This window comes from Mustelus asterias, chromosome 27 (assembly GCF_964213995.1).
Source record: "Mustelus asterias chromosome 27, sMusAst1.hap1.1, whole genome shotgun sequence".
In the NCBI taxonomy this organism is placed as follows: domain Eukaryota; kingdom Metazoa; phylum Chordata; class Chondrichthyes; order Carcharhiniformes; family Triakidae; genus Mustelus; species Mustelus asterias.
This window is the reverse complement of record NC_135827.1, coordinates 32,113,297-32,185,385: the sequence shown is the minus strand read 5'-3', so window position 1 is coordinate 32,185,385 and position 72,089 is coordinate 32,113,297. Positions and strand designations below refer to the sequence as shown.

General features: G+C 46.0%; 1 protein-coding gene across 1 annotated transcript; it reads right to left on the bottom strand.

Moving 5' to 3' along the window:
* Window positions 1-19,683: 19,683 nt before the first annotated feature.
* On the bottom strand, window positions 19,684-57,796 carry LOC144479998 (POU domain class 2-associating factor 2-like). Its single transcript, XM_078199150.1, has 5 exons — window positions 57,767-57,796; window positions 52,814-53,047; window positions 31,736-31,781; window positions 24,844-25,151; window positions 19,684-20,143 (listed from the first exon to the last, which is right to left on the bottom strand). Exons 1-5 carry the CDS (start codon window positions 57,794-57,796, stop codon window positions 19,706-19,708), a joined length of 1,056 nt encoding a protein of 351 aa, XP_078055276.1. The 3' UTR covers window positions 19,684-19,705.
* Between the last annotated feature and the right edge of the window lie 14,293 nt (window positions 57,797-72,089).

The following is a 72,089-nucleotide window of genomic DNA, read 5'->3' as shown; positions in this document are numbered from 1 at the left end:
GCAAGTGATCTCTGATTGGTAGAGGCATTGCCATGGAGAATGCAGCAGAGAACAGTTAACAGTTGACTGACAAGCTTTCGTTTCAAATTCAAATCAGGCAGGTCAACTCTGATTAGTCAAGGTATTGCCGTGGGGAATGAACCATGGAATGGCTGTCACCCAAGCTTCCGTTTAGTCGGAAAAGACACAATATGTGGACATGCCCCTTCTGTCTGTAATGCACAGGGCCCCGTGTGTGAATATACGCATCATCTAGCATGTGTAAGTGAGTCACACTGTGAGCGCAACTACTAATCTTAAATTTGTTTTCAGTATAATTCCAGCACAATCAGGATAGTTTAGCCAGTGTTGTCCACTTGTGGAATCACATTGAATGTTGGACACTATGGGCAGGATATTCCGGCCACACTCGTTCCGAGACCGGAAATTCCCACCCAAAGTCAACAGGCCCTTGCGTTACCCATGCCCACCCGCTACGATTCCCATGGCGGGCGGGACAGGAAATTTCCGCCCAATGTTTTGCATTTTGCATGTACAGACTGGAGGACATAGTCAGTAATTTAAAAGCAAGTTACTGCGGATGCTGGAATCTGAAACCAAGAGAGAAAATGCTGGAAAATCTCAGCAGGTCTGGCAGCATCTGTAAGGAGAGAAAAGAGCTGACGTTTCGAGTCCAGATGACCCTTTGTCAAAGCTAAGTCTCAGTAATTTGCTTGTTGCAAAACAGCCAAAGGTGTATGCTGTTTGATATGAAACTGCAAGTGCTTGAAACACCTTCATCTAGTGTATATAAACATTGTGCAATTGACAGAATAGATTAGAGAGCCAGAGCTGACAATCAAGCTCAATATATTTCCTGGGGTACAGTTATGTTAAGACTCTAGTCAATGTCTGAGCCTTCAGCCATGAATGCATCATGAATCTTGGCTGAGAGCCCAGACATCCATTACTCTGTTGAAACAGCTGCACCCCAGTCTTAGAGTCAGAAACTCTCCAACTCTATCAAAATCCAGCCCAGAGTCAATGGGCATTTTAAAAAGAATTGTAATGCCAATTTACGCACATTTCCTTCTTCAGATAGTTAGAAAAGCAGTTATAGTTCAAGTTGAGGTTAACATACAATTCAGCGGCTTCAGCTTATAGGAGGTGAAAGGCTGCGATGCCAATAGAAGTTCAGAATTTGGGTGCAGGTCTGACCTTGATGGCCTCAGTCACAATTTGAGCTGTTCCCTATTTTCCACCTCTGGAGCCCACCTTCCCTGCCCTGTCGTCAGTTGAGTGTTGTCCAGATTCTCTGTGTGAGGTTAAAACCTGGGACTTCACATCTCATGTCAGTTACCAGGTCGCACTGATGATGTTCGCAGTCAACCAGGAAGTGTACCAGAGAGAGATGGGGCTGTCATCAGTTGGAGGGCATGGAGTGTGTTCCACTCGGGGCTGCACAATTTCAAGCAGGGACATGAGTTTTTTTTTAAACACTTCCTGTTGTTAACTGGATCCATAGCAGTGCTATCCATAACTGGATAGCACTGCTGCCTCACAGCACCAGGGACCCGGGTTCAAATCCCAGCTTGGGTCACTGTCTGTGTGGAGTTTGCATGTTCTCCCCATGTCTGCGTGGGTTTCCTCCGGTTGCTCCAGTTTCCTCCCACAGTCCAAAGATGTGCGGGTTAGGTGGATTGGCCATGCTAAATTGATCCTTAGTGTCAGGGGGACTAGCTGGGATAAATGCATGGGGTTGTGGAGATAGGGCCTGGGTGGGCTTGTGGTTGGTGTAGACTCGATGGGCCGAATGGCCTCCTTGTTCACTGTAGGGATTCTATGATTCTATGACTTTGTTGAATGCCTGCACTCTTCACATCATGACATGAGCCTATCAGCAACAAATGCTGGAGAGAAACAGTCTCTGATTGGAGGAGCAGTGAACAATGTCACAGTGAGTGGCAGCGATCAGTCTGAGGCCTCAACACCGGCGGTGGCAATGAGCCCGCGGTGGAGGAAGAGTGGCTTTGAGGGAAGGAGGAAGAGAGTTTGCCTGCTGTGGTGGCAGGGCAGGGGTGAGGAGGGGGAGATGGCGGTGGTGGAAGTGGGAAGACAGGGGCCCTAATGGGAGTCAAGATGGTTGAGTGCGAGTTGCAGCAACTGTGGAACTCGGGACAGCTGGAGTGTTGGACGGGGAAGGAAGGGAGAAAGAGGTTTAATACTTGCACAGCTGTCCTGAATTTCTCCTCAGCTTTTTAATCTCCAAATCACCCAGACCCAGTGTGAGTGAGTGAGTGTGAGAGTGAGTGAGTGAGTTTGCGTGTGAGAGAGTGTGTGTGTATCTGTGTGTATTAGAGAGCATGAATGTATGTCGGAGAGAGTACGAAAAAGAGTGAGTGAATACATGGGTGTGAGAGAGTGAATGAGTATGGGCACAGTGGTCGGTACTGCTGCCTCATAAGGCCAGGGACCTGGGTTTGATTCCCGGCTTGGGTCACTGTCTGTGCAGAATCAGCACGTTTTCCCTGTGTCTGCATGGATTTCCTACGGGAGCTCCAGTTTCCTCCCACAGTCTGAAAGATGTGCAGGTTAGATGGATTGGCCATGCTAAATTCTCCCTCAGTGTACCCGAACAGGCCCCGAAGTGTGGCAACGAGGAGATTTTCACAGTAACTTCATTGCGGTGTTAATGTAAGCCTACTTGTGACTAATAAATAAACTTTAGCTTTTATTGTAACGACTAAAAATTTGTACCCAACAATAATCAGATACATTACCAAAAAATCAGATTATTTTATATTTATGGGCTGGAGTTTTACCGTCCCGCCCATCACAGGAATCGGAGCAGGCAAAGGGTGGACAATGGAAAGGTCTGTTAACCTCAGGCGGGATTTTATGATTTCCTCCCACATTCTGAAAGACGTGCTGGTTAGGTGCATTGGCCATGCTAAATTCTCCTTCAGTGTACCTGAATAGGCACCGGAGTGAGTGAGTGAGTGAGTGAGTGAGTGAGTGAGTGAGTGAGTGAGTGAGTGAGTGAGCGAGCGAGTGAGCGAGTGAGGAGCGAGCGAGCGAGTGAGTGAGAACCCTGCGACTGAGAGTGAACTGGGTATACAGGATCACACACTCTCAAACTCACACTCTCACACACTCACTCTGATGGACATCTTTATCAATTATTCATATTTTTAAATGATCAGTTTATTGCTTTGATATTGTTTCTATTCTTCGTACCTCAACGCTTTTTCCGAAATTCATGTCTAATGTTGAGTCAAACCCTATCTTTCTGAAATTTGTTCAATGGTCCCTTGAGTGAGAAAAAATTGAAATGTGGCCCCTTGTGCAAATATGTTAGACAAGCCTGATCTACACCAATAAATAAATTGCCTACCCTGATCTATACCATCCAGACCAAGTTCCTGCAGATGTGACAGTTTTGGTGAAGATCATTGTCCGTGGGACTCAGGATGATTGTGAGCTGCTGTCACCTGCAGGTCCATCTACATCTTAGAAGGAGAAACGCTCAAATTCTTGGCAAGGAAGGCAAGGTTTTGAGGAACATTGAGGCTGAGTTTGGTGACTTACATGCTTTGTGGATTGCTGAGCTAATTTGTAAGATCTCTCGTAGTTGTACCTGCCATTCGATGTGTAATTTATAATCATCAACAATTTTCCTGCTATTTTGTATTTAACTTATGTTGATTCTTGGTTAGCTATGATAGTATTTTGTGTTTGCTTAGTTTGCCTCTTTTATAGGGAAACGTCTTCTATTTTAACCCATGGAACCTTGTGGCTTCTTTCATTTCTTAAATAACTGGGATTTTGGATTTCTTCTTGTTTTAAAAAAAAAGTTACTGGCCACAACCCAAATCGTAACAATATTATTAACTAAGTGTTTCAGCATGGTGACACAGTGGTTAGCATTCATGCTTCACAGCACCAAGGACTTGGGTCCCATTCCGGCCTCAGATGACTGTCTACGTGGAGTTTGTATGTTCTCCTCCTGTCTGTGTGGGTTTCCTCCGGGTGCTCCGGTTTCCTCTCACAGTCCAAAGATGTGCAGGTTAGGTGGATTGGCCATGCTAAATTGCCCCTTAGTGTCAGGGGTGCTAGCAGAGCAAATGCGTGGGGTTACGGGGATAGGGCCTGGGTGGGATTGTTGTTGATGCAGCCTCGATAGGCTGAATGGCCTCCTTCTGCACTGTAGGGATTCTATCATTCCAATGCTTCATGGCTCAGAATGTTTATGTGTGCATTTTGGAAGTGCAATGCTGTACAAACTAACTGGCTTACCATAGTCAGGTGGCTCTGCCATGAGGACTCTACCTTTGGAGGGAGACATATTATCAGTTCAATAAAAGCCTCTCACAGAAATATACACTGGAGAAGTACAGCTGACTTTATACTTTCAACATGGTTCCATTAAGAAACCTGAACAACTTAAACACTCTGGCCAAGACTCTCTGGCCTCCCCTCACTGTGCCATTCGCTGGCAGTGGGATTCTCTGGTCCCACCACTGTCAATGAGAATTCCCACTGAAGCCACTCCATGCCGCCGGGGTGCATCGCTGGCAAGGTCAGAGAATCCCACTGGCGTGAACGGTCGGAGAATACCAGCCTTTGTGTGCAATGCATGTGCAGATGCTGACTAGCAGACCAAATAGCTGTCAAAGCATGAGAACAGTGGGCATATACTGGGCAAACTTGGCAACTCAAAATCACATTGGATCGTGTCTGCAAACATTTCTTTTGTTCGCTGGAAAAAATGGGGATGTTTGGGTTTTTGCAAATGAAGTGCTGTACTGACTAACTGGCTTGCCATAGTCACGTGACTCTGCCATGATGGCTCTGTCTCTGAAGGCAGACATCTTGAATCAGTTCCATAAAAGCCTCTCACAGAAACACACAGTGAAGGAATACTTGCAACAGTTTAGATATACAATAAGGGGGCTTCAATAAAGTAGGCATCCAAAGTGTTCCCGAACCTCATCTGACGAAATAATGGCAAGGCTATTTCAAATTACTTAGAAGAATGAATCAATCCTCTGGCTCTTGGCACCGGTTGGATTTCCATGCCCCAATCTAACCAAAATGCCAACTCTATCACTCATTGCTCCAGAGGATTGCTTCCTCAAGTTGAATCCTATCATTATGGCATGAGAATGAGAGGTGCAGATGTTCATAGTCTATTATTCAAGCATCATAAATCTCCAGCTGGTAGTTGTTTTATTGGGGAATTGGCAGCTTTTTGGCATCTGCATCAGCTTTTGTTAAAAGCTGTTGTTTGTTTTGTAAAGAAAACCGAAAAGTCTGGTTTTGTGAGTCATATTTCGTATCCATGCATGTTGATTCCTGTCAAGGGGGAATCCATACTTCAGAAAGATTTAAATATTCCTGAATCTAATGTCCTCCTATTAATATTATTAACGAGCCCCAAAATGATACGGAGGAAAATCTGGTACCAAGAACCAGTCTCGGTAATGCCAATCATGTAATTGTCACAAAAGCATATCTGCTTCTGTAATGTCCTTTACAGAAGGAAAGCTCTCTTTCTTACTGGATGTAGCCTAGCTATGACTCCACAATGCGATTGACTCTTAACTGCCCTCTGAAATGGCCTATCAAGCCATGCAGTTCAAGGGTAATCAGGGGTAAGCATCAAATTTTGATCTTGCCAGTGACATCCACATCCCATGAAAGAATAATGTTTGAACACTGCCCCTCGGAAAGGATAGAATCATAGAATCACTACAGTGCAGAAGGAGGCCATTCAGCCCATCAAGTCTGCACCGACTTTCTGCCATGGGGCAGCACGGTGGCACAGTGGTTAGCATTGCTGCCTCACAGCACCAGGGGCCCAGGTTCGATTCCAGCTTGGGTCACTGTCTGTGTGGAGTCTGCATGTTCTCCCCTTGTCTGCATGGGTTTCCTTTGGGTGCTCTGGTTTCCTCCCACAATCCAAAGATGTGCGGGTTAGGTGGATTGGCCATGTTAAATTGCCCCTTAGTGTCAGGAGGACTGGCTAGGGTGAATGCATGAGGTTATGAGGATAGGGCCTGGATGGGATTGTGGTCGGTGCAGACTCGATGGGTCAAATGGCCTCCTTCTGCACTGTAGGATTCTATGATTCTATGACTGAGTATCTCCCCTGCCCTATCCCCGTAACCCTGCACATTTACCATGGCTACCCTAATCTACACATCTTGAGACATTAAGGGGCAATTTAGTATAGCCAATCCATCTAACCTGCACAAACTGCACACAGATATACTGAGCTTGGTGGGTGTGCAGCACAGACACACCCAAATGATACTCAAGTTCAAATTTATTTATTAGTGTCAGAAGTAGGCTTACATTAACACTGCAATGAAGTTACTGTGAAAATCCCCTAGTTGCCACACTCTGGCGCCTGTTCGGGTACACTGAGGGAGAATTTAGCACGGCCAATGCACCCTAACCAGCACATCTTCAGACTATGGGAGGAAACTGGAGCACCCGGAGGAAACCCACGCAGACATGGGGAGAACGTGCTGACAGTGGCCCAAGCTGGGAATTGAACTTGGGTCCCTGGTGCTGTGAGGCAGCAGCGCTAACCACTGTGCCACCATGCCGCCAATAACTGGACCATTGGGGGATGCAGAATGAAGATGGGTTGCACAAAGCTGGCTTGCGTTCCCTTAAGTATAGAAGATTGAGAGGTGATCTGATTGAGGTGTTTAAATTAGTAAAATAGGCTCCAGTTCAGTTTCTGGTCAATGGCAAGGGTGTTGATTATGGGGGATCCAGTGATGGTAATGCCATTGGATGTCATGGGAGATGGTTAGAATCTCTCTTACTGGAGACGGTCATTCCCTGGCATGAATGTGTCATGAATGTTACATTGAAGCCTGAATGTTGGCCAGGCTTTGCTGCATTATGGGTATGGACTGCTTCAGTATCTGAGGAGTCAAGACTGGTGCTGATCATTGTGCAACCATCAGCCAACATCCCCTCTTCTGACCTTATGATGGAAGGAAGGCCATTGATGAAGCAACTAAAGATGGTTGGGCCTGGGACACGACCCTGAGGAACTCCTGAAGTGATGCCCTGCAGCTGAGATCCAACAACCACATCCATCTTCCTTTATGCCAGATATAGTCCAACCAGTGGAGAGATTTTGCCCTGATTGCCTGATGGGAGAATCACAAAAAAGGGGACATCATCTTAGAATTAGGGCTGGACCATTTAGGAAAGAAATCAGGAAGTACAAACGGTAGGAGGAGTCTGGGGATCTCTCTTCCGATACTGGAATAATTGAAACTTTCAAGACAGAAATCATCAGATCCTTTTCAGTTAAGGGTATCAAGGAATTTAGAACTATGGTGACTGTTAGAGGGATTCAGAAAACCCTGGGATTTAAAAACTAATAAGGTTACTAAACAAGGGAAATTAACTTAGAATAAGGACCACAATGTGCCTTATACTTATTTTATACAAAGGTACTACTTGCATAGACACTCACATAACCACTGTTACAGAAATTAAACATGTATTTTAGAATTAAACAAGTATTTTTGAATGTATTGCACACCTTGATCAAAATGCAAACTGTCCTGGAGCATAATGGGAAAAGAGTTAAACCAGACATGCCACAATCTTTGGGAACAATGAACCACAGGATACAGTTATGTTATCAGAAGAAAGACATGGAGAGTGCAAATTCTCATACTATAGAAAATGAATAGAAGTATTCACTAAGTAAATAACGTATTCAATTCCTACTGATAAGAAGGCAGAGTGAGACAGTGGGAACATCACCTTTTCAACTCTGTGCCTTACGGTGAGAAAGCAACCTTTGAGTCTGACGGATTTACATAAGTGAAGTTACAGCAACAGTGGGCAAGAACCTCCAGGTCCTACAGACCAATAAATTCCTGATTCTGCTAGAAGTTAGGATGCAATTGGCCAAGGTATATACTGTGTACTGATGCGATTGGAGCATCCAGTTAGGATGACAGGGTAGGCGGGAGAAATTAATTTTCAAAAATGTATAACCATTTTGCCGTTGCATTGTAAACTTCAGAAAGGAGTTGGCGTGTCCGCTGTCTTTCTCCCAGCACATGTTGGTCAATAAAAAACATCTTTAACCAGCATACTGACCTGCGCCAGTCTTTGTATTTAGCTGGATTCAGCTCAATACTTAGCATCTGAGAGCAAACTCTCACTTCAGTGTCTAAATGGCAATATGGGGCAGATCAACCAGGAGCTAACTGGATGCAGCGCAGGCATGAGGGGCTGAATGGCCTACATCTGATACTGTAAATTCAAAAAGTATCAATGTACCAAATGGATATGTACTTCAAACATCTCACAAAGCACTCTGGTTAAGATGGGCACTAACTGTTTTTTAAAGTAAGTCTTGTTTCCCATAAGAGCTAACCTCAGGAGGTGAGGTGAGAGTAATTGCATTTGACATCAAGGCAGCATTCACCCGAGTGTGGCATCAAGGAGCCCTGACAAAGTTGGAGTCAATGGGAATCAGGGGAGAAACTCTCCGCTGGCTGGAGTCATACCTGGCACAAATGTCAACCTTCTGTGTTGAAGGTCAATCATCTCAGCTCCAGGACAGGAGTTCATCAGGGTCGTGACCTAGGCCCAACCATCTTTGGCTGCTTCATCAATGGCCTTCCCGCCATCATAAGGTCAGAAGAGAGGATGTTGTCTGATGATTGCACCATGTTCAGCACCATTCGTGACTCCTCAGATACTAAAGCAATCTGTGTCCATAATGCAGCAAAACATGGGCAACATTCAGGCCTGAATGTAACAGTCAGGCCACATTAGTGTCAGTGAATGACCATGTCCAATAAGAGATATTCTAACCATCTCCCCATGAGATCCAGTGGCATTACCACTGGAGAGGGAATAGAGGAGATGAACAAGAATGATTCCAAGGATAAAGTACTATCACTATGAGGATAGATTGGAAAGGTTGGGATTGTTTTCCTTGGAGAAGACTGAGGAGAAACTTTGATCGAGGTATCCAAGATCCTAAAGAGTATAGACTGTTCCCACTCAAGAAAGCATCAAGAACTCGAGGCCACAGATACAAAATAATTGGCAAAAGGAGTAAAAGTGATCAGAGGAAAAGTTTCTTCACACAGAAGGTGGTTGGAGTCTGGAACAAACCTCCTGAGAGGTTGGTTCAATCAAGGTGCTCAAAAGTGAATTGCATTGCTATTTGAAAAGAAAGAATGTGCAAGGTTACGGGGATAAGACAGGGGAGTGGAACTAGGTAGGATGGTCCTTCAGAGAGCCAGTGTAGGCTTGATGGGCTGAATGGCCTCCTTCTGTGCTGTAAAGATTCTGTGATGACAGAAAATACCATCACTGGATCCCCCATAATCAACATCCTGGAGATTGCCATTGACCAGAAATTGAACTGGACCAGCCATATAAATACTGTGGCTACAGCAGCAGGTCAGAGGCTGGGAATTCTGCAGTGAGTAACTCACCTCCTGACTCCCCAAAGCCTGTCCACCATCTACAAGGTACAAGTCAGGAGTGTGATGGAACACTCTCACTTTTCCAAGCTCAACATTTTCCAGGATAAAGCAGTTCGCTTGATTGGCACCTCATTCACAACTGTTAACATTCATTCCCTTCAACACCTGAGTACCATCTACAAGAAGCACTGCAGCAACTCACCAAGGCAGTCCGCAAAATTTACCATCTAGAAAGACAAGGGCAGCAGATACATGGGCACACCACCACCTGCATCTCCCCCTCCAAGTCAAACACCATCCTGGCTTGGAAATATATATCGCCATTCTTTCACTGACACTGGGTTAAAATCCTGGAACTCCCTCCCTAACAGCGCCTTGGGTGTACCTACACTACATGGACTACAGTGGCTCAAGAAGATGGCTCACCTTCCCAAGGGTAATTAGGGATGGACAATAAATGCCGGCCAGCCAGCGACGCCCATACCCCATGAATGAATTTTTTTTTAAAGTTTTACTTGTTCTTTATGTCTATAGGAAGAACAAAAGAAAACATGCATTGATATAGCGCCTTTGATGACCTCAGGGCACCTAAATCAATATCCCCTCTAATCAGCATGGGGTGCACAGCTCTGCAGCGATCATGAACAAACAAGGTAGAAATGTCAAAAGGAAAATACTGCGGAAGCCGGAATCTGAAACAAAAACAGAAAATGCTGGAAAATCTCAGCAGGTCGGGATGTCAATTACGAGGGGACACAGGTATAAGGAGAAAGGGGGAAAGAAATGTGAGAGGCAAGTTTTTTTTACACGGAAGGTGGTAAGTGCCTGGAACCCGCTGCCAAAGGAGGTGGTAGAAGCAGATACAATAGGGGCGGCACGGTAGCACAGTGGTTAGCACTGCTGCTTCACAGCTCCAGGGTCCCGGGTTCGATTCCCAGCTCGGGTCACTGTCTGTGTGGAGTTTGCACACTCTCCTCGTGTCTGCGTGGGTTTTCTCTGGGTGCTCCGGTTTCCTCCCACAGTCCAAAGATGTGCGGGTTAGGTTGATTGGCCAGGTTAAAAATTGCCCCTTAGAGTCCTGAGATGCGTAGGTTAGAGGGATTAGTGGGTAAATATGTGGGGGTAGGGCCTGGGTGGGATTGTGGTCGGTGCAGACTCGATGGGCCGAGTGGCCTCCTTCTGCACTGTAGGGTTTCTACGATTCTATGAATAGCAACATTTAAGAGGCATCTTGACAGATGCATGAATAGGCAGGAAATAGAGGAATATGGACTGCGTAGAGGCAAAAGGTCTTTAGTTTAGAAAGGCGTCATGTGTCGGCGCAGGCTTGGTGGGCCGAAGGGCCTGTTCCTGTGCTGTACTGCTCTTTGTTCTTTGAACAAATTGACTGCGTACAAACAACATTCCCTTTAAGATGTGCATGGGAATGGCCGGGATTCAATCCTTAATGGACAGTGCAGAGTGCACAGCAAGCGGGAACATTGCCCCAATGTGCCTTGCATCCCACCGTTATAATGTAGGAAACACAAAAGCTAATCTGTGCGTAGCAAGCTCCCATGTGTAGCAACCTTACAACCAGATAATCTGGATCTTTTAGGCATTGGTTATGAGTGAGCTGCAAATTCAAAAGGTGAAATATAGACCAGAGCTTCTGTGTTGATTTTAGCCCAGGTGGAATTTCCCAAGAATAACGTACATTTGTACATTCCCATAAGAGCTGCCAGCTCTATTCGGCCCCGCTCAGCCAGCGGAAGTCATGCACTCAGACTGTGCACAGAGTGCCAGAGAATCTGGAGTTGTCTCGGCACGGTGGCACAGTGGCTAGCACTGCTGCCTCACAGCGCCAGGGACCACAGTTCAATTCCGGTCAAGATGAGTATGAGGGGTGCGTTTCATTACAGGTCTCAAACAGAGGAAATATTCACCCTTGTGGTTGGCTTTGCATATTCCCAGTGTTAATTCTTTACATTATATTAAGTTTACAGCCAGATAATAAACACTCTCGCTGGCAGCTCATTGAGAAATGTTTCTGAAAAGATTTGAGTTCAAATACATCAGGAAAGAGAATCTTGAAGAATATCATCCTGATAAATTTTGTGAATATTAAATCATTTGTATCTCGGAGTCCTTTGAGTTCCATAATACTGCCGTAACTGCACAACAGGGGAATTGAGGCATCTAGATGTGGCTTTGGAAAATGAAATCAGTGTGTAATAATCAAATTTCAATTTAAAACAATTTCTTCACTAAAGGGACAAGAGGTAGATGAAAAAGATTGTGTTGGTCAGCTCAGCAACGCTAGATTATAAGCATCCCAGGGAGGCAAGTTCAAAACTCAAGTCTCAATTGTTAGGCATGTGTAACTTTCCCGAGTAGGTTACCCAATATGGCCACTAGATGGAGAGATGTGCAGTGGGATTGGAAAGTACCTTATATACCGACAGCACCAGCAATGTTGCCGCACCAGTTCACCAGATTCTCTATCACATTCCTGTGCTCTGTCTCGTCATTGTTTGAGATCCGACCCACTACGGTGGTGTGGTCAGCAAACTTGAAAATCGAGTTGGAGGGGAATTTGGCCACACAGTTATAGGTGTATAAGGAGTATAGTAGGGGGCTGAGAACACAGCCTTGTGGGGCACCGGTGTTGTGGATGATCATGGAAGAGGTGTTGTTGCCTATCCTTACTGACTGTGGTCTGTGAGTTAGGAAGTTCAGGATCCAGTCGCAGAGGGAGGTGCTGAGGCTCAGGCCACGGAGTTTGGAGCTGAGTTTTGTGGGAATAATGGTGTTGAAGGCAGAGCTGTCGTCAACAAATAGGAGTCTGAAATAGGTGTCTTTGTTATCTAGGCATTCCAAGGTTGAGTGCAGGGTCAGGGAGATGGCATCTGCTGTGGACCTGTTGCGGTGGTAGGAAAACTGCAGTGAATCCAGGTAGTTCGGGGAGGCTGGAATTGATTCCATAAGACCATAAGACCGTAAGACATAGGAGCAGAATTAGGCCACTCAGCCCATCGAGTCTGCTCTGCTATTCAATCATGGCTGATATTTTTCTCATCCCCAATCTCCTGCCTTTTTCCCACAATCCCTGACCCCCATATCAATCAAGAACCTATCTCTGTCTTAAAGACACTCAATGACCTGGCCTCCACAGCTTTCTGAGGTAAAGAGTTCCACAGATTCACCACTCTCTGGCTGAAGAAATTCCTCCTCATCTCTGTTTTAAAGGATCGTCCCTTTAACCTGACATTGTGCCCTCTGGTTCTAGTTTTTCCTACTAGTGGAAACATCCTCTCCACGTCCACTCTATCCAGGCTTCGCAGTATCCTGTAAGTTTCAATAAGATCCCCCCTCATCCTTCGAAACTCCAACAAGTACAGACCCAGAATCCTCAACCATTCCTCATACAACAAGTTCTTCATTCCAGGGATCATTCTTGTGAACCTCCTCTGGACCCTTTCCAAGGCCAGCACATCCTTCCTTAGATATGGGGCCCAAAACTGCTCACAATACTCCAAATGGGGTCTGACCAGAGCCTTATATAGCCTCAGAAGTGCATCCCTGTTCTTGTATTCTAGTCCTCTCGACATGAATGCGAACATTGCATTTGCCTCCTAACTGCCGACTGAACTTGCAGGTTAACCTGAAGAGAATCTTGAACAATGACTCCCAAGTCCCTTTCTGTTTCTGATTTCCTAAGCATTTTCCCATTTAGAAAAAAGTCTATGTTTCCATTCCTCCTTCCAAAGTGCATAACCTCACACTTTTCCACATTGTATTCCATCTGCCACTTCTTTGCCCCACTCTCCCAACCTGTCCAAATCCTTCTGCAGCCCCCCTGCTTCCTCAATACTACCTGTCCCTCTACATATCTTTGTATCAACTACAAACTTAGCAACAGTGTCTTTGGTTCCTTCCTCCAAATCATTAATGTATATTGTGAAAAGTTGTGGTCTCAGCACTGACCCCTGAGGCACACCACTAGTCACCAGCTGCCATCCTGAGAAAGACTCCTTTATTCCCACTCTCTGTCTTCTGTCAGTCAACTAATCCTCTATCCATGCCATGACTAGTCTTTCAAAGCACTTCATAATGGTGGATATCAGAGCCACCGGCTGGTAGTCATTAAGGCACGCTGACGTTCGCATGGAACTGGATTTTACATTCCCCCGCCGGGCGTGTTTTCGGCAGGGATAACGCAACTAATAAATCAGGTGGTTAGCCAATCATTATCCCATTAACCCCCAAGATCAAGCCCATCATATCCCAGTTGGGTGGGTGGGTGGTTTAATCATGCCCATCACGTGTAAATAGATAATTAGGGAACATTTGAGCTTGTTAACAAGCCTTTGATTTGAGTTACATGCTGCCCACACTAGTTAGCATGGGCAGTTGGTGGGAGGGAGCAGGCTCTATTTAAAGGCTTGAATAAACAATGGGGAGGAAGGGAGTGGGGGAGCACCTCATTCGGTGCCGCATGCAGTGCATCGGGAGAACCCCATCCGCATGCCCAAGGTGACAACGTCCCACCCCTTCCTTCTGATTTGATTTGATTTATTATTGTCACATGTATTAGTATACAGTGAAAAGTATACAGACTATACAGACAAAGCATACTGTTCATAGAGAAGTAAAGGAGAGGGTGCAGAATGTAGTGTTACAGTCATAGCTAGAGTGTAGAGAAAGACCAACTTAATGCAAGGTCGGTCTATTCAAAAGTGTGATGGCAGCAGGGAAGAAGCTGTTCTTGAGTCGGTTGGTATGTGACCTCAGACTTTTGTGTCTTTTTCCCATTATGCACCATTCTGCACCACCCACCTGACAGAATGTGCCCCCTTCCCCCCACCACATCACTCCCCTACCTGGCTTCCGGGATCCCTCCCCACACTAAGACCCGAGGACATTCCTTCTTTGGGATAGCCATCTCCCTGCACTTCCAGCAGGGCCCACAATTCAACTTAGGCGCTGCTGGGAGCGATGGGATTGCTGGCCAATCGGACGGCTACTTCTGAGGCTGTGATTTCCTCACGAGTGAGGGGTGGAGATCCCCCCCCGTATGGAGGTCCCCCCCTGGGTGGAAATCCCCTCTGGTGAAGCTTGTTATGCCTGTGGGTCAGGCTGGCATTGAGCGGGTCGGTTGCTGGCTGACTTTGCCCAAGGGGTAGGGGATGGTGAGTAGTCTGCCCTCCTATAAAATGCCGTCCATGATTTCGAATCAGCTGATATTCTCCATAGAATCCATACAGTCCAGAAGGGGGCCATTCAGCCCATCAAATCTGTACCATCTCTCCAAAAGAGTATTTTACCCATTCCCTCCCTATCCCTGTAAATTTATGCATTTACCATGGACAATCCACCTAACCTGTACATCTTTTAGACACTAAGGGCAATTTACCATGGACGATCCACCTAACCTACACATCTTTTAGGCACGAAGAGGCAATTTATCATGGCCAATCCACCTAACCTACACATCTTTTAGACACTAACGGGCAATTTATCATGGCCAATCCACCTAAGCTACACATCTTTTAGACACGAAGAGGCAATTTATCATGGCCAACCCACCTAACCTACACATCTTTTAGACACTAAGGGGCAATTTAGCATGGCCAATCCACGTAACCTGCACATCTTTGGAGTGTGTGAGGAAACCGTAGAATGCGGAGGAAACCCATGCAGACACTTGGAGAATGTGCAAACTCCACACAGACAGTGACCCAGGTCCTTGGCACTGTGAGGCAGCAGTGCTAACCACTGTGCCACTCCACCGCCCTCACCAGAAACCACATATTGCATCTACTGCATGCTGTTGCTTTGGTTGGAGTTAATACCTTGTAGGTTCAAGGGGTCTTCACCTTATAAGTTTAATTCGCAATACCTTAAGGCATTCTTATTTTTGATTGCAAAATGGTCCTGATGTGATCCGTGTGTGAGTGGATTCAATGCGCACATGAATTAATTTTGCATTTACACACCAGTTGATTCACTTCATGCTTATGCACGAATTCAGGTCCTGTACGGATCTGTGGGAAGTTACTGCAGAAGCAGTCATCAGTCTCAGGAGTAAAGGTCTCTGAAGAAAATGCCATGAGTGGAATTCTATCTCTTGGGTCCACTCTGTTAGAACCTCATTGATGAAAGTATCTCTCACTTTTGGGAATAGTATTTATTCTCCTTCATTAACCACACATTTATTTGAATATTATATACACAAAATCTTATATTCCACGGCACTTTCTAACCGAAAGCTACAGTAAACAATTAGAAGTGAAGAAATAAAAAATAGGCAGCTAACACCTGAAAGCAACCATTCCCACTCCTGCAGGTACAGGGAGGGTTAACTCAGGTAATGCATCAGTCATACCTGGAATTGAGTGTTTAAGTTTAAGTTTTAAGTTTATTTATTAGTGTCACAAGTAAGGCTTACATTAATACTACAATGAAGTTACTATGAAAATCCCCTAGTCGCCGCACTCCGGCGCCTGTTCGGGTACACTGAGGGAGAATTTAGCATGGCCAATGCATCTTACCGGCATGTCTTTCACACTATGGGAGGAAACTGGAGCACCCGGAGGAAACCCACACAGACACGGGGAGAACGTGCAGACTCTGCACAGACAGTGACCCAAGCCGGGAATCGAACCCGGGTCCCTGGTGCTGTGAGGCATCAGTGCTAACCGCTGTGCCATGGAGGGCATTGTTTCGTTCATGAATTTATTTTGGAGCTGGATTGACATTTTGCATTCGATGGGTGTTTGGAAAGGAACAGCTCCTCAGGGTCTATGTAACTATTGTTGATGGCCACACACAGGTAGAAATCCTACAGTGCAAAAGGAGGCCATTCGGCCCATCGGACCTGCACTGTCAACAATCCCACCCAGGCCTTCCCCATAACTCCATATGCATACTCTGCTAAACCCGCTGACACTAAGGGGCAATTTAACATGGCCAATCCACCTAACTCGCACATGTTTGGACTGTGTGAGGAAACCGGAGCACCCGGAGAAAACCCACGCAGACACTGGGAGAACGTGCAAACTCCACACAGACAGTGACCCGGGGTCGCGATTGAACCCGGGTCCCCGGCGCTCTGAGGCAGCAGTGTGCCACCATGCTGTCCAGGTGATAGAAAACTGACTACCTGGGTGGAATTTTATGGCCTCGCTCATCCCGAACCATAAAATCCTGCCCGAGGTCAACGGACCTTTCCATGGTCCGCCCCTCGGTCATTCTGATTTTCAAGGTGGTCGGTAAAATTCCAGCCCCTGTTTTACACCAAAGTTAAACTGGGTAAGGTGTACAACAGGATGCTAATTTATTCTCACCCCTATCTTGATGGCCTATTGTAAAAGTTATCATTGCCTAATTTTACATGTGATTACACACAGAACATAATGGCCGACATTTTACCGCCCCGCCTGCCACGGAATCGGAGCGGGCGAGGGGCAGACAATGGAAATGTCTGTTGACGTCGGGCAGGTTTTTACGGTTCGGGATGAACAAAATTCCGCCCAATGTTTGCAATTCGGGTCTAAGCTATGAGCAGGCCAATTTTATATTCCCCACCACTGTCTGCATCAAGAACTTCCAGAACAGCTATAGCATGATTGTACGTTAACTCAGGTTCATTTCTGTCAGTCACAGCCACAGAATATCACCTATTATTGCATTACTGAAATATCTTCCATTTCCCATATCCATGTGGCCTCCACGCAACCGCAGACATAAGCAAGAATTCTCCAGCCTCGCCCGCAGCTGTGATTCTCCAGTCCTGCTGCAGTTAACAGAGATTTGGCTGAGCGCCAGATTCTCCATTCTTGCTGGCAGTGGGGCGTGCGAGACCCGAGAAGTATTTTTTCAACTGTATATGAAAAATTCTGTTCAGAGTTTTACTTAAAAAAATAGGAAAATTAGTAGATAGATGTTCCACCTGCACAGCATTTCAAAAATCTTAATGTTACTCACTCGTAATTAACCACTAGTTGTATATGTCCTGATAAACCCGCACTGACCATGTCGACATCAATAGCTCTTCACTATAAAAGCCATCATGCTACAGGGTTCTGGTGTTTGACATCTACCCTCCCACACTTTACCAACAAAATAAAGTTAGCAATGAAACAAAATTACCCCAAGATTTCCGCAGTGTGCACACTAAAATAAGTAGCAATATATGGGGCAAATTTCAAGACTGCAATTTCATCATGGGGGGGGAGGTGGGGGTGGTGGTCTTGGAAATGATTCTAAGCCACCTGGGCCAGAATCTCCGACCTCGCCCACAGCTGGGATTCTCCCGTCCCGCTGCAGTGAACGGAGATTTGGCCGAGCGGCGGCAGACTCTGCATTCCCGCTGGCAGTGGAGGCCGGGTGTGGACAACCGGAGAATTCCAGCCAATTTCTGAGCTGGTGGCTGAACGTGGAAGTGATTCACAGACTTCAAGCTACTTCACTGAGCACTGACAACTCTTCAAGTGCCGTGTGTATGGCCGCGTTTTACTTGCTTATTGAACCACGCTGCACAAGATGAATATCAGATTGCCTTCGCTGTACAATATATAGTTACCCCAAAACCTTTTTCTTCCAAAGTGACCATACTCAGAACCTCATGGTTAAAGGCATCTGGAGTTGAAATAGCTTTCCAGCTTTAATGTAAGGTGTTAAAAGCCTTCTGTTCAATATATATTTATTAATCCCCGAGCAAAATGTATCTTCAGTGGCACCCAGGAGTTGAGATGTTTTTACCATTGCGGTTGTGCTTTCAAATCTTGGGATTGATTGGAGCTCAAATCAGTTTAAAGCTAAACTTTAAACTTTAATCTTTGAACTTTAACTTTAAATTTTAATCAGTTTTATCATGTTTTGTGCAGTGACTGTATTATCAGTTTTTGGCTGAGAGGTAGGATAATTGCTTCTCTATAAACATAGAAACAGAGAAACTAGAAGCAGGAGAAGGCCATTCGTCCCTTCGAGCCTGCTCCGCCATTCATTATGATCACGGCTGATCATCAGATTCAATATCCTAATCCCCCCTTCCCCCCCATATCCTTTGTTCCCCTTTGCTCCAAGTGCTATAACTAACTGCTTCTTTGAAAACATGATGTGGAGATGCCGGTGTTGGACTGGGGTAAACACAGTAAGAAGTCTCACAACACCAGGTTAAAGTCCAACAGGTTTATTTGGTAGCAAATACCATAAGCTTTCGGAGCACCGCTCCTTCGTCAGATGGAGCAGTGCAGAATCTCACTAGCTGTTCTGTCTGGAGACAATACACATCTCTTTAACCTGTGTTGAATGCTCCCTCCACCCACATTGTCTGTACCTTTAAGACCTGGCTGGCTGTAGAGATTTGCATTCTAATTAGTATTCTGTAACTTGATTTTGTGTCTGTTTGCACTGTTTGAGAGCACATTTCCACTCCATCTGACGAAGGAGCAGTGCTCCGAAAGCTTATGGTATTTGCTACCAAATAAACCTGTTGGACTTTAACCTGGTGTTGTGAGACTTCTTACCTTCTTTGAAAACATACAGGGGGTGGGGGGGGAGGATTTTCCCATCCCGCCTGCCACAGGAATCGTAGCGGGCAGGGGGCAGACCATGCAAAGGTCCGTTGACCTTGGGCGGGATTTTCCGATTTTGGGCCGAGCACGGTCGGAAAATCCCGCCCACGATGTTGTGGCCTCAACTGCTTTCTGCGGGAGAGAATTCCACAGGCTCACTGCTCGCTGGGCGAAGCAACTTCCCCTCATCTCTGTCCGAAGACTATGTCCCGTATCCTTAGACTGTGACCCTTGGTTCTGGTTACCCTCACCTTCGAGAACATCCTTCCTGCATCTGCCCTGTCTAGCCTGGGTTAGGGGGATTTATGATCTACTCTTGCTCCTATTTTTTTGTGATCTTATGTCTTCATTCATTGAGCTGTTTATTCAGAGGAACTGTGTTATTGACTGTGTCAAGAGTCCACAGTTCACTTACCTGCATTCTGTAAATTACCCAGATTAAACATAGCTGAAAGGAATGTCTATGCTACATATTGTCAATTCCAATTTAACATTAATTTTGTGTTCTACAGTTACAAGATACAGGCAACATCATTGTCCGAAAATCCTTCGCCAATGCAAAATTAAAAGTTAATTATTTTTTGATTTTTTTTCCCTTACAATAAGCACACGACAGCCGTGTAAACAAAAAACAATAGTGGCCCTTCATCCGGCTAAATTTACAATTTAATGGCCATTTTAATACGTCCGCCTGACTTCATATAAAGGCCAGGGGCTGCTGGCATCTTCCTTTGCCCAAGAGGAGGCGTCGAGCATTGAGGTGGATGGTATGTCAGAAGATTCTTCAGACGAGAGATGGACGACCTTCGCAGCCAGTTCCGAGGGTACAGTCATGAACGGGGCACACCCGTAGGCCGAGGCGGCTTGGTAGCTGGAGGCAAAGTGCATCTCCTCCAGCGGGTGAAGAGGATACGGCTGCGGTCCCTGGCTTGAGAGGCTGCTGTTCCGGTTGGTGTGCCTGTACTGAGATGAAGAGGTGGAGTCAGGACCAGGCAGAGAGTGGCTGCTGTCGTGCGAAGCTGGACAATTAGTCACGCTCGCCTGCATCTGCTGAAGGGAGTCACAAATGGCATCGCCCTGGTTCACACTGTCTGGAACACTGTCCCATGAATCTCTCTACATTTGAGAGCAAGAAACAAAGATAGACTTTAACACATAACTCATAGCAAAATGAGCTACAGCCAACTTTATAAACACTATGAAACTAAGCGATTAAGATTGGGAAATAAATATTCCAGTGTACACTGTAACGATACTTGGAATCATTGAATCATAGATCCATACGGCACAGAATGCCTCCACTGATTTGCTTCCCTTGTACTTTCTAAAAGCCTTTCTTTTCCTTCTCATTGTATCCTGAATATCTCTGGTCACCCATGGTTCTCTGGGCTTGTTATTCCTAGAGGGAACATGCTGGGCTTGCACCCTCCCCATTTCCTTTTGAATGACCACCCCCCACCCCCATCCCCCCCTGCCCCCTCCCTCCCCACCGATCGGCCGCAGACTGGCAGCGGACCCTCCCCCGACCAGAAGATGATCTGGGTCCCATCCTCCCCCTCCCACCCCCCGCCCCCCCCCCACTGCCCAGAGGATAATCTGGGCCCCCCCCCCACAACCAGAGGATGAGCGTCAGAGAGCCGCTTCTCCGCTTTCCGCTTTTTTTTTCTTTCGCGCCCCGGCGCGCTCTGTCAGATTTTTTTCGAACTGCGCATGCGCAGTTCAGAGCTCCGATCAGTCCACCAGCGCTCAGCCCCGCCCACAGCGCGGATCAGACTGGAGTTGGCAAAACGCGTATGGGCGCGCTGGAAAGAGGATTCCAGGCGCGGATCTATTAGACGCCCGGATTCGGCACTTAGACTCAAAATGGTAAAATCAGGCCCTCTGTGCGGAGTTTGCACGTTCTCACCGTGTCTGCATGGGCTTCCTCCGGGTGCCCTGGTTTCCTCCCAGAAGTCTAAAGATGTGCAGGTTAGGTTGATTGGCCATTACCCCTTAGTGTCAGGGGGACTAGCAGGATAAATATGTGGGTTTACGGGCCCTGGGTGGGATTGTTGTCAGTGCAGGCTCAATGGGCTGAATGGCTTCTTTCTGTATGGCTTCTGGCTTCAGTAGTGACTATGCACCAATAGCTAGCCACCTGATGACTGAAGGCAGGATGAGCAAGATCATCTTGGCAAAGAATAATATTTTTTTCAGGCAAATATTTGAATATCTCTGCTGGTGCTGTAATGTGAACAGGTGCGTAGCTCTCTGCACCTGTTGTGGACTCGCCGGTACACAGCAACCAAGATGTTACGCTGCATATACAAATTTGACCAACGCTGATTCATGCCTGCCAAATATTTTAATACTGGTAACTGCATAGATTATGTTGAAAAAAGGACTGTGTCTCTATTGAGTAACTTTTCCTGGGATTGTTAACTACTCTTCATAGAACATAGAACATAGAACATTACAGTGCAGTACAGGCCCTTCGGCCCTCGATGTTGCGCTGACCAGTGAAACCAATCTAAAGCCCATCTAATCTACACTATTCCAATATCATCCATATGTTTATCCAATGACCATTTAAATGCCCTTAATGTTGGCGAGTCCACTACTGCTGCAGGCAGGGCATTCCACACCCTTACTACTCTCTGAGTAAAGAACCTACCTCTGACATCTGTCCTATATCTATCACCCCTCAATTTAAAGCTATGTCCCCTCGTGCTAGCCATCACTATCCGAGGAAAAAGGCTCTCACTGTCCACCCTATCTAATCCTCTGATCATCTTGTATGCCTCTATTAAGTCACCTCTTAACCTTCTTCTCTCTAACGAAAACAGCCTCAAGTCCCTCAGCCTTTCCTCATAAGACCTTCCCACCGTACCAGGCAACTTCCTGGTAAATCTCCTCTGCACCCTTTCCAATGCTTCCACATCCTTCCTATAATGAGGCGATCAGAACTGTACGCAATACTCCAAGTGCGGCCGCACCAGAGTTTTGTACAGCTGCAATATGACCTCATGGCTCCGAAACTCAATCCCTCTACCAATAAAAGCTAACACACCGTATGCCTTCTTAACAACCCTATCAACCTGAGTGCCAACTTTCAGGGATCTATGCACATGGACACCGAGATCTCTCTGCTCATCCACACTACCAAGTATCTTACCATTAGCCCAGTACTCTGTATTCCTGTTACTCCTTCCAAAGTGAATCACCTCACACTTTTCCGCATTAAACTCCATTTGTCACCTCTCAGCCCAGCTCTGCAGCTTATCTATGTCCCTCTGTAACTTGCAACATCCTTCCGCACTGTCCACAACTCCACCGACTTTAGTGTCATCCGCAAATTTACTGACCCATCCTTCTACGCCCTCATCCAGGTCATTTATAAAAATGACAAACAGCAGTGGCCCCAAAACAGATCCTTGTGGTACACCACTAGTAACTGAACTCCAGGATGAACATTTCCCATCAACCACCACCCTCTGTCTTCTTACAGCTTGCCAATTCCTGATCCAAACCGCTAAGTCACCCTCAATCCCATGCATCCGTATTTTCTGCAATAGCTTACCGTGGGGAACCTTATCAAACGCTTTACTGAAATCCATATACACCACATCAACTACTTTACCCTCATCCACCTCTTTGGTCACCTTCTCAAAGAACTCAATAAGGTTTGTGAGGCACGACCTACCCTTCACAATACCGTGTTGACTATCCTTAATCAAATTATCCCTTTCTAGATGATTATAAATCCTATCTCTTATAATCCTTTCCAAAACTTTGCCCACAACAGAAATAAGGCTCACTAGTCTATAATTACCAGGGTTGTCTCTACTCCTCTTCTTGAACAAGGGGACAACATTTGCTATCCTCCAGTCTTCTGGCACTATTCCTGTAGACAATGACGACATAAAGATCAGAGCCAAAGGCTCTGCAATTTCCTCCCTAGCCTCCCAGATAATCCTAGGATAAATCCCATCCAGCCCAGGGGACTTATCTATTTTCACATTTTCCAGAATTGCTAACACCTCCTCCTTATGAAGCTCAATCCTGTCTAGTCCAATAACCTGTATCTCAGTATTCTCCTCGACAACATTGTCTTTTTCCTGTGTGAATACTGACAAAGAATATTCATTTAGCGCCTCTCCTATCTCTTCGGACTCCACGCACAACTTCCCACTACTGTCCTTGACTGGCCCCAATCTTACCCTAGTCATTCTTCAGGCAGATCCATCATCACATTTACTATTCATGTCTCGAAAAACTTTTACAACCCTTCTTATTTTCTGCTACAAGCTAAATGAAGAAACTCAAGGTTGATTAAGTGGACCCCATTGGAATGGACATTGGTGGTCGGGGGTTGGAGGAATCTGATGAGAGGAGTTGCATCAGGTTTCCAATATTTGGAAAACTGTGTTTTTTAAATTTATTTATTAGTGTCACAAGTAAGGCTTACATTAACACTGCATTGAAGTTACTGTGAAATTCCCCTAGTCGCCACACTCCAGCGCCTGTTCGGGACAATGCACCTGACCAGCATGTCTTTCAGACTGTGGGAGGAAACTGGAGCACCCGGAGGAAACCCACGCAGACAATGTGCAAACTCCACACAGACAGTGACCCAAGCCAGGAATTGAACCCGAGTCCCCTAGCGCTGTGAGGTAGCAGTGCTCACCACTGTGCCACTGAGCCGCCTCAGGAGGAGCTGAATGAAGGAATCCCAACCACTCATGGCGAGAAGACAATTAAGCTCATTAATGGGGATGGGAACCCTACAATCATGTCCCATTCGCTATTTTAACAGCCTTCCTGAGTAGCCCTGACTCTGCGAATACTTTGCTTCATAATGCTCCTGTGACGCACCTTGGGATGTTTCATTACATTAAAGGGGTGTTGAAAGTATAAGTTGTGCTGATGATCTTTACTGCATTGCTGCTGGAATTCAGTAAGAAAATCTGAACAAATTCCTCGGGACTCAATTTTAAGTCTGTACAAGGAGTGGGTATTGTGTAGGTTGAAACCTTGCTCTAGTTTCAGAAGCAGTGGGTCTACCAGTTACACAAGGTACTCATAATATGGCATTGTAGCTTCTGGTCCGAATTTCCCAACTCAGAGCTACTCAGTCCAAATATCATCGAGTCATAGAATCCCTGTCGTGCAGAAAGAAGCCATTCGGCCCATTGAGCCTGCACCAACCACAATCCCATCCAGGCCCTATCCCCGTAACCCCGTAACTTACCCTGCTAATCCCCCTGACATTAAGGTCAATTTATCATGGCCAATCAACATAACCCGCATATCTTTGGACTATGGGTGGCACGGTGTTCGTTTCCCGGCCTCGGGTCACTGTCTGTGTGGAGTTTGCACATTCTCCCCGTGTCTGCGTGGGTTTCCTCCGGGTGCTCTGTTTTTTTCCCACAGTCAAAAGATGTGCGGGTTAGGTTGATTGGCCATGCTAAATTGACCCTTAGTGTCAGGGAGACTAGCAGGGTACATACGTGGGGCTGCAGAGATAGGGGCTGGGTGGGATTGTGGTCAGTGCAGACTTGATGGGCCAAATGGCCTCCTTCTGCACTGTGGGGATTCTATGGATTCTATGGGAGGAAATCAGAGCACCCGGAGGAAACCCACGCGGACACGGGGAGAATGTGCAAACTCCACCCAGACAGTCACCCGAGGCCGGAATCGAACCCGGGTCCCTGGTGCTGTGAGGAAACAGTGCTAACCATCGTGCCACCGTGCCGCCCCAAATGTCTTTGTTCAAACTCAAAGCTTTTCAGCTTACATCAGTCACTAACACCAAGCAAAGGTAAATAATTACATACCAGCAGAAAATGTGATGACTCGTTAGGAAAGGGAGGGATGAGAGGCGGGGGAGCCTGAGGTGTGAAAATGGAATTTGTTCCTGATGGGAATGGTGATGTGCGATAATCTCCAAACGGTTCTGCAAGATACGGATCAAACAAGGGTTGATACCCAGAGACCCCTGGCGAGTCACAGCCAAGGGACTTGCCACCCAGAGAAGATGAGTATACATCTGCCATGTATTGCTTGGACGAATGGCAATGAGACAGCTCCGAGTCTGACAGGTAAGGTCTTCTTACACCGTAGTAACTGGGTATCACATGGGAACCTATTCAAAAGAAAAAGGAGATGTGTTATCACTCATTGAAGCTCAGCCCATGAAATTCACATTTATCAACCACCAGAAGACCTGCGTACGGGAATGACTGATTCTAGGGATCCGTGGAGGGGGGAGTCACTGGATAAAATGAATCATGAGCTAAGAGAATCAAAACACTCAATTCTTTCCAATAGGACTCAAATGCATATTTTTGTCTTTTTATTTTAGCCATTTTAGGGAATTAAAGGGGATTTTCCAGTTGCGCTCATCCCAAGGCCAGAAAATTGCACCCGAGGTCAACGGACCTTTGCATGGTCCGATTCCCATGGCAGGCGAAACGGGAAAATCCCACCCTCTGTTTAAATTGCACTAGTCATTAACTAAAAGCACAAAATAACTACTGTTCCTAGGTACGGTGTGAGTACACACTGGGGTAAGTATTAGTCTTGATCGATTTTCGGGCTCTCATTTGATGATAATGTTCAAACGAAGATGCAGAGGTCCCTGGGTGTAAATGTGCAGAGATCATTGAAGGCAGCAGAGCAGGTGGAGGGAGTTAATAAAGCATATAGTATTCTGGGCTTTATTAATAGGGGCATAGAGTACAAGAGCAAGGAGGTTGTGCTGAACTTATACAAGACACCAGTTAGACCTCAGCCTGAATACTGTTGTACAGTTCTGGCTGCCACGTTATGGGAAGGGTATGAACATTTTGAGAGCAGAAGAGGTTTACAAGAATAGTTCCGAGGGATGAGAAACTTCAGTTATGGGGATAGATTGGAGAGGTTGGAACTGTTCTCCTTGGAGAGAAGAAGGCTTAGAGGAGACTTGATAGAGATGTTCAAAATCATGAGGGGGCTGGACAGAGTAGACAGGGAGAAACTGTTCCTGCTCGTAAAAGGATCAAGAACCAGAGGGACACAGACTTAAAGTGATTTGCAAAAGAAGCAAATGCGATGTGAGAAAAAAACCTCTTCACCCAGTGAGTGGTTGGGGTCTGGAATGCGCTGCCTGAAAGTGTGATGGAGGCAGGCCCAATCGAGGCAATTCAAGAGGATGATTATTTGAATAGAACGAATGTGCAGGGGAAAAGGCAGGGGGGTGACACAAAATCCTGATGCTCATTTGGAGAGCCGGTGCAGACACGATGGGCCAAATGGCCTCTTCCTTCTGCGCCATGACAATTCTGTGAATAATCAAACTAAATTGGTCACCACATGGAGTCACCAACTGTGATTAAGTGTACCACTGGAGGTTATATCACATGACTTGCCCCCCCATCTCCCCCCCCCACCCCAACCACCGCCCCCCCCCCTTAGTTGGCCAACACATCCATTCTTCCTACTGCCTTCCTGCACCAATTGGAAAGCAAAATGACTCACTGCCCAATTGGATGCTGCCTGACTGTTAGCCAAATGGCCCCTGTTTTCCCCCAGTTGCAGTATTTTTCAGATATGGTAAAGAGAAATGTTCAAGGAAACTGACGAGTTTCTTTTCACGTTCCTATTAATTTCCTCCAGGGTTGCTCAAGCTGTGTCCTGGAGACTCCAGGCCATCCCTGGAGGAATCGTAGCGGGCGGGGGAAGGGGGGTGGGGGGTGGAGGGGGGGGTGGGGGCAGACCTTGGAAAGGTCCGTTGACCTCGGGTGGGATTTTAGGACGAGCTAGAAAATCCTGCCCTTTGAGCTTATTCAAGACTGAGGTGAATAGATTTTTTGGGCACTAAGGGAATGGGTAGCAGTTGGGGATGTTTACATAAAAGTGCAACCGTCATCCAATGGAATGGCAGGACAGGATCAAAGGGCTGAATGGCCTGATCCAGTTCCTCATATTCCAGTCAAGGTGCTTAATGTCTGTTTAGCCTAAAAGTGGGCCCCACAAGTTTAGGAGTGGAACCAATTCCTGGGCAAATCATGCACAGTCTAGCCCATGCTTCTAAGTTGGTCTGTTTAGCACTTATTTTATTCCTGAAAAGACTGGCACAACACATAACAATTTCTTGAAAGTTTAATTAATAGTGTCACAAGTGGGCTTACATTAACACCGCAATGAAATTACTGTGAAAATCCCCTAGTTGCCACACTCCGGGTACACTGAGGGAGAATTTAGCACGGTCATTGCACCTAACCAGGACATCTTTCGGACTGTGGGAGGAAACCGGAGCACCCGGAGGAAGCCCACACAGACACGGGGAGAACGTGCAGACTCCGCACAGACGGTGACTCAAGCTGGGGATCGAACTCAGGTCCCTGGCACTCTGAGGCAGCAGTGCTAACCCACTGTGCCACCGTGCCGCCCCCTCACAGTACACCAGACAACCTGATGTAGCTGGGGTAGCCTCCCGCTGTGCTGACCCTATAACCAGGTCTCGCAGTCTGACTTCTCTGCCCAGTGCATCAAGGTCAGGTATCGTTTATACCTGAAGGAACATTCTGCGGCAGAGACCGTTCTCTCTGTGTGAGTTTGCTAAAGCCATCTTGGCCTGAACCTCAGACACTGCTGCTCCTTCAGTCTGATTTCCAGAGAAGAAGACCAAAATTGATTGATCTAAATCAAAGTAAACTTCTGCGGGTGCAGAAAATTTGAAATAAAAGCAGAAAGTTCTGAAAGAAATTCAGTCTGGTCATGTCTATGGGGAGAGAAACAGAGTTAACGTTTAAAGTCCAATATGACTCCTCTTCAGTTCTGAAGAGAGGTAAGAAGAAGATGGGTTTAATGCTGTTGAAAAAGCGGGGAGGCAAACGAAAGGGAACATAGAACATAGAACATTACAGCGCAGTACAGGCCCTTCGGCCCTCGATGTTGCGCCCACCAGTGAAACCAATCTAAAGCCCATCTAACCTACACTATTCCAATATCATCCATATGTTTATCCAATGACCATTTAAATGCCCTTAATGTTGGCGAGTCCACTACTGCTGCAGGCAGGGCATTCCACGCCCTTACCACTCTCTGAGTGAAGGACAGGGATAGGTAGATTAAATACCAACTATGTCATGGGGCAAAAAAGCAAAAGGAGGGGTAAGGCAGTGGGAAAGAAACAAAGCATTAGTCGAAAGTAGGTATTAATAGCAGAATAAAGATAGAATCTGTCTGAAAGCAAAAACATGAAAACAACATACAAACTGCCACTTAGGGGATGAAAGGTTTTGAATGGAGTTCATGCTCTGAAATTGTTGAACTCAGTGTTGAGTTCAGAAGGCTGTGAAGTGCCTAATCGGAAGATGAGGTGACGATGTTCCTCCAGCCTGCATTGGAAACATTGCAGCAGGCCAAGGGCAGGGAAGTATTTTTAGAGCAAAATGGTGAATTGAGATGGCAAGCGACCGGAAGGTCAGGGTCATTCTTGTCGACTGAGCAGAGGTGCTCAATAAAGTGGTCACCCAGTCAATGCTTGGTCTCCACAATATCAAGAAGACCGCATTGTGAGCAGAAAACACTGTAGACTTGATTTGGTTTGATTTGATTTATCATTATCACATGTATTAGTATACAGTGAAAAGTATTGTTTCTTGCGCGCTATACAGACAAAGCATACCGTTCATAGAGAAGGAAAGGAGAGAGTGCAGAATGTAGTGTTACAGTCATAGCTAGGGTGTAGAGAAAGATCAACTTAATGCAAGGTAGGTCCATTCAAAAGTCTGATGGCAGCAGGGAAGAAGCTGTTCTTGAGTTGGTTAGTACGTGACCTCAGACTTGCTTGAAATGTGCATAAGTAATTCACTGATTCACCTGGATGAAGTGTTAGGGACCTCGCACAGTGAGGGGAGAGGATGCAAAATGGCAGGTGTTGCGATTACATGGGATGGGGATGAGGGGTTGGGGTGATAGAGGAGTGGACCAGGGTGTCACAGAGGGAATACTGACAGGGAAGCAGAGGGGCAGATGTGGTTGAGTGTGGCATCATGCTGGGTGAGGTGGAAATAGTGGAGGATGATCCTTTGACTTCAAAGGCTGGTGGAATGGAAAATGAGGACAAGGGAAACCCAGTGGGAGGGAGAGGGCAATAGTGTGGGAAATGGGACAGTCATGGTTGAGAGCTCTGTCGATCACAGTGGGAGGAGAAATCCTTGATTCAGGAAGAAGGAAGACAAGTTGGAAACTCTGTTGTGTAAGATGGCGTCATCAGAACAGATGTGACGGGGACAGAGAAACTGGAATAATAGAAAGGAGTCCTTACAGGAAACAGGATGTGAGGAAGTGTAGTTGAGGCGGCTGTGGCAGTTGGTGGTTTGTAGTGAATATTGGTGAACAGTCTACTTCCAACAATAGAGACAGAGAAGTCAATGAAGAGAAAGGAAGTGTTGGAGGTGGACCATATAAAGATGAGAAAAGGGGGAAAATGGGAGCAAACTTGATGAATTTTTCCAGCAAATGGATTGTTCTGTTGCGTTTTTCTCCCCAGAGGCACTCCACCCATCCTCCATCTGATAAAGCGTGTGGACAGAATCAGCTTAGGGGTATTTGCATAACTATTATGGCAAATGTACGATTATTAGAACAGCACCAATTCAGTATCAAGTTTATAGCTCTGCGCATATTCCCAAATTGAATCTTGACCTACCGACATGAAGCATACAAGTATGTAGGACGATAGAAACGTACTTTCCCAAACAAAGCCCTGCCGATTTTTTAAAAATTGTTTCTCGATGCTATTTCAGCATCTAGTCAGATGTTTTTTTACTTAAAGAACTGAAGAATTTGTGTTACATTGGGGAGAGGAGTATATTGTCACAAATTATTCTAATACTCGCCAACCATTCCCAATGTGTCAAATGGCACAAACTTCTGTGCAATGTACTTTAAATGGTTTGAAAAAAATTTTCTTCATTAAAATAACTTAGTATTTTATGTGAATCTCTCTTTCCAGAGTTGGTTATAGTATTTGGCCTGCATTATCTTAAAGTAAAAGGATCCAGTTGAGCTAGACTGGAATAAATTTTCCTGTTCCCGCTACGATTCCCGTAGCGGGCGAGGGGCAGACCATGGAAAATGATTTTTCGGGGCGAGTGCAGTCGGGAAATTCCGCCTACTAAGTAGAATCCCAGGGATCGATGGACACATGAAGTTTGGCTAGTAATAAATCTCCTGGAAATAAAATCTTCATCACCTTTTAGCTGAGTGCAATAGCAAAATTTCACTGTGTTATAACTGAGGGCAGGTGCCCGGAGAAAGACAAGATTGATTGAACCATGTCTTAATTATTGTACAGCCAAACAGCATCACTGCATTGACAGCCAACACTATCAGGGTGTGCCCATTGACTGAAAATGAATCCTCAGTTTAATCGAGGCTCTATCTGACGCAACGTTTCAAAGCCACCTCGGCCTTTTGGCTAAGATGAAGCGTCAGATCGAGCCCGGGATGGATGCAATGTCTCATCCTGTCAGCTTGGGTCTTGTTTGATCGAGCCCAAGATGGGGTGTAATGTCTTGTCTTGTCAGCTTGGATCTTGTTTGTCCCTCATGTGGGGACCATGATCGGACTTAATTTGAATTGGCTTTTTTGACTAGAATGAAAGTATCGACAAAAAAACAACACCACTGCTGTCCATTGACACCGAGACAAAGGTTTTGCTTTTGTTCTACACTGCTTGGACTTGTTCACCAGAAGTTCCACTTTGTGTCGGTCATTGGTCGGGACATTGAGTATAAAAATTCACAGGTCATGCTGCAGCTCCACAGAACCTTAGTTAGGCCTCATTTAGAATATTGTGCACAATTCTGGTTGCCACACTATCAGAAGGATGTGGATGCTTTGGATAGGGTATAGAAGAGGTTTACCAGGATGTTGCCTGATCTGGAGGGTAGTAGCTATGAGGAGTGGTTGGATAAACTCGGTTTATTCTCACTGGAACGACAGAGGTTGAGGGATGACCTGATGGAGGTTTACAAGATTATGAATGGCATGGACAGAGTGGATAGTCAGATGCTCGTTCCTCGGGTAGAAAAGTCAAGTACGAGGGGACATAGGTTTAAGATGCGTGGGGAAAAGTTTAGAGGAGATGTGTGAGGCACGTTTTTTACACAGAGGGTGGTGAATGTCTGGGACGCGCTGCCTGGGGAGGCGGTGGGAGCGGGTACGATAGCGGCATTTAAGGGGCAACTAGACAAATACATGAAAAGGATGGGAATGGAAGGATACAGACTCTGTAACTGTATACGGTTTTAGTTTAGGCAGGCATCATGATCGCGCAGGCTTGGAGGGCCCAAGAGCCTGTTCCTGTGCTGTACTGTTCTTTGTTCTTTGTGTACATCCTAGCTCAATATCTGGGGGCTGAATCTAATTGAATAGTGAATCTAATCACAACAGCTTTGAGGCAACAACAGGTTTCACCCACTAAACATAGTTCTATTTTTACTGCAATTGTGACACGTAGCTACTAAAAGCATGTTGGTATTCAAATAAGGTTTGACAGAATACAAGATTATTAATCACCTGGCATTGCCTCACGGTGCTTACTTATAACATTTTGTTTAGTTTGTGTGAAGGTTTAGTCATGAAGAGAGCGAGCACAGGAGTAAGATCCATGAGACTGTTAAAATTCTTTACTTTGTGGTTCTTTGGAAATATTTTTCAGAAAATCGCACTTACCAGACATTTGGACATAAGATGGAGATTGGGAAGAGTTAGTTCCAGTCTAGATGAGGAAGATAGGAAAAGAAAAGTTAACTATTAACATACAAACATGCAAATTAACAACAACAGTCCCTCGAGCCTGTTAAAAATAGAGCTGTTAAAAATCACAAGGGGTGATACGAACAAGAGAACATATGAACTAGGAGCAGGAGGAGGCCACTCGGCCCCTCGAGCCTGCTCCACCATTCAATAAGATCATGACTGATCTGATTATAACTTCACTCCCACATTCCTGCACATCCCCAATAACCTTTCACTCCATTGTTAATCAAAAATCTAGTCAGCTCTGCCTTAAAAATATTCAAGACTCCGCTTTCACTGCCTTTTGGGGAAGAGAGTTTCAGAAACTCAAAACCCTCTGAGAGAAAAGATTTCTCCTCATTTCTGTCTTAAATTAGCAACCCCTTGTTTTCAAACAGCAACCCCTAGTTCTAGATTCTCCAACAAGAGAAAGTATCCTCTCCACATCCACCCTGTCAGTACTCCTCAGGATCTTAAAAGTTTTGATCAAGTCGCGTCTTACTCTCCTAAACTCTAGTGAGCACAAACCTAACCTCTCCAACCATAAGACAACCGCCCATTCTTGGTATTCAACTAGTAAACCTTCTCTGATATGCATCTGATACATTCATATCTTTCCTCAAATAAGGACACCAGTATAGTACACAATACGCCAGATGTGTTCTCGCCAATGCTCTGTACAAATGAAGCATAACCTCACTATTTTTGGAATCAATTCTCCTCACAATAAAGTATAATCGTCTATTAGCTTTCTTAATTGCTTGCTGTTCCGATACACCAGCCTTTTGTGATTCATGCACTAGGACACCCAGACCCCTCTGCACATCAGAGCATTGCATTCGCTCACCATTTAGATAATAAGCTTTTTTAATCTTCCTATCAAAACAGGCAATCTCACATTTTCCCACATTATACTCCATTTGCCAGATTTCTGCCCACTCATTTAACATATCTATGTGCCTTTGTAGCCTCCTTATGTCTACTTCGCAATTTACCTTCCTGCCTATCTTTGTGTCATCAACAAGTTTAGCAACCATACTTTCAGTCCCTTCATCCAAGTCATTTATATGAATTGTAAAATGTTGAGGCTTCAGCACAGATCCCTATTGCACACCACTTGTCACACCCTGCCAACCAGAAAAAGACCATTTATGCCAACACTTTGTTTGCCAGTTAGCTAACCAGTGTTCAATTCATGCCAATGTGTTACCCCCTATAGCATAACCTTTTATTTTCCACAACAACTTTTGATGTGGCACCTTATCAAACGTCTCTTAAAAACTAAGTACAGTACATCCAGCAGTTCCCCTTTATCCACTGCACGTGATCCTTCAAAGAACTCCAATAAATTGGTTAAACATGGGTTTCCCTTTCACAAAACTATGTTGACTCTGCCTGATTGTCTTGAACTTTTCCAAGTATCATGCTATAACATCTTTAATATCTTGGACAGCATGGTGGCACAGTGGTTAACACTGCTGCCTCACAGTGGCAGGGACCCGAGTTTGATTCCCGGCTTGGGTCACTATCTGTGCGGAGTCTGCATGTTCTCCCCGTGTCTACATGGGTTTCCTCCGGGTGCTCTGGTTTCCTCCCATAGTCCAAAGATGTGTGGGTTAGGTTGCTTGGGCATACTAAATTGACCCTTAGTGCCAGGGAGATAGCAGGGTAAATGTGTGGGATTTTGGGAATAGGGCTTGGGTGGGATTGCAGTCAGTACAGACTCGATGGGCTGAATGGCCCCCTTCTGTACTGTAGGGATTCTATGATTTTATGAACAGCTTCTAACATTTTCCCTTTGACAGATGTTAGGCTAACTGGCCTTTAGTTTCCTGCTTTCTGTCTCCCTCTCTTTTTGAATAAAGGAGATACATTTGCTTTCTACGAATCTAATGAAACATTCGCTGAATCCAGGGAATTTTGTAAAATTAAAACCAATGCATCAACTATCTCATTAGTCACTTCTTTCACTACCTTGGGGTGAAGTCCATCCAGACCAGGCAATTTGTCAGCCCTCAGCCCTAACAGTTTTCTCAATACCACTTCCCTGTTGATTGCAATTTTCCCGAGTTCATAGAATCATAGAATCCCTACAGCGCAGAAGGAGGCCATTCAGCCCATCGACTCTGCACCACAATCCCAACAAGGCCCTATAACCGTAACCCCACATATTTACCCTGCTAATCCCCCTGACGCTAGGGCCAATTTAACATGGCCAATCAACCTAACCCATACAACTTTTGGACTTCCTCCCTCCCTTCCATTTCCTGATTTGCAGTTGTTTCTGGGATGTTACTTGTGTCCTCCATAGTGAAGACTGATACAAAGTACCTGTTTCATTCATCTACCAAAGTCCGACTGTCCATTACCAATTCCCCAGGCGCACTTTCTGCAGTAAAAACTCACTTTATTAACTGTTTTCTGATTTAATTATCTGTAGAAACTCTTACTGTCTGTCTTTATATTACTAGCTAGCTTTCTCTTGTACTCTAGATTTTTTTCCCCTTATCAATCTTTCTGTCATTTCTTTGATGTTTTTTATTTTTTTTATTCATTTCTGGGACATGAGTGTTGCTGTCTGGCCAGCATTTATTGCCTATACCTAGTTGTCCCTGGAGCGCCGTTAAGAGTCAACCACATTGCTGTGGCTCTAGAGTCACATGTTGACCAGACCAGGTAAGAACTGCAGATGTGCCAAAGATGTCCAAAAATGTGCAGGTTAGGTGGATTGGCCATGCTAAATTGTCCCTTAGTGTCAGGGGGACTAGCTAAGGTAAATGCATGGGGTTATGGAGAGAGGGCCTGGGTGGGATTGTGGTCGGTACAGACTCGATGGGCTGAATGGCCTCCTTCTGCACTGTAGAATTCTATGATTCTATGATTTCCTTCCCTAAAGGACATTAGTGAACGAGATGGGTTTTTCTAACAATCGACAATAGTTTCATGGTCATCAGTAGATTCTTAATTCCAGATACTTTTTATTAAATTCAAATTCTACCGCCTACCATGGCGGGATTGGATCCCGGGTCCCCAGAACATTAGCTGAGTTTCTGGATTAATAATCTAGCGATAATACCACTAGACCATCGCCTTCCCAATTCTTTCCAATCTTCTGACTTGCCACTTATCTTTGCACAAATATATACATTCTCATTAATTTTAATATTGTCTTTAAGTTTTTTAGTCAGCCATCAGTGATGGACCCTCCCCTTGGAGGGTTGATGCAAAAAAATGGAAGGGTTAAGAATGAGAGGACACAGATACAAAATGGTTGGCAAAAGAATCAAAGGCGACATGAGTGAAAACATTTTTATTACTGAAATGAGAGACACGCTGCTGAAGATTTTCATCTTGCACTCATTAGGACAAATGCAAGAATGCCAAATTTCAAACAGTCACAACAATTTATACTATAGGAGAAAAAGGGGCTGTTCGGTTGGCAGAACGACTCTGATTGGCTGAGAGGTTAAATGGAGAAAGAACAGGAAACTATAGGCTCCTGGGTAATTCAAAAAGGCACAAGGCTTAAACAAGGGAACACTGGCAAATAGCTCATCTTAACATGTTCTTAGCATGCTCTCAGCATGTTCTTAGCATGTTCGTAACTCCTTTCCAGACAGATGAGGAGCATCAACATCAGCATGGTCAACAGGAATGGACAACAAAGGCCAGCATTGCCAACAATTCCCACTCCCCATGGGTGAATTCAATAAATTCCTTTACCAGCCTCAAGGAAGGCATCGAGCAGATAAAATGCTCAGGTTAAATAAAAACAAGGAACATTTAAAACATGAAACTGAATAATGCAGGAAAACACCTAATGAGGTGTACACATGTACCTCAGTAAGAAATAAGTGCAATTATGTGTAATTCGTACCAAGAAAATAATGCAGGACCCGTTAAAAAGGCAGAAATTGGTTTTGGGGATGATGGTCATAATTCTTCCCAAATTGATCACTGAAGGATGGCACCAGTTGACGTTACAGACCGTTTTTGTGCAACTGCCCATTAAGCTTAACACCAACCCTCCCCCTCTCCAGGAGTAATTTTTTATGCAAATATATGAACAACATGATTTGCATGCAGCAACAGTTCTTGTGCTCGGAAGCTTCAGGTCGGGCACTGGGAGCCGTGGCCACTCACTCACTATGAATATTCCGGTCTACTTAAAGAAATGAGCGAAAGACATTTTTGGTTGTCACTAGTCATCGGGAGAGGAACATTTTATTTCCCTAGAAGCAGTTGTTTTCTGCCTTTACCTTGATCCTGAATAGCACTATGAAAAAGCTACATCAGTCATGTGGGTTGGTAACGCATTGCTTCATTATGGAAATAACATGTTCCTGAGCCTTTGCTTTTCGCCCTCACGTTGGGTGTCTAAGACCATAAGACCACAGGATGTAGGAACAGAAGTAGACCACTCGGCCAATCGAGTCTGTTCCACCATTCATTGAGATCATGACCGACCTGTAATGATAATCTTCAACTCCACTTTCCTGCCTTACCCCCATAATCCTTGATGCACGGTGGCACAGTGGTTCGCACTGCTGCCTCACAGCGCCAGGGACCCATGTTCAATTCTCATCTTGGGTCACTGTCTGTGTGGAGTCTGCACGTTCTCCCCGTGTCTGCGTGGGTTTCCTCCGGGTGCTCCGGTTTCCTCCCACAGTCCAAAGATGTGCGGGTTAGGTAGAATGGCCATGCTAAATTGCCCCTGAGTGTCAGGGGGACGACCGAGGGTAAATGCATGGGGTTATGGGGATAGGGCCTGGGTGGGATTGTGGTCGGTGCACACTCGGTGGGCTGAATGGCTTCCTTCTGCACTGCAGGATTCTATGATTCCCTTCCTGATTAAACATCTATTTCAGCCATGAACATACCTAATGACCCAGCCTCCAGAGCACTCTGCAGTGAAGATTCACTGAGAGAAGCAATTCCTACTGTACCTCTCATTTATCTCCAACATTGTAGGAACAAGGACATTTTCAATATAGGAGTAAAGCCATCTTGCTCCATTTGTATAGCGCCTTAGTGAGACAGCATCTGGAGTACGATGTGCAGTTTTGGTCTCCTTACCTAAGGTACTTGCCATGGATGGATTATGGCAAATGTTCACCTGACTGATTCCTGGGATGGTGGATTATCCTTTGAGGAGATTATTTTCCGGTGTTTATAAGTATGGGAGGTGACCTCATCAAGATGCACAGAATTCTTACAGGGCTCAACGGGGTAGCTGTAGGCAGGGTGTTTCCTCTGGCTAGAGGGATTTAAAACCAGGGGACACAGTCTGCGAATCAGGGGTAGGCCATTTACAACTGAAATGAGGAGTAATTTCTTCACTCAGAGGGTGGTGAATCTTTGGAATTCTCAACCCAGGAGGACTGTGGCGGTTTAGTCATTGAGTATGTTCAAGACAGAGATCGATGGATTTCAGCTATTAAAGATATCAAGGGATATGGGGACAGTACAGGAAAATGGTGTTGAGGGAGAAGATCGGACTTGATCTCGTTGAACAGCAGAGCAGGCTTGAGGGCCCTACTCCTGCTCCTATTTCTTATGTTCCTATTTTAGGGGCAGCACGGTGGCACAGTGGTTAGCACTGCTGCTTCACAGCACCAGGAGCCCGAGTTCAATTCCCGGCTTGGGTCACTGTCTGTGTGGAGTTTGCACATTCCCCCCGTGTCTGTGTGGGTTTCCTCCGGGTGCTCCAGTTTCCTCCCACAGTCCAAAGATGTATGGCTTAGGTTGATTGGCCATGCTAAATTGCCCCTTAGTGTCAGGGGGGTTAGTAGGGTAAATACGTGGGGTTAAAGGGTGGGATTGTGGTTGGTGCAGACCCAATGGGCCAAATGGCCTCCTTCTGCACTGTAGGGATTCTATGATTTTATTTTATTTTGTAGTTTAAATAAGGACATAACAAATAGGTGCAGGAGTAGGCCAAATGGCCATATGTTAACTAATGAAGACATATAATCTATGAAAATGGTATACAAGACACATCGTAACTACAGCAGTAGGCACACAGTGCTTATTTGTATGCTGACAGTTTCCTTGTCTTGCGACACAGAGTGTCATTGTCCAGATAACCATGCAGCAACCACACAAACAAGCCTCCGTTTTTAATTCTTGCATGGGATTTGGACATCACTGGCTGGACCAGCATTTATTGCGCATCCCTAATTGCCCTTGAACTGAGTGGTTTGCTGGGCAACTTCAGACCATTTAAGAGTCAACTACATTGCTGAGGGTCTGGAGTCGCATGTAGGCCAGACCAGGTGGCAGATTTCCTTCCCCAAAGGGCAGCAGTGAACCAGATGGGTTTTTATGACAATCGACAATAGTTTCGTGGTCATCAGGAGACTCTTAATTCCAGATTTTATTTTATTGTACTGCATCTGCCGTGGTGGGATTTGAGCCCGGGTCCCCAGAGCGTTACCCTGGATCTCTGGATTACTAAGATAAAAGCAAAATACTGCAGATGCTGGAATTGAAATCACAAACAGAAAATGCTGGAAAATCTCAGCAGGTTTGACAGCATCTATGGAGAGAGAATAGAGCCAATGTTTCGAGTCTGGAATGGGGCATGTAGGAAGATGGGAGTATTGCATGCAGTTCAATCAGAACAGCAAGTCGATTGTGATCAGGATAGTAAATGCACTGAGACAGGGGTGCCAAATACATTGACACAGAGCTCACTCAGCATGCACTGAGACGGGAATGCTATCTGCAATATGGCTGGGCCATACATTAAACCGGAAATTATGTAGACTGAAACCAGGGTTCCACATGGTGTGATACTCAGATGCAGTTTATACATAAAGACATTTAGGGTGAAATTGGCTTCCATTGACTTCAAGGTCAGGTGAGGTGGAACAAGGTGCTGGACGGCACGGTGGCACAGTGGTTAGCACTGCTGCTTCACAGCGCCAGGGACCCAGGTTCGATTCCCAGCTTGGGTCACTGTCTGTGTGGAATTTGCGCGTTCTCCCCATGTCTGCGTGGGTTTCCTCAGGGTGGTCCGGTTTCCTCCCACACTCCAAAGATGTGCAGGTAAGGTGGGTTGCCCATATTAAATTGCCCCTTAGTGTCAGGGGGACTAACTAGGGTAAATGCATGGGGTTATGGAGATAGGGTCTGGGTGGGATTGTGGGCGGTGCAGACTCGATGGGCCGAATGGCCTCCTTCTGCACTGTAGGATTCTATGAAGAAACATTACCTTGAATGATGGAGCAGGCTTGAAAAGCTGAATGGCCTATTCTGCTCCTATTTCTTATGTTCTGAATATGACTCTTCTTTGGAACTCAGGTGTAAGAAGTCTGATGAAGGATCATCCAGACTCGAAACATTGGCTCTATTCTCTCTCCGCAGATGCTGTCACACCCGCTGAGATTTTCCAGCATTTTCTAATTTTGCCTCTGGATTACTAGTCCAGTGACAATGCCACTACACCCTCCCCTACGCATGTAGCATTCTGTTCTGACCTATGTAGCTTCATAAGATCAATATTTATTTGATCCGTACAATATTGCTGCCTAAAGGTATGCACCCAGCACCCACAAATACAGACCCCCTGTCTGGATATAGCAAATGTGGTGAGCGGGATTGGGGATTGGAGGGGGGGGGGGGGGGGGGAGGTGGGGGGGTTGGAAGGCCAGCAATGTGGATTTACAGGACTGGCGGAGTTGATTACGTTGAAAATCTTAGTTTCGGAGACACACGCACGGAGGTCGTGCCACCCTGCGGAAAGCCCACGACACGACTGTCTCCCGGCCCGCTGCTTGGGCAGCGCAGCGAGCTGGGAGAATCGCCCCCATTAAGTCTGCTGTTTAACTATCCGAACACATCCCCATAGATAGAGAAAATATAAAGGTAAAAGGCCATTAGTCATATTATATACACCTGGCCCTTCAAGACTGTGCAATCTCATGCACCGTTCTCCTCAGTGACAATGCCTGGGGAGGGAAGATTGAGGCAAAGAAACTGGGATTTAATTCCTCCAGGAGATATTAGCTAGATGACCAAAGGTTTGGTCGAAGAGGTCTGCAGAGGGGCACAGTGGTCAGCACTGCTGCCTCACAACACCAGGGACCTGGGTTCAAGTCCAGCCTTGGGTAACTGTGTGGAGTTTGCATGTTATTTCTGTGTCTGCGTGGGTTTCCTCCGGGTGCTCCGGTTTCCTCCCACACTGTGCAGGTTAGGTGGATTGGCCGTGCTAAATTGTCCCTTAATGTCCCAAGATGTGTGGGTTAGAGGAATTAGGGGGACAAATATGTGGGACCATGGTGATAGGGCCTGTGTATGATGCTCTGTCAGAAAGTTGGTGCAGACTCAATGGGCCGAATGGTATCCTGCACTCTAGGAATTGTATGAAAAGGCTAAGCAAATTACAGGAGATAATGATTGCCTTCGTCAGATATGCTTAATTTAATCAATGCATTCTCTCTAGCCTCATACCTCCCTATCATTGTAATTTCCTTCAGCTGATTAAACCGATAAGATCTCTCTGCTCCTCCATTGCTAGCTCCTTGTACATCTGGGACTTACGCAACTTCAGCAATAACAGCCATGCCTTCACTACATGGAACTCTCTCTCTAAACCTCTCTCCCTCTCTCTTTCATTAACTCACCTCTTAAAACCTACCTCATTGGCCAAACATTTATTCACCAGTTTGAATATTTGTGTATGTGGCTTGGGGTCAAATTTTGCCTGATTGCGTTCCTGTGAAGTTCTTTGGGCTGTTTTGAGCAAAGAAAAAAGAACAGTACAGCACAGGAACAGGCCTTTCAGCCCATCAAGCCTGCGCCGATCATGTTGTCCTATCGAGACCAACCGCTTGTATCCCTCCATTCTCCGTCTGTTCATGTGTCTATCCAGATAAATCTTAAATGTCGCTAACATGTCTGCCTCAACCACCTCACTTGGCAGTGCATTCCAGGTCCCCACCACCCTCAGTGTAAAAAGCTTCCCCCGCACATCTCCATTGAACCTTTCCCCACTTACCTTGAAGTTGTGCCCCCTTGTAATTATCATTTTTGCCCTAGGTAAAAGCTTCCAACTGCTCATCTTATCAATGCCCCTCATCATTTTATAAACTTCTATCAGGTCGCCCCTCAGCCTTTGTCTTTCCAGGGAGCACAATCCCAGTTTATTCAATCTCTCCTCATAGCTAATACCCTCCATACCCAGTAACATCCTGGTAAACCTTTCCTGTACTCCCTCCAAAGCCTCCACGTCCTTCTAGTAGTGTGGCAACCAGAATTGGACGCAGTATTTAAAATGTGGCCTAACCAACATTTTATATAACTGTAACATAATTTGCCAAATTTTATACTCAATGCCCCGGCCGATGAAGGCAAGCATTCCATATGCTTTCTTCACCACCTTTTCCACTTGTGCTGCCACTTTTAAGGATCTGTGGACCTGTACTCCCAGACCTCTCTGTGTGTCGATGCTCCTGGTGGTTCTGCCATTCATTTTATAGCTCCCACCTGAATTGGATCTACCAAAATGCATCACCACGCATTTGTCTGGATTAAATTCCATCTGCCATTTCTCTGCCCAATTTTCTAGCCTATCGATATCCTGCTGTATTCTCTGACAATCTTCATCACTATCCGCAACTCCAACAATCTTAGTATCTTCCGCAAACTTGCTAATCAGACCAGCTACGTTTTCTTCCAAGTCATTAGTCCATATTACAAACAGCAGAGGTCCCAGCACTGATCCCTTTGGAACACCACTGGTTACAGACCCTCCATTCAGAAAAACACCCTTCCACCGCTACCCTCGGTCTTCTACAGCCAAGCCAGTTCTGAATCCATCTAGCTCGTTCACCCTTGATCCCGTGTGATTTAACCTTTTACACCAGCCTGCCATGAGGGTCCTTGTCAAACTGAAGTTCATGTAGACAACATCCATGGCCCTTGCCTCATCAATCATTTTTGTCACCTCCTCAAAAAACTCAATCAAATTAGTGAGACACAAAAGCCACTATATAAATGCATGTAATTGTTATCAATTACACAGATCCAAAACTTACTAGCCCATCCATCATGCCAGTCCCAAAGAATTTTTCATTCCATGTTACTTTTCTGCCAAAATTGTACCCATGAATCTCTTAAAATTGTCATCGCAATTCACTTCCACCACCTCCCTGAGGAATGCATTCCCTGCAATAGTCACCTAAAACATCAATAAAGCAGAATAATCACCTTTGTTCATTCTATGATCCTAGAACTTAGAATCTCTGCAATGCAGAAGGAGGCCATTCGGTCCATTGTGTCTATACTGACTCTCCAATAGAGCATCCCACCCAGGCCTATCCCCGCAACCCCGTGTATTTACCCCACAAATCCCCGTAACCTACAAATCTCGGGACACTAAGGGGCGATTTAGCATGGCTAATCCACCTAACCTGCACATCTTTGGACTGTGGGATGAAACTGGAGTACCCGGAGGAAACCTACGCAGACACGGGGAGAACGTGCAGACTCTGCACAGACAGTCACCCAAGGCTGGAATTGAACCAGGGTCCCTGATGCTGTGAGGCAGCAGTGCTAACCACTGTGCCACTGTGCCGCCCATTCTAACTTGTGTTGATATTGAATGTTAATCTGGGGGTTTAGTTTATCTATTCTTTTGTGTATCGTTATCTGATTTTTGTCCTCATAACTCAGGTATGGGGTTATTTGCCCTTTAGTATTTTCTCAAAGTCTAGGTTTCCTGCAGCACCATACCTTCCCATGGACCTCCGTGCAATATTGTAAATACCCAAGTCGTGAAAGATTGTCAAAAAATATTGCCATCAACCAAAAAAAACTGTCATAAACGTGAGTCACAATTATGATGATTTCTTTTTATATTTGATTTAATTTGTTAATTCTTTCTCTAACCCTTTTTCATAGAATCATAAAAAGCTCTACAGTGCGGAAGGGGGGCCATTCAGCCCATTGAGCCTGCACCGACAGCAATCCCATCCAGGCCCTATCCCCATAGCCCCATATATTTACCCCACTAATCCCCTTGACACTAATGGGCAATTTAGTATGGCCAATCAACCTAATCTGCACATGGAATATGTGGAATTCACCATCACAGAAAGTAGTTGAGGCCAAAATGTTGTCTTATTCCAAGAAGAAATTAGATATAGCTCTTGGGGTTAAAGGGATCAAGGGATGTTGGGGGGTGGAATGGGGGGATCAGGATATTGAATTTGATGATCAGCCGTGATCAAAATGAACGGTGGAACAAGCTCGAAGGGCCGAAGGGCCTCCTCCTGCTTCTAGTTTCTATGTTTCTATCTTTGGAGTGTAGAAGGAAACTTCAGTAAAAGGAAATTAAATAGAATTAGTTATTTATTTTACAATAGTTTTTATCCCTTTCTCATAGCTTATTCTAAAATATGCTTTAAATCTACTTCCGTGTAGTTTTACATCAAATAGCCATCCAGACTTGTTACCTATTGATCATTCAACCTCAGGCAAAATCCTAAAATTCTTCAATAATTAATAGTTTGCTTAAATTTTCTTTTTTGCCAAAGCTGCAACCCATGTGAAGTTAATCTAAATTATGCAAATAAACATTTTTGGTAAGAGATTTCCGTTGTTCTTTGAAAAGGGAGTGGATGGGTTACACCTGGGCAGGACCGGGACTGCTGTCCGAGGGGGAGTATTTGTTAGAGTGGTTGGGGAGGATTTAGACTAAAATGGCAGGGGGATGGGAACCTGTGCAAGGAGTCAGAAGAGAGGGAATCAAGGACAAAAACCATAGATAGAAAAGGGAATAAGAGAAGAGATAGGCAAATTCAAACAGGGCCTCAGCGAAAAATAGTGAGAATGGGACCAGTAATGTAAAAAGGATGAGCCTAAAGGCTTTGTGTCTTAATGCGCAGAGCACTTGCAATAGAGTGGATGAATTAATCACACAAATAGATGTAAACGGGTAAGATACAATCATGATTATGGAGACATGGCCACAGGTTGACCAGAGATGTGGTATTCAGTATTTAGGAAGGACAGACACACAGGTAAAGGCGGAAGAGTTGCATAGCTGGTTAAAGAGGAAATTCACACCCTACTGAGGAAGGATATTTTCTCCAATAATGTGGAATCTAAATGGATAGTGCTAAGAAACACCAAGGAACATAAACCATTAGTCGGGTTTGTATATAGACCACCAAACTGTTGTGGTGATTTTGGGAATGACATTAAACAAGAAATTAGCGATAAAGGAACATCTGTAATTATGGGTGAGGAGAAAAAGATTGCTGAAGACAAACACAGGTCCCTTACAGTCGGAGAACTTATAATGGGGAACAGAGAAATGGATGACCAACTGAACACATACTTTGGTTCTGTCTTCACAAAGGAGGACACAAGTAAGATTTCAGAAATGTTGGGGAACACAGGGTTTAGTGGGAGGCAGGAACTGAAGGAGATCAGTATCAACAGAGAAATGGTGTTGAGGAAACTGATGGAATTGAAGGCCAATAAATCCCCAAGGCCTGATAATCTATATCCCAGAGTACTTAAGGAGGTGGCCCGAGAAATAATGGATGCATTGATGGTCATCTTCCAAGATTCTATGAACTATGGGACAGTTCCTACAGACTGGAGGGTAGCTAATGTAATCCTATTATTTAAAAAAGGAAATAGAGAGGAAACAGAGAATTATAGACCAGTAAGGCTGACATTGGTCGTGGGAAAAATTCTAAAATCCATTATCAAAGATTATCCATTAGTAAAAACAGACTTGAAAAACAGGGACAGGATAGGACAGAGTCAGCATGGATTTATGAAAGGGAAATCATGCTTGAAAAATCTAGTGGAATTCTTCAAGGAGTAACTAGTAGAGTTAATGAAGGAGGGCCAATGGATGTGGTTTACTTTAGAAGGCTTTTGACAAAGTCCCACATAAAAGATTATCATGTAAAATTAAAGCGCATGGGATTCGGGGTTGTGTATTGAGATGGATAGGAAAATGGTTGGCAGATACAAAGAATAGGAAAAAAACAGGTCTTTTTCCAAATGGGGGCAGTGACTAGTGGAGTACCACAAGGATCAGTGCTGTGACCCCAGCTATTCACTATATAAATGATTTAGATGAGGGAACTAAACATAATATCTACAAATTTGCAGATAACACAACACTAGGAGGGAGGGTGAACTATGAGGAGGATGCAGAGATGTTTCAGTGTGATTTGGACAGGTTGAGTGAGTGGGCAAGTGCATGGCAGATGCAGCATAATTTGGATAAATGTGAGGTCATCCACCTCGGTAGCAAAAACAGGAAGGCAGATTACTATCTGAATGGCCATAAATTAGAAGAGGAGAATTTGCAACGAGACCTGGGTGTCCTCGTACACCAGCCACTGAAGGTAAGCATGCAGGTGCAGTAAAAAAAAGTCAAATGATGTGTAGGCCTTCATAGTGAGAGGATTCGAGTGCAGGAACAGGGATGTCTTGTGACAAATATACAGGGCCTTGGTGAGACCACACCAGGAATATTGCGTGTGGTTTTGGGCCCCTTATGTGAGGAAGGATGTTCTTGTTTTCGAGGGAGTGCAGAGAAGATTCCTGGGATGGCGGGACTAACATATGAGTAGAGATTGAGTCAGTTAGGATTGTATTCACTGCAGTTCAGAAGAATGAGGGGGGGAAACCGATAAAATTCTAACAGGACAAGACTGGCTGGATGCAAGAAGGATGTTCCTGATGGAGGGTGTGTCCAGAACCAGGGGTCACAGTCTAAGGATACAGGGTTGTTCAGGACAAAGATGAAGAGTAATTTCTTCACACAGAGACTGGTCAGCCTGTGGAATTCGCTACCACAGCAAGTAGTTGAGGCCAAAACATTAAAGGCAGTTAGATATAACACTTGGGGCAAAGGGGATCAAAGGATATGGGGGGGTGGTCGGATCAGGTTATTGAACTGGATGATCAGCTATGATAATAATGAATAGTGGAGCAGGCTCAATGGGCCAAATGGCCTATTTCTGCTTCCATTTTCTATGTTTCTATGTGTGTGACTTTACAGCAGTAATAAAACACATGCATTTATATAGTGCCTTTGACGTACTGAAATGCCTCATGGCACTCACAGGATAACAGAACTGTTACGGCGCGGAAGGAGGCCATTTGGCCCATCATAGAATCATAGAATCCCTACAGTGCAGAAGGAAGCCATCCGGCCCATTGAGCCCACACCGACAACATCCCACCCAGCCCCTATCCCTGTAACCCCCACGTATTTACCCTGTAAATCCCCCTAACCTACAAATCTTGGGATACTAAGGGGCAATTTAGCATTGCCAATCAACCTAACTGCACATCGTGTTTTCACGGTTCTCCAAAACAACATCATGACTAAGTGCCACTTGCTTGGCCTTTTCCCCGTAGCCCCGCACATTGTTTCTATTCAAATAATCATCTAATGCCTTCTTGAATGCCCCATTTGAAGCTGCCCCCACCACACACCCAGGCAGTGCATTCCAGACCCCAAACACTCGCTGTGTGAAAAACCAAAGAGCACTATCAAACTAAAGTTGTTATAGAACCACATTAGATATTGGGATACGTGGCGAAAGAGCCTGCTTCCAAATGAGGTCTAAAATGGGAGGGGGATAGAGAGTGGAGAGGTTTAGGGAGGGAGCTTAGGATCAGGTCATCTGAAGAAATGGCCACCTTTTTGTGTGGGGACCCCATGCAAATATTGACAGAGTTGTCCCTCCCCTTCGCCTCACTGACCATATCTTATGAACCTTGACAGTAAGACATGAACACTCATCCTTTGTAGCTTTTCTTTTATAACATTTCACAGCAATAAGTCGGCTTACATTAACACTGCAATGAAGTTACTGTGAAAATCCCCTAGTCGTCACACTCTGGCACCTGTCCGAGTACACTGAGGGAGAATTTACCACGACCAATAACACACGAGTAAATCAACAGTCATGGCATACCAATAGGAATCTGTCAACCTCACCCAACCCCGCACAGGCCACTGAGTAACTCTTTATGAATTGCCAAGGTGAGACCTTAGTTTAACAATCATTGTCCTAAAATTTCAAACTTCTGACCCCGACATCGGCGGGCATTGTTGTGGGTGGCACCGGAAACTTTGGACAGCCATTTGGTTGTCCCTGTTGCTGGGGTCCCTGTTGCAAAGGCAACAGACGCTTGACTGCTCCCTGAATGTATCCAGTTCCCAACCACTAATGAGTGGGAGTGGAAAATCCCGCCCGATAAATTGACTGATTTTTATGGTCTGGCGGTCAAAAGATGTTGTAGTCATGCCAAGATATAAGAATGCAACAAAATACATGTATATAAATTTAAAAGCCTCCAGCAAGGTGGGTGAACACTTTCTCTATCACCCTGGTATCTGATTCATATAGACGTCATTGTCACATTTTAGATTCTCAAAATCAAATTTCAGAGCAACTTGTTTCAGTAAACTTTTGTCTATTTGGAACAAATGTTTTCCTTGATTCCTGTAGATCATGTAATTTAGATACAACTTGGTGAGAGCCAATGGCACAGTGGTTAGCACTGCTGCCTCACAGCGCTAGGGGACCTGGGTTCGATTCCTAGCTTGGGTCACAGTCTGTACGGAGTTTGCATGTTGTCTGCGTGGATTTCCTCCGGGTGCTCCAGTTACCTCCCGCAGTCTGAAAGACGTGCTGGTTAGGTGCATTGGCCGTGGTAAATTCTCCCTCAGTGTACCTGGACAGGTGCCGGAGTGTGATGACTGGGGGATTTTCACAGTAACTTCATTGCAGTGTTAATGTAAGCCTACTTGTGACTAATAAATAAACTTTACATTTAGAGTGACTCCCAAGTGTGTCTCGGGTTACTGGCTGATGGTAAGGTAGCTCAGAGCAAATATCAGTTTCTGACTGTCATTCCAGCTTAGAATACCCAATAGTATTAACTTGCAAGGGGATTAGAGCTGAATGGGAGGCATTCTTCAACCTGTGGCAAGATTCTGTGGGTCCAATCAATGGATAAAGGGGAAGTGGTGGATGTACTATATTTAGATTTCCTGAAGGCATTTGATAAGGCATCAAGGGTTGTTAGGGGAAATGAAAGCTCACAGTGTAGGGGGAAACATATCGGTATGGATTGATGATTGGCTAGCTAACAGAAAACAGAGAGTTGTCATAAATAGGCATTTTTCCAGTTAACAGGATGTGAAGAGTGGTGTGCCACAGGGATCAGTGCTGGGGCCTCAACGTTTTGCAAGAATCATACAGTGGAGAAGGAGGCCATTTGGCCCATCAAGTCATCACTGACAACAATCCCACCCAGGCACTTCCCCTGCAATCCCATACATTTACCCCGCTAATCCCTCTAAACTACGCATCCTGGATCACTTAGGGGCAGTTAATCATGGCCAATCAACCTAACCCACACATCTTTGGACTGTGGGAGGAAACGGGAGCACCCGGAGGAAACCCACGCAGACATGGGGAGAACATGCAAACTCCACACAGACAGTCACCCAAGCCGGGAATCGAATCCCAGTCCCTGGAGCTGAGAGGCAGCACTGCTAACCACTGTGCCACCATGCCACCTTAAATAAATGACTTTGATGAAGGGACTGAAAGCATGGTTGCTAAATTTGTTGATGACACAAAGATAGACAGGAAAGTAAATTGTGGCGAGAGCATAAGGAGGCTACAAAAGGAGAGAGATAGTTTAAGTGAGCGGGCAGAAATCTGGCAAATGGAATACAATGTGGGAAAATGTGAAATTGTCCATTTTGGCAGGAAGAATTAAAAGAACGCGCTTATTATCTAAATGGTGAGAGATTGCAGAGCTCTGAGATTCAGAGGGATCTGGGTATCCAAGTATATGAATCACAAAAGGCTGGTGTATAGGTACAGCAAGTAATTAGGAAAGCTTATGGAAAGTTATTGCTAACTCTGAGGAGAATTGACGAACAAAGGTAGGGAGGTTACGCTTCAGTTTTACAGGGCATGGGTGAGACCACGTCAGGAGTACTGTGTACAGTACTGGCCTCCTTATTTAAGGAACTATGTAAATTTGATAAAAGCAGTTCAGAGAATGTTTATTTGACTAATACCATGAATGGGTGGGTTGTCTTATGAGGAAAGATTGGAGAGATGAAGTTGTATCCATTAGAGTTTAGAAGAGTAAGAGGCGACTTGATCGAAACCTTTAAGATCCTGAGGGGTATTGACAGGGTGGATGTGAAGATGATGCTTCCTCTTGTCAGAGAATTGAGAACTAAGAATAGAAGGTCGCTCATTTAAGACAGAGACGAAGCATAATTTTTTCTCTCAGAGGGTTGTATCTGGAACTCTCTTCCTCAATAGATGTTGGAAGCAGAATCTTTGAATATTTTTAAGGCAGAGATGGATAGATTATCAAGGGGGTGAAAGGTTATTGGGAGTAGGCAGGAATGCTGGGTTGAAATTACAATCAGAGCAGCCATGATCTTACTGAATAGTGAAGCAGACTCGAAGGGCCGAGTGGCCTACTCCTGTTCCTAATTTGTGTGTTCTTTTGAGCAGTGTTGATTGGTTATTCATATTCAGCGCCAGTTCCGTATTAGACTATACAGTTGTCGAGATATAATGTTAAATTATGTGGTCAGCCGGAGAGGATTGACTCTGCTCCGATCTTTCTTCATATCCATGTCATCTTTAAACCAACTCAGATGCAAAGGGACCATGCTTTCCTCCCCTTTCCAAGTCACCGCTGCTTAAATCATAACAAAGCGTTTCATTTGCCATAAGGGGCTTTAGGACTTTGTAAGGCCATGAAAATCACTGTAGAAAAGCAAGTCTATCTTTTCTTTCTCATTAGACACTGTTACCGAGGTTAAATCTGTGCTGAATGAGCAAGATAGCAAGCTCTGCTTGCTACTGACATTATAACCTGGATACACCCCATAGAATGGTGGCTCCAGCAATTGGAAACTATCCCATTGAAGTAGCCTCCAGATTTTAACAGAACCAGGCAGTCATAGAATCCCTACAGTGCAGAAGAAGACCATTCAGCCCATCACGCCTGCACCGATAACTATCCTGTAAACTCACATATTTACCCTGCTAGTCCCCCGACACAAGAACAAAGAACAAAGAAAATTACAGCACAGGAACAGGCCCTTCAGCCCACCAAACCTGCTGCCCGACTGAACTAAAATCCCCTTACCCTTCCAGGGACCATATCCCTCTATTCCCATCCTATTCATGTATTTGTCCAGACGCCCCTTAAAAGTCACTATCATATAAAGTTTTAAAGTTTATTTATTAGTATCACAAGTAGGCTTATATTCACACTGCAATGGGATTTCTGTGAAAGTCCCCGAGTCGCCACACTCCGGCACCTGTTTAGGTACACTAAGGGGCAATTCAGCATGGCCAATCAACCTAACCCACACTATTGGACTGAGGGAGGAAACCCACGCAGACACGGAGATAACGTGCAAACTCCAAGCAGATAGCGACCCAAGGCCGGAATTGAACCCGAGTCCTTGGCGCTGTGAGGCAGCAGTGCTAACCACTGTGCCACCGTGCCGTCCATCCCGTTCACACTTGGGGGGGGGGGAAAAAAAAATATTTGGCAAGACACAGTTTCGTTGAGGCAAGATTTTGACCTTCTTGTCTGTGAAATCATTTGAAAGTTTGCATATCGGGCCCAGTATCTGGATCTGGTGAACTGGCCTGTGGGAGGGCATCCAAATTTCTGGGAGATATTTGAATGTCATTTGCGAGTGAGAAGACTTCCTGGTACTGGGACTGCATGCTTGATGACTTCACTGCATCATATATGAAAATAAATTCGTTACAAGTTGGAGCTGAGTTGAAAGCTGATTTAAAAAAGATAAAACTCCCAACTGCACACAAAATATCCCAATATTTCAATATGCTTGCGATAATCTTCCAACTCAAATGAGCCTAAATCAGAGGCTGGTGTCTGTACATTTTCTGCTTCATTTTGTTTCTCCTGTTGCTTAGCTTCTACAATGAAACAATGATTGCTGTGTTCTCCATTCCAATGATGTTATTAATCCACATGTTGGTTACTGTGGTTAAAGATTAATTCCCAGAAATGAGAATGGCAAAGTAACAAGCTTCTCATTGAATGAATAATATTGTTTCAATAAGCATTTTATCTAAAGGTGCACCATTAGAACATGGTTGCAAAGTCCTATTTTATTGGAATGTCTTGCTGAAGTTGTACAAAATATTGGTAAGGCCACACTTGGAATACTGTGTGCAATTCTGGTCACCCTATTATAGAAAGGATATTATTAAACTAGAAAGAGTGCAGAAAAGATTTACTAGGATGCTACCAGGACTTGATGGATTGAGTTATAAGGAGAGGCTGGTTAGACTGGGACTTTTTTCTCTGGAGCGTAGGTGGCTGAGGGGTGATCTTATAGAGGTCTATAAAATAATGTGGGGCACAGATCAGCTAGATAGTCAATATCTTCTCCCAAAGGTAGGGGAGTCTAAAACTAGAGGGCATAGGTTTAAGGTGAGAGTGTCCATAATTCCATGGACACAAATCTGGATTTGATACTAGGAGACTAACAGCATTGAAAAATTCATTCACAGCAGCTTCTGGATGGAAAGGTTTGAGAGCTGCCAAGAGTGTAAAAGGCAGAAAGAATATTGATCACCAACAGATACTGAGCTGACAATTTTTTCACACAGAGGGTGGTGAGTGTCTGGAACAAGCTGCCAGAGGTAGTAATAGAGGCGGGTACAATTTTGTCTTTTAAAAAGCATTTAGATAGTTACATGGGTACGAGGGGTATAGAGGGATATGGGCCAAACGCAGGCAATTGGGATTAGCGTAGGGGTTTTAAAAAAAAAAGGTGGCATGGACAAGGGCCTGTTTCCATGCTGTAAACCTCTATGACTCTATTCAAGCTCATAACATATTTTAGTTAGTCTTCCAACAACAAATTTACAGTTCATATGAAAAGTAGGAATAGATTAACAGAAAATGTGAAAAGTAGCAGGACGGAATTTGAAGATTTTACTCCCCAGTTCATCCCTTCCTGAAAGAAGCATTTAGCACCTAACAAATGGCCAAGTGGACGTCAAACATGCAGTGAAGCTGTTCATAAACATTTTTGATTTAATTTGATTTGATTTATTATTGTCACATGTATTAGCATACAATGAAAAGTTTCTTGTGCGCTATACAGATAGTGCATACCTATAAGGCAGCACGGTGGCACAGTGGTTAGCACTGCTGCTTCACAGCACCAGGGACCCGGGTTCGATTCCCGGCTTGGGTCACTGTCTTTGCGGAGTCTGCATGTGCTCCCTGTGTCTGCGTGAGTGCTCCGGTTTCCTCCCACAGTCTGAAAGATGTGCTGGTTAGGTGCATTTACGCAAACAGGCACCAGATTGTGGCGACTAGGGGAATCTCACAGTATCTTCATTGCAGTGTTTATGTAAGCCTTACATGTGACCAATAAATAAACTTTACTTTCATAGAGAAGGAAAGGAGAGGGTGCAAAATCTAGTGTTACAGTCATAACTAGGGTGTAGAGAAAGATCAACTTAATGCAAGGTAGGTCCATTCAAAAGTCTGACAGCAGCAAGGAAGAAGCTGTTCTTGAGTCGGTCAGACTTTTGCATCTTTTTCCCGAAGGAAGAAGGTGGAAGAGAGAATGTCCGGGGTGCATACCGTCCTTAATTATGCTGGCTGCTTTGTCGAGGCAATGGGAAGTGTCGACAGAGTCAATGGGTGGGAGGCTGGTTTGTGTGATGGATTGGGCCACATTCACGACCTATTTTGGATATTCTTCCAGTTTTCAAAGACAAGCCTACCATCAGCCTCCTCCCCTCCGCCCCCCCCCCCCCCTCACCCCCTACCCATGACATGCAAACAAATGGGAATACTGCACCACAGTTATAAGGAAAGGCAGAGGGATTGTGACAGGGAATTATAAGATGCCTTGCCCCTTGTCCCTGTCTTAGCCCAGTTCCTATTTAATAAAGGAAGGAAACCTACTTTACTCACGTTGTACTTGAAGGATACGTTTGTCTGCCGAGACCGTTTCTCTGCCAGCAGGTCTTTGACTGTGTGCTTGACCCGGACTCCTTGATAAACGCGTTTTGAATGCTCCGAGTGAACTGTTAAAGTAACGATACAGCGTGAGAGGAAAGGATGCCCATGGGTGAGCGCAGCAGCAACCCAAGAGCCCAGTCTCCCCTGTGCGTCCTGCTGTGAATAACATCTGACAATGAATGGCATCTGACATTTAAACATTAACAAAAAAATAAGCAAATGCATTGCACATATACAAATGTAGGAGCAAGTGATTTGTTGAAGAGATCATTTATTGGAAGTGATCAGCACACAGCTCGGTATGAACTTGTTTTGACCCACCTGCGCTTTCTAGCAAAGGGTCACAGGATAGAAGTCAGGCGTGGGAACACTGGGCGATTCTTCACCTTCCTTACCAAAGGGCACTGAGGCCAAGTGTAGTGTCCCAAATACTGCATAGGCCAAGATAAAGTCAATCAGTGTAGAAATGGAAATTTACATGTGAGTGGGTCATTGCTTATCTACCTTTACATAGGTAAATGTATGGAGAGAAAGGTATCTTTTCACCAGTTCAACACGACATGTTTCCAGTTTGCTGACACATTCCAAACTTGCTGTGCAAATCCGGCAGTAAGTCTGAATGATTTGGAACAGGGATGATGTGAACTTTCCAAACCTTGCCCCTCTTCAGGTTGACACTGCCAAACCCACGGTACAGAATCTCATCTAATTGAGGTACACAAGATGGTGAGGGGGATGGACAAAGTAGACGTGGAGAGGATACTTCTTCTTGTAGGGGCAATCTCGAACAAGCGGTCATAGTTTTAGGATAAGGGGTAATAGATTTAGAACAAAGAACAAAGGCCCTCCAATCCCATGCCGATCATGATGCCCTAACTAAAAAAAATCTTCGGCCCTTACTCGGTTTGTATCCCTCTATTTCTTCCCTATTCGTGTACCCATCCAGATGCCTCTTAAATTTTGCAAATGTGCCTGCCTCCACCACCTCCTCCGGCAGTGCGTTCCAGACACTCACCCCCACTCTGCATGAAAAGCCTCTCCTGCACATCTCCCTTAAACTTTCCCCCTCTCACCTTTAACCTATGCCCCCTTGTAATTGACACTTCCACCCTTGGAAAAAGCCTCTGACTATCCACGCTGTCTGTGTCTTTCATAATTTTGTAGCTCTCTATCGGGTTTCCCCTCAGCCTCCGTCTTTCCAGTGAAAACAATCCTAGTTTATTCAACCTCTCCTCATAGTCAACACCCTCGAGACCAGGCAACATCCTGGTGAACCTTCTTTGCACTGTCTCCAAAGCTTCCACATCCTTCTGGTAGTGTGGTGACCAGAACTGCACGCAATACTCTAAATGCGGCCTAACTCAGGTTTTAGATCTCTAAAGGTTGCCACTCAAGTGGATAGAGCTGTGAAGAAGGCCTACAGTGTGTTAGCTTTTATTAACAGGGGGTTGGAGTTTAAGAGCCGTGGGGTTATGCTGCAACTGTACAGGACCTTGGTGAGACCACATTTGGAATATTGAGTGCAGTTCTGGTCACCTCACTATAAGAAGGATGTGGAAGCGCTGGAAAGAGTGCAGAGGAGATTTACCAGCATGCTGCCTGGTTTGGAGGGTAGGTCTTATGAGGAAAGGTTGAGGGAGCTAGGGCTGTTCTCTCTGGAGCAGAGGAGGCTGAGGGGAGACTTAATAGAGGTTTATAAAATGATGAAGGGGATAGATAGAGTGAACGTTCAAAGACTATTTCCTCGGGTGGATGGAGCTATTACAAGGAGGCATAACTATAGGGTTCGTGATGGGAGATATAGGAAGGATATCAGAGGTAGGTTCTTTACGCAGAGAGTGGTTGGGGTGTGGAATGGACTGCCTGCAGTGATAGTGGAGTCAGACACTTTAGGAACATTTAAGCGGTTATTAGATAGGCACATGGAGCACACCAGGATGATAGGGAGTGGGATAGCTTGATCTTGGTTTCAGATAAAGCTCGGCACAACATCGTGGGCCGAAGGGCCTGTTCTGTGCTGTGCTGTTCTATGTCTATTATATAATACTCCAAATGCAGACTATTTTAAAGTAGAGATGAGGTGAAATGACTTCTCTCAAAGGATCGTGAGTCTGTGGAATTCACCACCCCAGAGCGTGGTGGATGCCGAGACATTGAATAAATTTAAGGAAGAGGTGGACAGATTTTTAATAAGTAAGGGTTTGAAGGGCTATGGCGTACGGGTAGGAAAGAGGGATTGAGGCTGAGATGAGATCAGCTGTGATTGTATTAAAGTTTAGTTATTCGCTTCACAAGTAGGCTTACATTGCAATGAAAATCCCCTAGTCGCCACACTCCGGTGCCTGTTCGGGTACACTGAGGGAGAATTTAGCATGGCCAATGCACCTAACCAGCTCGCATTAAATGGCACAGCAAGTTCGAGGGGCTGGATTGCCTTTTCCTGCTCCTAGTTCTTATGATTCCGATGATTCAGAGAACCCGCTGCAGACCACTAGGCATTCTGAGATAGTTCATTTCAATGTTGAGATAGGATTAGCCCCTCCACATTCTCTAAATATTTAAACTTTAATTGCTGGATCAAGAACTCCAGGCTCCTCTATAACTAGGGCACTTGCTAAAAAAAAATTATAAATGAACAACGATATGGTCCATCAGTAATTTATATTATGTAAACCTAAACTCTCCCAGTTGACTTTTTTTATTCATTCATGTGATATGGGTGTCGCTGGCGAGGTCAGCATTGATTGCCCAGTCTTGATTGCCTTTGAGAAGGTAGTGGTGAGCTGTCTTCTTGAACTGTTACGGGCCATATGTTGTAGGAACACCTACAGAGCTGTTACGAAGGGAGTTTGAGGATTTTGACCCAGTGACAGTGAAGGAACAGTGATATATTTCCAAGTCAGGGTGATGGAGGGGAACTTGCAGGTGGTGGTATTCCCATGCACCTGCTGCCCTTGTCCTTCCTGGCGGTAGAGGCCACGTGTTTGAGCTTTAGTGAATTCCTGAAGTACATCTCATGGGTGGTACACACGTCTGCCACTGTGCGTCGATGCTGGAGGGAGTAAATGTTGAAGGTAGTGGGTGCTGTGCCAATCAAGCGGGCTGCTTTGCCCTGGATGGTTTCCAGCATCTTGAGTGCTGTTGGGAATACTCAAGTGGGGAGTATTCCATCACACTCCTGACTTATGCCTTGTTGATGGTGGACAGACTTTTGGTGTCAGGAGGTGAATTATCACAAAATTCCCAGACCGTGCTGCTCATGCAGCCAAAGTATTTAAAAGAGTAGTTCCATTCAGTTTCTGGGCAATGATAGTCCCAGGATGTTGATAGTGGGGACATCAGGGATGGCAATTCTACTGAATGTAAAGGAGCGATGGCTAGATTTTCTCTTGTTGGAGATGGTCATTGCCTCGCATTTGTGTGGCGCAAATATTACATCCCACTTATCAGCCCAAACTTGAATATTGCCTCGGTCTTGCTGCATATGTCCATGGATTATCAGTATCTAAGACGTTGAAAATCATAATAAACTCATGCAATTATCCCCCACTTCTGACCTTATAATGGAAGAAAGGTCATTGATGAAGCAGCTGAGGATAGTTGGGCCCAGGGCACTACCCTGAGGCAGCAATGTCCTGGAACTGAGATGATTGACCTCCAATAGCCACAACCAGCTTCCTTTGTGACTCCAATCAGTGGGGAATTTTTCCCCTGATTCCCATTGATTCCAGTTTTGCTAGGGCTCCTTGATGCCACACTCAGTCAAATGCTGCCTTGATGTCAAGAGCAGTCACTCTCAAGTCAATCTGGAACTCAGCTTTTTTGTCCATGTTAGACCAAGGCTATAATAAGGTCAATAGCTGAGTGACCCTGGGAGAACTCAAGCTAGGCATTATTGAGAAGGTTATTGCTGAGTAAGTTCCATTTGATTGTTCTGTTGATGACCTTTTCCAACACTTTGCGGATGATTGAGAGTAGACTGATTGGGTGGTAATTGGCCGGGTTGGATTTGTTCGCTATTTTTGTACAGGACATACGCGGGCAATTTTCCACATTGCTGGGTAGATGCCAGTGTTGTAGCTGCACTAGAACAGCTTGGCCAGGGGAACAGCAACTTCTGGAGTGCAAACCTTCAGCACTATTGCCAGAATGTTGTCAAGGCGGATAGTTTTTGCAGCATCCAGTATTCTTGATATCACACAGAATGAATCAAATTGGCTGAAGACTGGCATCGGGAAAAGGGCGAGATAGATCATCTACTTGGCACATCCGGCTGAAGATTGTTCCAAATGCTTCAACCTTATCTTTAGATGTGCTGGGCTCCCACACATTGAGGATGGGGATATTTGTGGAGCGTCCTCCTCCACTGGGTTGTTTGTCCACCACCATTCACGGCTAGATGTGGCAGCACTGCAGAGCTTAGATATGATCTGTTGCTTGTGGGATCGCTTAGCTTTGTCTATCACATGCTGCTTCCGCTGTTGGCATGCAAATAGCCCTGTGTTGTAGCTTCATCAGGTTTAAACCTCATTTGTTGGTGTGCCTGGTGACGCCCCTGGGATGCTCTCCTTCACTCTTCATTGAAGCAGGGTGGATCCCCTGGCTTGACTGTAAAGGTAGAGTGGGGAAATATGCCAGGCCCTGAGGTTACAGATTACGCTGCTGATGGCCCTCAGTGCCTCATGGATGCCCAATCCTGAGCTGCTACATCTGTCTGAAATCTCTCCCATTTGGCACAGTGGTAGTGCCACATGAAGTGTATCCTCAATGTGAGGACAGGCCTTGTCTCCAAGGAACAGTGTAGTAGTCACTCCTACCAATGTGGGCATGGCCAGATTGATCTGCGATAGATAGATTGGTGAGGATGAGGTTAAGTAAGATTTTGCTTCTTAATGATTCCCTCACCTTCAGTTGAAGATCCAATCTATCAGCCATGTCCTTTAGGATTTGGGTAAACAAACTTGATGTCTGTGTCGATATGCGCGATCTTCTTGGAGATCCTCTCCACGGAGCCGGCAGTTTGCAGTGTCGATGGTCGTCATGATGTGGAGAAGACATCACTTTAGGATTTGACCGGTTCAGTGTGTGGTGGTGCCACCGAGCCATTTCTGATTACTGATATTGAAGCTCCCCCCCACCCACCCAGAGTACATTCTCTGCCCGTGCCAACCTCAGTGATTACACCTCCAAGTGGTGTCCAACATGGAGGAGTGCTGATTCATCAGCTGAGTGGGGCAGCAGGTGGTAACCAGCAGGAGATTTCCTTGCCCATGTTTAACCTGGTGCCATGAGACTTGATGGGGTCCAGAGTTGATGTTGAGGACTCCTGGGGCAACTCCTTCCTAACTCCAAACCACCATCATCTCAAGTCGATCTGCCCAGTAAATGAGATAGGACATACCCAGGGATGGTGATGGTGGTGTCTGGGACATTATCTGTAAGGTATGATTCCGTGAGTATGACTACATTGCTTGACTGGTCTGTGGGGCAGCTCTCCAAATTTTGGCACAAGCCCCCAGATGTTCGTCCTTTGCAGGATTGATAGGGCTGGGCGTACTGTTGCTGTTTCTGGGCCTAGATCGATGCTGGGTGGCCAGTTTCATCCCTTTTAGACTTTGTAGGAGTTTGGTACAACTGAGTGGTTTACTCGGCCATTTCCGAGGGCAGTCAAGAGTCAACCACATTGCTGTGGATCTGGAGTCACATGTAGACCAGACCAGGTAAAGACAGCAGATTCTTTACACTAAAGGACATTCGTGAACCAGATGAGTTTTTCCGACAATGATTTCATGGTCATCAGTAAACTAGCTTTTAATTCCCAATTAATTGAATTTAAATTTCACCAGTTGCTGGACCTGAGTTAAATACTCTTTTGGAGAGTCAGTGCAGGCTCGATCGGTCAAATGTCCATCTTCTGCACTGTAGGAATTCTGTGGATGCTGAGTGAAGCCCCATTGGACCAGTTCACACCCTTTCTCAGGTGTCAGCTGTGGTTCAGGTGGTCGTTCTTTCACCTCCAAGTCAGAAGGTCATTAATTCAAGTCCCACTCCAGAGACTTGAGCATAACAATGTCAGCTGACTCGCTAATCAGAGGTGCTGAGGTTTGGATGTGACATTTACCCTCAGGTGAATGTAGAAGATTCAAGGTCACTGTTTTCCAGCAGAGCAAGATGGTAGCCTGGCCAATACTTAACCCTCAATCAACGAGCTTAAATCAGAATACCTAGTCCTCATCACATTGTTGTCTCTCAGAGTTTGCTCTGTGCAAATTGGCTGTCGGTTTTATTAAATATACCTCACTGACTGCAAAGTGCTTTGGGAAATCCTGAGGTCATTCAGAGCTCTATATAAATGCGAGGCTTTTCTTTAACATGTTGCTTTTTGAGAGGTAGGATATTGGTTGAATACTGGGCAGACGATTTGGTTGATTTGTGGGTTTTTTTGAGTATAAACGACAATCAAATTTAATGCACAAAAGCAGAGCATCGTAAACGTTTGCTTCTTCTGGGTGGAGACAATTGAAAGTTGTTCAACCAATGCTGATTTCCATTCCGTACTGCATTAGAATCCACTCTTGCTCATTTTGCAATTGAGCCTCGCTTAACGAAGCTGTTGTCTTTAGCATGTTGTCTGAAGCACTGATGGCACATGTTGAGGCCAGATTTCCATATCAGGCCGTGTCGGTTGACACGCACTCGGGATGAGTAGGGAGCCCTGGCCGAATATCCTGGGGTGATGCCAATAAATGGCGGTCAGACACAGAAAAGGCTACTTGGTATCCCCAGGCAGTGTCCCATCCAAGTACTAACCAAGCCTGGGTGGCACAGTGGTTAGCACTGCTGCCTCACAGGACCCGGGTTCAATTCCCGGCTTGGGTCACTGTCTGTGTGGAGTTTGCACGTTCTCCCCATGTCTGCGTGGGTTTCCTCCGGGTGCTCTGGTTTCCTCCCACGTTCTGAAAGACATGCTGGTTAGGTGCATTGACCTGAACAGGTGCCGGATTGTGGCGACTAGGGGAATTTCACAACAACTTCACTGCAGTGTTAATGTAAGCCTTACTTATGACTAATAAATAAAGGTGAACTGTTTTTAACTTTAGCTTGCTCAAGATCAAACAAAATTGTGCATTATCAGACTAGTATGGCCATTCTTTAGGAAGATAATCTGACATCCTTAGCCAGCCTGGCTTATACATGATTAACTCTTAATTGCCTTCTGAAACAGCCTAGCGTGCCACTCAGTTATATAAGCATGAGGAATAAGTGCTATCCTTGCCAGTGTGATAACACACACACAATGATACCCACATATGGTGTTTCTTTTTAAATTTTTACTCATTCATGGGATGTAGCCACCACTGGCAAGGTCAACATTTATAGCCCATCCTTGATTATTCTTGAGTAGGTAGCGGCGATCTGTCTCCTTGTAATCCATGTGGTGCAGGTACACCCACATTCCCCACAGAGCAGGAGTTTTAGGTTTCTGGTCCAGTAACAGTAAAGAATGGCAATAGTTCCAAGTCAAGATGCTCAAATATTTGCCAATTACATAGATTATAATGATGTGGAGATGCCGGCATCCCAATCCCACATTGGACTGGGGTGGGGCACAGTAAGAAGTCTCACAACACCAGGTTAAAGTCCAACGGGTTTATTTGGTAGCACGAGTTTACGGAGCGCCGCCCCTTCGTCAGGTGAGTCACCTGATGAAAGAACAGCGCTCCGAAAGCCCGTGCCACCAAATAAACCTGTTGGACTTTAACCTGGTGTTGTGAGACTTCTTACTGTGCCTAGATTATAATGGAAATCATTTTGATTGTGAAGACAGCTCTAGCTGTGGAAGATAACAAGTGCACAATTATTTTCATTTTAAAAGATGCCATTAATGGGGAAGATTATATCTGATAACACAACCCCAACAGTGTAGCACTAACTTGCTAAAAGCAATACCGTTTTCAGCAAATCAAGTGATATAACTTTATTAAACACACAATAATTGTTTGGGATAATAAATGTCTAGTAATGTGATAGAACAATTGAAAGCCAGTTGTGAAGAGATTAAGCTAGTTATGTTATAAAGTCAACCCAAGCTCTACACTCAAGTGACTAGATTTAGCATAAAACTGCCCACAGGGAATGACATTCATGAAGAAAGGGAAATCATCAAGTTATTGGATGCTGTGGAGACTTGCTGATGGTGGCACGGTGGCACAGCGGTTAGCTCTGCTGCTTCACAGCATGATGCGGAGATGCCGGCGTTGGACTGGGGTGAACACAGTAAGAAGTCTCACAACACCAGGTTAAAGTCCAACAGGTTTATTTGGTAGCAAAAGCCACTGGCTTTCGGAGCGCTCGCTGCCCCTTCGTCAGGTGAGCTTCACAGCGCCAGGGACCCGGGTTCGATTCCCAGCTTGGGGTCACAGTCTGTGTGCAGTTTGCACGTACTCCTCGTGTCTGCGTGGGTTTCCTCTGGGTGCTCCAGTTTCCTCCCACGGTCCAAGAGACGTGCTGGTTGGGTGCATTGGCCGTGCTAAATTCTCCCTCAGTGTACCCAAACAGGCACCGGAATGTGGCGACTAGGGGATTTTCACAGTGGCTTCATTGCAGTGTTACTGTAAGCCTCACGACTAATAAATAAACTTTACTTTGCCAGAAAATCTAATTAAATAAATAAGATTGCAAATAGTATAAAGATGTAAAATTAGAGGACTGCTTCAAGATAAAGCAATAGGGGAGTGGCTTCAAATTGAATTTGTATTAGGAAATGTTTCTTCAGATAAACAATAGCAGTCAGCTGGATACTGCAATGAGTTTCTCTGGGAGTTTTTCCTTACGAACCCCCTTCCTTGTCTGTATTTATCTTAGCATACTCGATATTTAAAGTGAAACATTACATTTTTTTATTCATTCACGGGATGTGTGCTTCACTTGCAAGGTCAGTGTTTATTGTTCATCCCTAATTACCCTTGAGAAGGTGGCGTTGAACTGCCTTCTTCAATTCAACCGAATGGCCGGCTGGGTCTTTTCAGAGGGCAGCTAAGAAACAACCACATTGCTGCGGTTCTGGAGTCACAGACAAGCCAGGATACGGGCAAAGGATTTCCTCCCTTAAGTGGACAAGGTGGGTTCGATAAAAATGCAGCAGTACCATAAGACCATAAGATGTCGGGGCAGAATTCGGCCATTCGGCCCATCGAGTCTGCTCCAATCATGGCTAATAGGTTTCTCATCCTCATTCTACCACCTTTTCCCCGTAACCTTTGATGCCTTTACCAATCAAGAACCTATCTATCTCTATCTTAAAGACACTCAATGACCTGGCCTCCACAGCCCTCTGTGGCAATGAATTCCACAGATTCACCACCCTCTGGCTGAAGAAATTCCTCCTCATCTCAGTACTAAAGGGTCGTCGCTTCATTCTGAGTCTGTGCCCTTGGATCCTAGTCTCTCTGACTAATGGAAGCATCTTCCCCCCCATCCACTCTATCCAAGCCGTTCAGTATTCTGTAAGCTTCAATGAGATACCCCCCCCCCCCCCCACACACACACACACCACCCCCCACCCCCCCCATCCTTCTAAACTCCATCGAATACAGACCCAGAGTCCTCAAACGCTCCTCAAACGGGAAGGTGAGGACAGGAATGGAGTGAGGTGGAGGATGAATGTGTGGCTGAGGGACTGGTGCAGGGGGCAGGGATTCAGGTTCCTGGACCATTGGGACCTCTTCAGGGGCAGGTGTGACCTGTACACAAAATACGGGTGGCACTTGAATCCCAGGGGGACCAATATCCTGGCAGGAAGGTTGGCTAAGGCTACTGGGGAGAGTTTAAACTAGATAGGTTGGAGGGAGGGGATCAAAATGAGGTGACTGAGAGTGAGGAAGGTAGCTCGCAAACAGAGAAGGGTTATAGGCGGTGCAAGAGGGCGGATGGACAGGGAATAGAGAAGGGGAGAGTTCAGACCAAAGGATTGAGATGTGTTTACTTTAATGCCAGGAGTATAGTGAATAAAGGGGATCAGCTCAGAGCGTGGATCGATGCCTGGAAGTGTGATGTGGTGGCCATTACGGAGACTTGGATGTCTCAGGGACAGGACTGGATACTCCAGGTGCCGGGATTCAGATGTTTCAGGAAGGACAGGGAGGGAGGCAAGAGAGGGGGTGGAGTGGCACTGCTGATCAGGGATAGTGTCACAGCCAAAGAGAAGGTGTATGCTGTGGAGGGATTGTCCACTGAGTCTCTGCGGGTGGAAGTTCGGAGTGGGAAGGGGCCGGTCACTTTGCTGGGAGTTTTCTATAGGCCGCCCAATAGTAACAGGGAGGTGGAGGAGCAGAGAGGGAAACAGATCCTGGAGAGATGCAGTAATAGCAGAGTTGTTGTGATGGGAGACTTTAATTTCCCAAACATAGATTGGAATATCCCTAGGGTAAGGGGATTGGATGGGGAAGAGTTCGTTCGGTGTGTTCAGGAGGGTTTCCTGACACAGCATGTGGACAAGCCTACAAGAGGAGAGGCTGTACTTGATCTGATACTGACCAATGAACCTGGACAGGTGTCAGATCTCTCAGTGGGAGAGCATCTTGGGGATAGCGATCATAACTCTATCCCCTTTAGGCTTGCATTGGAAAAAGAGACGATCAGGTAAGCTAGGAAAGTGTTTATATGGAGTAAGGGGAAATATGAAGACATTAGACAGCAAATTAGAGGGGTAAATTGGAAGGAGGTATTCTCGGGGAAATGTACTGAAGAGAGGTGGCAGTTTTTCAAGGAATGTCTGTCTAGAGATCAACAGAACAACCTTCCGAGCAGACAGGGAGCTGTTGGTCGGTTAAAGGAACCGTGGTGCACGAAAGCTGTGCGGGACCTAGTCGAGAAGAAAAGGAAAGCGTACAAAAGGCTCAGAGAGCTTGGCGAAGATAGGGATTTAGACGAGTATATGGCTTGTAGGAAGGGACTAAAGAAGGAAATTAGGAGAGCCAGAAGGGGTCACGAGAAGGCCCTGGCAGGTAAGATTAAGGAGAACCCTAAGGCGTTCTATATATATGTGAAGAGTAAAAGGATGAGACGTGACGGAATAGGGCCTATAAAAGGTGAAGGCGGGAAAGTCTGTACGGAACCAGTAGAAATGGCAGAGGTGCTCAATGAGTATTTTGCCTCGGTTTTCACAGAGGAGAAGGACCTGGGTGGATGTACTGCGGGCATGTGGTGGACTGAAAGGATTGAGTATGTGGACTTTAAGAAAGAGGTTGTGCTGGAATCTTTGAATGGCATCAAGATAGATAAGTCGCTGGGTCCGGATGGGATGTACCCCAGGTTACTGTGGGAGGTGAAGGAGGAGATTGCAGAGCCTCTGGCGATGATCTTTGCGTCGTCGATGGAGATGGGAGAGGTGCCAGAGGATTGGAGGATTGCGGATGTGGTTCCTATTTTCCAGAAGGGGAATAGGGATAGCCCAGGTAATTACCAACCGGTGAGTCTAACCTCAGTGGTTGGTAAACTGATGGAGAAGATCCTGAGGGACAGGATATATGAGCATTTAGAGAGGTTTAGTATGCTCAAGAATACTCAGCATGGCTTTGTCAAAGGCAGATCGTGCCTTACGAGCCTGGTGGAGTTCTTCGAAAATGTGACTAAACACATTGACGAAGGGAAGGTGATAGATGTGGTTTATATGGATTTTAGCAAGGCGTTCAATAAGGTCCCCCATGCAAGGCTTCTAGAAAAAGTGAGAGGGCATGGGATCCAAGGGGCTGCTGCCTGGTGGATCCAGAACTGGCTTGCCCAAAGGAGGCAGAGAGTGTGTATAGATGGGTCTTTTTCTAAATGGAGGTCGGTCACCAGTGGTGTGCCCCAGGGATCTGTTCTGGGACCCTTGCTGTTTGTCATTTTCATAAATGACCTGGATGAGGAAGCGGAGGAATGGGTTGGTAAGTTTGCCGACGACACGAAGGTTGGTGGGGTTGTGGATAGTCTGGAGGGATGTCAGAAGTTACAGAGGGACATAGATAGGATGCAAGACTGGGCGGACAAGTGGCAGATGGACTTCAACCCAGATAAATGCGTCGTGGTCCATTTTGGTAGGACAAATGGGATGAAGGAGTACAATATAAAGGGAAAGACTCTTAGTACGGTAGAGGATCAGAAGGACCTTGGGGCCCGGGTCCATAGGACTCTGAAATCGGCCCCGCAGGTGGAGGAGGTGGTTAAGAAGGCGTACGGTGTGCTGGCCTTTATCAATCGAGGGATTGAGTTTAGGAATCCGGGGATAATGATGCAGCTATATAAGACCCTCGTCAGACCCCACTTGGAGTACTGTGCTCAGTTCTGGTCGCCTCATTACAGGAAGGATGTGGAAAAGATTGAAAGGGTGCAGAGGAGATTTACAAGGATGTTGCCTGGATTGAGTGGCATGCCTTATGAGGATAGGCTGAGGGAGCTCGGTCTTTTCTCCTTGGAGAGACAAAGGATGAGAGGAGACCTAATCGAGGTGTATAAGATGTTGAGAGGCATAGATCGGGTGGACTCTCAGAGGCTTTTTCCCAGGGTGGAAATGTCTGCTACGAGAGGACACAGGTTTAAGGTGCTGGGGCGTAGGTACAGGGGAGATGTTCGGGGTAAGTTTTTCACACAGAGGGTGGTGGGCGAGTGGAATCGGCTGCCGTCAGGGGTGGTGGAGGCGAACTCAATAGGGTCTTTTAGGAGACTCCTGGATGAGTACATGAGCTTAACAGGATGGAGGGTTATAGGTAGGTCTAGAAGGTAGGGATATGTTCGGCACAACTTGTGGGCCGAAGGGTCTGTTTGTGCTGTAGTTTTTCTATGTTTCTATGTTTCTTCTACATCAAGTCTTTCATTCTGGGGATCATTCGTGTAAATCTCCTCCGGACCCTCTCCAAGGCCAGCACATCATTCCTTAGATAAGGGTTCCACATTCATCATTACTGATACTAACTTTTTTAAATTGCAGACCCATTTAATTATCTGAATCTAAAATTCCCTAGCTGCTGTGGTGGTGGTTTGAACCTAGCTGGTTAATTAGTCCAGGTGTCCTGGATTATCAATAACCACTACGCAACTATACCCATGATCTGTTAGTGCTTAAAGTAAAGCATGGGTGAGAATGATATCAGTGAAGACTAATGAAGAAAATACTTGAAACTTTGAGAGAGGGAGCACCATTCGATGGGTGCCATAGCATTTGTATTTGAAATAGTTACAGATGATGGGCGGCAAGGTGGCACAATGGTTAGCACTGTTGCCTCACAGCGCCAGGGACCTGGGTTCGATTCCCGGCTTGGGTCATTGTCTGTGTGGAGTTTGCACGTTCTCCCCGTGTCAGTGTGGGTTTCCTTCGGGTGCTCTGGTTGCCTCCTACAGTCCAAAGATATACCGGTCAGGTGGATTGGCCAATTCTAAATTGCCCCTTAGTGTCCAAAGATGTGCGAGTTGGGTGGATTGGCCATGCTAAATTGCCCTTTAGTGTCAGAGGGACTAGCTAGGGTAAATGCATGGGGTTATGGGGATAGGGCCTGGGTGGGATTGTGGTTGGTGCATACTCGATGGGCCAAATGGTCTCCTTCTGCACTGTAGGGATTCTATGATTAGGAAATGAATTGTGATCAATGGAGAACAGGTTAGTTGGAAACATTATAAAATTGGCTTTGTACTAATTACACTCGTGCTGCGTCTTCAATGTATTTTTAATCCAAAATGTAATGTGATATGTGTTCAGTGATTTCCCCACCTAGTTACATTGCAATATTTTGTGTTGTTGAATGAACAGGATATCATGCGAACAAACAAAGCTGGAACTGCGCAAACTACATATGGGGTTACGACTGCAAGTCATATGTAGGATTTTTCAATCCATGGTCTGGATTTTCCAATCCTGCCCTGGCCACTGAGGGAATCGATGCGGGCAGGACCGGAGAATTTGGGGAGCGTCCAATAGTCCGTTGACTTTGGGCAGGAAACCTCAGCCCATACCTCTTTTCCTAACAATCCAATCCATACTCATCTAGTTCACGTAATCTTCCAACACCAAACCTCGGTCCCAAAGTGGTTACTTCGCTAAGGGAGCTGTGCCTGCAATCAAGCCAATCACGACATTCAAACTCCAAATAAGTGTCGATGAAATGTGCGCACAACATGGAAGATTTTCAAGAAATTCTTTTGATAGGTCAGGCACATTTCTACCAATCACTTATCAGAAGTAATTACATCATAGAATGCCATCCAATAAAATAACACATGGCACTGATCATTTAAATTCATTCAACATTTAATTCCTTAATTATTCCATAAAAGTCTCATATTGATCTGTAGGGTGGCACGGGAGGTTAGCACTGCTGCCTCACAGCGCCAAGGACCCGTGTTCGATTCCTAGCTTGGGTCACTGTCTGTGTGGAGTTTGCATGTTCCTCCCTCAGGGAGAACGTGCAAACTCCACACAGACAGTGGATAGAGTGGATGGGGGGGGGGGGAAGATGTTTCCATTAGTTGGAGAGACTAGGATCCAAGGGCACAGCCTCAGAATAAACCACAATCCCACCCAGGCCCTATCCCCATAACCCCATGCATTTCCTCCGGGTGCTCCAGTTTCGTCCAACACTCTAAAGATATGCAGGTTAAGTGGATTGGCCATGCTAAATTGACGCAAAGTGTCCAGAGATGTACGGGTTAGGTGGATTGGCCACTGTAAATGCACGGAGGGGATGTGGCAGAGGGGAGGGCCTTTGTGAGATTTTCAGAGAGGTGATGCAGACTCAATGGGCCGGATGATCTCTTTCTGCACTATAGGGATTCTATGATTCTATGATTCTAGATGAAAGTGTAAACTTTGGAGTTCAATGCCTGGCACCAACACTTCCAAAGGGTTAAGAATTGGGCTGCAATCAGTGGCACACTCATGTAATGCAGCTGCTGATTTAACAACCTGCCCCCCCAGTCACTAATCGCTAGCAGTTAAACCTCCATAACCAGCGGGCTTGAACCTCCAGATATCTTATCCTCACTCTGCTGCCTGAGTGTGGGATTAAATTCTCACAGCGGTCTCCCCCACCCCCAGTGAAAGGGTCCTGAGACCTAAACTGGCAGGGAAGCAGCCATTTTCTGGGTCCCACACTATGCCCTTGAAGCCTGGCCACCCAACAACCTTTCAGTCAGCCGCAATGCTGGCCCATTGTATCCACCTCCTCCCACCCATTCTCCAGCTCCCGCTGTGGAAAGGCACTCCCTCACTGACACTCCCTCATTGACACTCCCTCAGCGACACTCCCTCAGCGACATTCCCTCAGTGACACTCCCTCAGCATCACCGCCTCAGCGACACTCCCTCAATGACACTCCCTCAGCGACACTCCCTCAGCGACACTCCCTCAACGACACTCCCTCAGCGACACTCCCTCAGTGACACTCCCTCAGCAACACTCCCTCAGCAACACTCCCTCAACGACACTCCCTCAGCGACATTCCCTCAGCGACACTCCCTCAGCAACACTCCCTCAGCGACACTCCCTCAGCGACACCCTCAGCGACACCCTCAGCGACACTCCCTCAGCGACACTCCCTCAGCGACACTCCCTCAGCGACACTCCCTCAGCGACACTCCCTCAGCGACACCCTCAGCGACACTCCCTCAGCGACACTCCCTCAGCGACACTCCCTCAGTGTCACTCCCTCAGCAACGCTCCCTCAGCGACACTCCCTCAGCATCACTCCCTCAGCGACACTCTCTCAAGGACACTCCCTCAGCGACACTCCTTCAGCATCAGTCCCTCAGCATCACTCCCTCAGTGTCACTCCCCCAGTGTCACTCCCTCAGCGACTCTCCCTCAGCGACACACCCTCAGCGTCTCTCCCTCAGCGACACTCCCTCAGTGACACTCCCTCAGTGACACTCCCTCAACGTCACTCCATCAGCGTCACTCCCACAGCGACACTCCCTCAGCAACAGTCCCTCAGCGACACTCCCTCGGCAACACTCCCTCAGTGACACTCCCTCAGCGAAACTCCCTCAGCGACACTCCCTCAGTGAACTCCCTCAGCGTCACTCCCTCAGCGTCACCCCCTCAGTGAACTCCCTCAGCGACACTCTCTCAGTGTCACTCCCTCAGCGACACTCCCTCAGCGACACTCCCTCAGCGACACTCCCTCAGTGACACTCCATCAGCGTCAGTCCCTCAGTGACACCCCCTTAGCCCAACTCCCTCAGCGACACTCCCCTAGCAACGCTCCCTCAGTAACACTCCCTCAGCGACACTCCCTCAGTGTCACTCCCTCAGCAACACTCCCTCAGCGACACTCCCTCAGCATCACTCCCTCAGCGACACTCTCTCAAGGACACTCCCTCAGCGACACTCCTTCAGCATCAGTCCCTCAGCATCACTCCCTCAGTGTCACTCCCCCAGTGTCACTCCCTCAGCGACACTCCCTCAGCGACACACCCTCAGCGTCTCTCCCTCAGCGACACTCCCTCAGTGACACTCCCTCAGTGACACTCCCTCAACGTCACTCCATCAACGTCACTCCCACAGCGACACTCCCTCAGCAACAGTCCCTCAGCGACACTCCCTCGGCAACACTCCCTCAGTGATACTCCCTCAGCGAAACTCCCTCAGCGACACTCCCTCAGTGAACTCCCTCAGCGTCACTCCCTCAGCGTCACCCCCTCAGTGAACTCCCTCAGTGACACTCTCTCAGTGTCACTCCCTCAGCGACACTCCCTCAGCGACACTCCCTCAGCGACACTCCCTCAGTGACACTCCATCAGCGTCAGTCCCTCAGTGACACCCCCTTAGCCCAACTCCCTCAGCGACACTCCCCTAGCAACGCTCCCTCAGTAACACTCCCTCAGCGACACTCCCTCAGTGTCACTCCCTCAGCAACACTCCCTTAGCGACACTCCCTCAGCATCACTCCCTCAGCGACACTCTCTCAAGGACACTCCCTCAGCGACACTCCTTCAGCATCAGTCCCTCAGCATCACTCCCTCAGTGTCACTCCCCCAGTGTCACTCCCTCAGCGACACTCCCTCAGCGACACACCCTCAGCGTCTCTCCCTCAGCGACACTCCCTCAGTGACACTCCCTCAGTGACACTCCCTCAACGTCACTCCATCAACGTCACTCCCACAGCGACACTCCCTCAGCAACAGTCCCTCAGCGACACTCCCTCGGCAACACTCCCTCAGCGACACTCCCTCAGCGAAACTCCCTCAGCGACACTCCCTCAGTGAACTCCCTCAGCGTCACTCCCTCAGCGTCACCCCCTCAGTGAACTCCCTCAGCGACACTCTCTCAGTGTCACTCCCTCAGCGACACTCCCTCAGCGACACTCCCTCAGCGACACTCCCTCAGTGACACTCCATCAGCGTCAGTCCCTCAGTGACACCCCCTTAGCCCAACTCCCTCAGCGACACTCCCCTAGCAACGCTCCCTCAGTAACACTCCCTCAGCGACACTCCCTCAGCGGCACTCCCTCAGCAGTGATATGGACACAAGCCCAGCAAGGAGGTTACAGGAAGCACTGCCTGCATGCCGATCTGCAGAACCCTTTAAATCACGGGGCACCCTGACATGAAGGGAAGGTAAGGCATGCGCTTGACCCCTCCTCCTGAGGTGGCAAGACTGAACCCTGCCCCCCCCATCCCTCTGCCCTGTGTTCACCTTATCTGGATCCCCACATCCTCCCTATTGCCCCCCTCTGCAACTGGCACCAAGAAGGTGGGAAAATAATATTGGGATAAGAGATAAGCCTTTTTTTTTATTCATTCATGGGACATGGGCATCACTGGCTGTCCAGCATTTATTGCCCATCCCTATTTGCCAGAGAGCAGTTGAGAATCAACCACATTGCTGTGGCTCTGGAGTCACATGTAGGCCAGACCGGGTAAGGACAGCAGATTTCCTTCCCTAAAGGACATTAGTGACCCAGATGGGTTTTTCCGACAATCGACAATGGTTTCATGGTCATCAGTAGATTCTTAATTCCAGATATTTTTTATTGAATTCAAACTCCACCACCTGCTGTGGTGGGATTTGAACCTGGGTCCCCAGAACATTAGCTAAGTTTCTGGATGAATAGTCTGGCAATAATGTCGCTAGGCCATCATCTCCCCCTTGATCCTACTGAAGTGTGATACAGTCTCGGAGGTGTATCTGGTCTACTCATCCTCCTACTGCTTATGTTCTTACGTTCAATGTAATGCCTGCAACATCACCAAAACCTCTGAAATCAACATTGGCCAGAACCTTAACCCATATAATTACTGTGACTACAAGAGCAGGTCAGAAGCTGAGATCCTGACTCCCCAAAGCCTGTCCACCATCGACAAAGCACAAGTTAGGAACCTGATGGAATGCTGTCCACTTGCCAGCTCCAGCAGCACTCAAGATGCTCAATGCCACAAAGCAGCCCCGCTTGTTTGGCACCCCTCGTGCCACCTTAATCATTCACTCCCTCAACAACCAGCACAGAGGCAGCAAGTGCATCATCTCAAAGATGCACTGCAGCAACTTGCCAAGGCTCCTTAAAAAACAATGTTTTGAGAGTCCTTCTGTCTTGGACTCTAAGCATGGTACTCGGCTCTTTATCAGACTGTAGATATACCCTAGTATCTACTTAACACTGGTTTATTAGTACTGCATTTAAACTGGTTATGGAGTAGACAGGTAGCTCCTAGGCATTATCCTAGCCTCTCTTTCTCTCGAGAGTCTAAGAGGTTACTGACTGGTATCAGTGGTACCATCATCATCATCCCATCTGTTAACCCTTTACATTACAAGCAGCGCCTTCCAAATTACTGACTCTAACCACCTGGGAGAACAGGAGAGAAGGTTGGAAGGATCAATTCTGTGGTTTCTATGGACGAATTAAATAGCTCGTTCAATGAGCCGGGAAAGACATATGGGCTGAATGGCCTCCTTTAGAAAAAAAATGAATGGCACGCTGGCACAATGGTTAGCACTGCTGCCTCACAGCGCCAGGGACCCGGGTTCAATTCCCGGCTTGGGCCACTGTCTGTGTGGAGTTTGCACATTCTCACCGTGTCTGCATGGGTTTCCTCCGAGTGCTCCAGTTTCCTCCCACAGTTCAAAGATGTGCAGGTAAGGTAGATTGTCCCTTAGTGTCAGGGGGACTAGCTAGGGTAAATGCATGGGGTTATGGGGATAGGGCCTGGGTGGGATTGTGGTCAGTGCAGACTCGATGGGCCGAATGGCCTCCTTCTG

Coding starts and splice junctions, on each gene's coding strand:
- LOC144479998 (XM_078199150.1), bottom strand. CDS start 57,796: ATGGCTGATAGATTGGATCTTCAACTGAAG. Junction 31,782..52,813: donor ACGTATCCTTCAAGTACAAC/GTGAGTAAAGTA, acceptor TTCCTCATCTAG/ACTGGAACTAACTCTTCCCA. Junction 20,144..24,843: donor AGTCATCACATTTTCTGCTG/GTATGTAATTAT, acceptor TCTCAAATGTAG/AGAGATTCATGGGACAGTGT.